A 72,089-nucleotide genomic window follows, 5' to 3' on the forward strand; every position below is an offset into this window, starting at 1 on the left:
AACCAACCAAGAGTCGTCTTTATTTTCAACCAATCCATTGGTAACATTTTAAAATGTGTATTTTTCCATAAAAAAACACACCTACTCGTTTTAATAAAATCACCTAGGCTATATGTACTGAACTTGTCTGACAATCTGAAAAAGTATCGGACTTCCCCAATTGGGCACATTTATAGGCCTACATTTGCGTGCAGGGCATGTAGACTGGTCCTACTTCGATATGCATAATCAGGTGTGTTTCTTTACTCAACATTGACAGGAGAATTTCAAACAAAAGAAGATTAATACATTTACAAAAGTAAATAAATGGAAATTAAATAAACAAGAAACTTGATTCTCACAACTTGGTTGTGAGTTCAGCAAAACAGACGGGTCTTCCCTGAATGACTGACCTCATTACCATCACAGACTGGTCTTCTCTGGTTGACTGACCTCATTACCATCACAGACTGGTCTTCCCTGGCTGACTGACCTCATTACCATCACAGACTGGTCTTCCCTGGTTGACTGACCTCATTACCATCACAGACTGGTCTTCCCTGGCTGACTGACCTCATTACCATCACAGACTGGTCTTCCCTGAATGCCTGACCTCATTACCATCACAGACTGGTCTTCCCTGGCTGACTGACCTCATTACCATCACAGACTGGTCTTCTCTGGCTGACTGACCTCATTACCATCACAGACTGGTCTTCTCTGGCTGACTGACCTCATTACCATCACATACTGGTCTTCTCTGAATGCCTGACCTCATTACCATCACAGACTGGTCTTCCCTGAATGCCTGACCTCATTACCATCACAGACTGGTCTTCCCTGAATGCCTGACCTCATTACCATCACAGACTGGTCTTCCCTGAATGCCTGACCTCATTACCATCACAGACGGGTCTTCCCTGAATGCCTGACCTCATTACCATCACAGACTGGTCTTCCCTGAATGCCTGACCTCATTACCATCACAGACTGGTCTTCCCTGAATGCCTGACCTCATTACCATCACAGACTGGTCTTCCCTGAATGCCTGACCTCATTACCATCACAGACGGGTCTTCCCTGAATGCCTGACCTCATTACCATCACAGACTGGTCTTCCCTGAATGCCTGACCTCATTACCATCACAGACTGGTCTTCCCTGAATGCCTGACCTCATTACCATCACAGATTGGAAATAAAAGGCATCCCCCCCGAGCTGCAAAAACGATGATAGATTCATGCAATGCTTTAACTATAGATGTTTTTCCACCCCTACTCTTGTCCACGGTGGTCTCTGAACCCACGACCTTCTGTCCCACAGCCCTGTGCGCTATCAAAATCGTTGCTTACAGGACGAAGAACAGTTTCTAAAACTGCATATCTAAGACTCTGGTCTATTCAGGAAGTGAGGGTAAACTGAAGTCATGTTCTCTGCTACCCACTTTATGTTAATTATTACTTTGGGTGGAGGGGAGGGGAGGGTCACTTGTTTTTTTTTAAGCGTTCAGGGATGGTTTAGGTAAAATATATTTTGCTGAAGGGATCCATTTTCATTTCCCAGAGGGCCGTGTTTCACCCTTATATTACATAACGTTCCCTTAGGTCACTACACAGGAAGATCTTTTATTTTATTTAACTAGGCAAACATAGGAGCAGACCTTTTCTGCATCAGGTCTCTGATCCACTGGGCAATCTGCAACATGGACGCGTTCTGAGACTCGAACTTCTAGAAGTCTATGAAGTTGTCAATGATTTCCTGACAGTCTTTTCGGTCAAAGGATACATTGTAAAACAGTTTATGGAAAGTGAGGGGTGGACTCCAGCACTGGTCCACTACGGTTCCCCTCCAGGACCACTGTGCCACTACGGTTCCCCTGCAGGACCACTGTGCCACTACGGTTCCCCTGCAGGACCACTGTGCCACTACGGTTCCCCTCCAGGACCACTGTGCCACTACGGTTCCCCTCCAGGACCACTGTGCCACTACGGTTCCCCTCCAGGATCACTGTGCCACTACGGTTCCCCTCCAGGATCACTGTGCCACTATGGTTCCCCTCCACCAGCTCCTCCAGGATCATATGCATCTGTGCCCAGACACCCACCGAGCAGGAGGAGGGCCACAGAAAACATCGGACACCCAGGCTTCCGTTCCTGAGTCAACTAGATGAGATTTGGATGGAGGGCCCTGCGAGACTAAGTAGATAGAGCCGGAGTGGAGGTTGAGGACTTCAAGGGGTGGAGGTTGAGGCCTTCAAGGGGTGGAGGTTGAGGCCCTCAAGGGGTGGAGGTTGAGGCCTTCAAGGGGTGGAGGTTGAGGCCTTCAAGGAGTGGAGGTTGAGGCCTTCAAGGAGTGGAGGTTGAGGCCTTCAAGGAGTGGAGGTTGAAGCCTTCAAGGAGTGGAGGTTGAAGCTTTCAAGGAGGGGAGGTTGAGGCCTTCAAGGAGGGGAGGTTGAAGCTTTCAAGGAGGGGAGGTTGAAGCTTTCAAGGAGGGGAGGTTGAAGCTTTCAAGGAGTGGAGGTTGAAGCTTTCAAGGAGTGGAGGTTGAAGCCTCCAAGGAGGGGAGGTTGAGGCCTTCAAGGAGGGGAGGTTGAAGCTTTCAAGGAGTGGAGGTTGAAGCCTTCAAGGAGGGGAGGTTGAGGCCTTCAAGGAGTGGAGGTTGAGGCCTTCAAGGAGGGGAGGTTGAGGGCTTCAAGGCGGCCACATACACCCAGAGAGGAATAGGCAAATAAGTCTTAAAAAACAGCAGATTTTGGCTCAAATTCGTCGGTGTGAGATCAACAAGACTGTAAAAGAGGGAGTGTTCCTTGTCGTTTCAAAGTCTATTGGTCAGAGGTTATGATGACAATAAACCGTTGTGTAACTCCTTAGCCTGAGCCAACTCTTTTTCAATGAGGGGAAAGCATGAACACAAAACAAACACACCCCCTACTGACAGGAGCTTGGATTCCCACAAAGGCAGAGCCACTTCTGTTCAGATCTGGGCCCGAATCCACAAAGCATCTCAATGTAGGACTGCTGATCTAGGATCAGGTTCTCCCTATCCATGTGATCATATTCATTATGATTTATAAAGGTGAAACTGATCCAGCACTCCTACTCTGAGACACTTTGGGGAATACGGGGCCTGGTCTAGTTCCCAATAACACAATTTCTCTTCCACTCCTTAGTCTGGTATTTCAGCTCCTATTACTTTATATAAACCAGACAGAGGGTATTGGGGACACACAACCAGACAGAGGGTCTTGGGGACACATTCTACAAACACCAACTGAGCCCCTACACTGACTGAAAGAGACTATTATACCACCCATCCTCAGCCTACGCTGACTAAAAGAGACTATTATACCACCCATCCTCGTTTGGCCTACGCTGACTGAAATAGAAATGACACTATTGCACCCCCCCTCCTTCCGGCCTACACTGACTGAATAAAGATGGGGTCGGTTCAAAGGTCAAACTACCACTGACTCTGGAATATAATGGAGCTTTATTCTTTTACCAAGAACCTCGTAGCTGCCACGATCTTGAACAAGATGTCTTGAGATATACAAAACACTGTTTTCAAAACCAATGCCTGCGTCATAAGACAGAGGTGGTGGCATTTGCCTGCAGTGTCGTTCCGTGGTGTTACCAAAGAAGAAGAGCAGGGCCCTCGGAGGGCCCTCGGAGTGTGGTGTCAGGAAAACAACCTCACACTCAACGTCAACAAAACTAAGGAGATGATTGTGGACTTCAGGAAACAGCAGAGGGAACACCCCCCTATCCACATCGATGGAACAGTAGTGGAGAGGGTAGCAAGTTTTAAGTTCCTCGGCATACACATCACAGACAAACTGAATTGGTCCACTCACACAGACAGCATCGTGAAGAAGGCGCAGCAGCGCCTCTTCAACCTCAGGAGGCTGAAGAAATTCGGCTTGTCACCAAAAGCACTCACAAACTTCTACAGATGCACAATCGAGAGCATCCTGGCGGGCTGTATCACCGCCTGGTATGGCAACTGCACCGCCCTCAACCGTAAGGCTCTCCAGAGGGTAGTGAGGTCTGCACAACGCATCACCGGGGGCAAACTACCTGCCCTCCAGGACACCTACACCACCCGATGTCACAGGAAGGCCATAAAGATCATCAAGGACATCAACCACCCGAGCCACTGCCTGTTCACCCCGCTATCATCCAGAAGGCGAGGTCAGTACAGGTGCATCAAAGCTGGGACCGAGAGACTGAAAAACAGCTTCTATCTCAAGGCCATCAGACTGTTAAACAGCCACCACTAACACTGAGTGGCTGCTGCCAACACACTGACACTGACTCAACTCCAGCCACTTTAATAATGGGAATTGATGGGAAATGATGTAAATATATCACTAGCCACTTTAAACAATGCTACCTTATATAAATGTTACTTACCCTACATTATTCATCTCATACGCATACGTATATACTGTACTCTATATCATCGACGGTATCCTTATGTAATACATGTATCACTAGCCACTTTATACTATACTATGCCACTTTGTTTACATACTCATCTCATTGTACATACTGTACCCGATACCATCTACTGTATCTTGCCTATGCTGCTCTGTACCATCACTCATTCATATATCCTTATGTACATATTCTTTATCCCCTTACACTGTGTACAAGACAGTAGTTTTGGAATTGTTAGTTAGATTACTTGTTATTACTGCATTGTCGGAACTAGAAGCACAAGCATTTCGCTACACTCGCATTAACATCTGCTAACCATGTGTATGTGACAAATAAAATTTGATTTGATTTGATTTGATTTGAGCATTGTGAGACCCAAAGTCTCTGCAAGAAGCTCCCTACCTCATGGAGTCAGTCAGCAGAAGGTCACATTGCTCACTCCACAGTCTCTCCAGCAGCTCTGATAACAGCACTTCCTGGTTCTGTCTCATGCCAACATCTATCATGGCCTTGGCCTTCATCTAACGTCGTATTTCCAGTATCTCAGCATCTTGTCCGCGTAGCACTGGACGACCTGCCTGGAGAAGGGAACCTGGAGGATGGTGGGCGATCGCAGTGATCTGGTGGGCGGTCGCAGTGATCTGGTGGGCGGTCGCAGTGATCTGGTGGGCGGTCGCAGTGATCTGGTGGGCGGTCGCAGTGATCTGGTGGGCGGTCGCAGTGATCTGGTGGGCGGTCGCAGTGATCTGGTGGGCGGTCGCAGTGATCTGGTGGGCGGTCCCAGTGATCTGGTGGGCGGTCGCAGTGATCTGGTGGGCGATCGCAGTGGTCTGGTGGGCGATCGCAGTGGTCTGGTGGCCTCTCTGTGTCAGCTCCTCCACCAGGGTCTTCATGTTCAGAATGGGTGTATTGTTAAGAGTGGGTGTATTGTTAAGAGTGGGTATATTGGGTGTATTGTTAAGAGTGGGTGTATTGTTAAGAGTGGGTGTATTAGGTGTATTGTTATGAGTGGGTGTATTGTTAAGAGTGGGTGTATTGGGTGTATGGTTAAGAGTAGGTGTATTGTTAAGAGTGGGTGTATTGTTAAGAGTGGGTATATTGGGTGTATGGTTAAGAGTGGGTGTATTGTTAAGAGTGGGTGTATTAGGTGTATTGTTATGAGTGGGTGTATTGTTAAGAGTGGGTGTATTGGGTGTATGGTTAAGAGTGGGTGTATTGTTAAGAGTGGGTGTATTAGGTGTATTGTTATGAGTGGGTGTATTGTTAAGAGTGGGTGTATTGGGTGTATGGTTAAGAGTGGGTGTATTGGGTGTATGGTTAAGAGTGGGTGTATTGTTAAGAGTGGGTGTATTGGGTGTATTGTTAAGAGTGGGTGTATGGTTAAGAGTGGGTGTATGGTTAAGAGTGGGTGTATTGTTAAGAGTGGGTGTATTGTTAAGAGTGGGTGTATGGTTAAGAGTGGGTGTATTGTTAAGAGTGGGTGTATTGTTAAGAGTGGGTGTATTGGGTGTATTGTTAAGAGTGGGTGTATGGTTAAGAGTGGGTGTATGGTTAAGAGTGGGTGTATTGTTAAGAGTGGGTGTATTGTTAAGAGTGGGTGTATGGTTAAGAGTGGGTGTATTGTTAAGAGTGGGTGTATTGTTAAGAGTGGGTGTATTAGGTGTATTGTTAAGAGTGGGTGTATTGTTAAGAGTGGGTGTATTAGGTGTATTGTTATGAGTGGGTGTATTAAGAGTGGGTGTATTGTTAAGAGTGGGTATATTGGGTGTATTGTTCAGAGTGGGTGTATTGTTAAGAGTGGGTGTATTGGGTGTATTGTTAAGAGTGGGTGTATGGTTAAGAGTGGGTGTATGGTTAAGAGTGGGTGTATTGTTAAGAGTGGGTGTATTGTTAAGAGTGGGTGTATTGGGTGTATTGTTAAGAGTGGGTGTATTGTTAAGAGTGGGTGTATTGTTAAGAGTGGGTATATTGGGTGTATTGTTAAGAGTGGGTGTATTGTTAAGAGTGGGTGTATTAGGTGTATTGTTATGAGTGGGTGTATTGTTAAGAGTGGGTGTATTGTTAAGAGTGGGTATATTGGGTGTATTGTTCAGAGTGGGTGTATTGTTAAGAGTGGGTGTATTAGGTGTATTGTTATGAGTGGGTGTATTGTTAAGAGTGGGTGTATTGGGTGTATGGTTAAGAGTGGGTGTATTGTTAAGAGTGGGTGTATTAGGTGTATTGTTATGAGTGGGTGTATTGGGTGTATGGTTAAGAGTGGGTGTATTGTTAAGAGTGGGTGTATTGGGTGTATTGTTAAGAGTGGGTGTATGGTTAAGAGTGGGTGTATGGTTAAGAGTGGGTGTATTGTTAAGAGTGGGTGTATTGTTAAGAGTGGGTGTATGGTTAAGAGTGGGTGTATTGTTAAGAGTGGGCGTATTGGGTGTATTGTTAAGAGTGGGTGTATTGTTAAGAGTGGGTGTATTGTTAAGAGTGGGTGTATTGGGTGTATTGTTAAGAGTGGGTGTATTGTTAAGAGTGGGTATATTGGGTGTATTGTTCAGAGTGGGTGTATTGTTAAGAGTGGGTGTATTGTTCAGAGTGGGTGTATTGTTAAGAGTGGGTGTATTAGGTGTATTGTTATGAGTGGGTGTATTGTTAAGAGTGGGTGTATTGGGTGTATGGTTAAGAGTGGGTGTATTGTTAAGAGTGGGTATATTGGGTGTATTGTTAAGAGTGGGTGTATGGTTAAGAGTGGGTGTATTGTTAAGAGTGGGTGTATTGTTAAGAGTGGGTGTATTAGGTGTATTGTTATGAGTGGGTGTATTGTTAAGAGTGGGTGTATTGGGTGTATGGTTAAGAGTGGGTGTATTGGGTGTATGGTTAAGAGTGGGTGTATTGTTAAGAGTGGGTGTATTGGGTGTATTGTTAAGAGTGGGTGTATGGTTAAGAGTGGGTGTATGGTTAAGAGTGGGTGTATTGTTAAGAGTGAGTGTATTGTTAAGAGTGGGTGTATTGTTAAGAGTGGGTGTATGGTTAAGAGTGGGTGTATTGTTAAGAGTGGGTGTATTGTTAAGAGTGGGTGTATTGGGTGTATTGTTAAGAGTGGGTGTATTGTTAAGAGTGGGTGTATTGTTAAGAGTGGGTGTATTGTTAAGAGTGGGTGTATTGGGTGTATGGTTAAGAGTGGGTGTATTGTTAAGAGTGGGTGTATTCTCCCGGCCAGAACAGCACCTCGGCCAGAGACAACACTACTGGCAGACCGATAGCAATATCAGGACGACATCATCTCTCACATTCAGGAACGTTTTGAAGGGAACACCAGCTTACCACGTAAAGTAAAAATGACTTCTTTAAGGTGTTTTTTTAATTTAATGAAGTTGCTACAACCATGAAATACAGCAACATGTAGATCAGGCTGGTGAAGTACAGAAAACAGTTCCACGTACCAACTATACAGAGCAGGGTCATGCACAGCAGTTGGATTCTAATCAAATCAAACTTTATTAGTCACATGCGCCCAAATACAAAAAAAGTGTAGACCTTCCAGTGAAATGCTGACTTATGAGCCCCTAACCAACAGGTGTAGACCTCACAGTGAAATGCTGACTAATGAGCCCCTAACCAACAGGTGTAGACCTCACAGTGAAATGCTGACTTATGAGCCCCTAACCAACAACGTAGTTGTATATGGATAAGAATAAGCAATAAAAGTAACCCCATATTCAAGTAACCTAATTAAAGAGCAGCAGTAAACTAACAATAGTGAGACTATATACAGGGGGTACCGGTACAGAGTCAATGTGGAGGCTATATACAGGGGGTACCAGTACAGAGTTAATGTGGAGGCTATATACAGGGGGTACCGGTACAGAGTCAATGTGGAGGCTATATACAGGGTGTACCGGTACAGAGTCAATGTGGAGGCTATATACAGGGGGTACCAGTACAGAGTTAATGTGGAGGCTATATACAGGGGGTACCGGTACAGAGTCAATGTGGAGGTTATATACAGGGGGTACCAGTACAGAGTTAATGTGGAGGCTATATACAGGGGGTACCGGTACAGAGTCAATGTGGAGGCTATATACAGGGTGTTACGGTACAGAGTCAATGTGGAGGCTATATACAGGGGGTACCGGTACAGAGTCAATGTGGAGGCTATATACAGGGGGTACCGGTACAGAGTCAATGTGGAGGCTATATACAGGGGGTACCGGTACAGAGTCAATGTGGAGGCTATATACAGGGGGTACTGGTACAGAGTCAATGTGGAGGCTATGTACAGGGTGTTACGGTACAGAGTCAATGTGGAGGCTATGTACAGGGTGTTACGGTACAGAGTCAATGTGGAGGCTATATACAGGGGGTACCAGTACAGAGTCAATGTGGAGGTTATATACAGGGAGGTACCGGTACAGAGTCAATGTGGAGGCTATATACAGGGTATTACGGTACAGTCAATGTGGAGGCTATATACAGGGGGGTACCGGTACAGAGTCAATGTGGAGGTTATATACAGGGAGGTACCGGTACAGAGTCAATGTGGAGGCTATATACAGGGTATTACGGTACAGTCAATGTGGAGGCTATATACAGGGGGTACCAGTACAGAGTCAATGTGGAGGCTATATACAGGGGGGTACCGGTACAGAGTCAATGTGGAGGTTATATACAGGGAGGTACCGGTACAGAGTCAATGTGGAGGCTATATACAGGGTATTACGGTACAGTCAATGTGGAGGCTATATACAGGGGGGTACCGGTACAGAGTCAATGTGCCGGGGCACCGGTTAGTTGAGGTAATATGTACATAAGTTATTAAAGTGACAATGCATAGATGATAACAACAGAGAGTAGCAGTGGTGTAAAAGAGGGGGGCAATACAAATAGTCTGGGTAGCCATTTGATTAGCTGTTCAGGAGTCTTATGGCTTGGGGGTAGAAGCTGTTTAGGAGCCTCTTGGACCTAGACTTGGCACTCTGGTACCGGTAGCAGAGAGAAAAGTCTAAGACTAGAGTGGCTGGAGTCTGACAATTTTTAGGGCCTTCCTCTGACGCAGCCTGGTATAGAGGTCCTGGATGGCAGGAAGCTTGTCCCAAGTGATGTACCGGGCCGTACACACTACCCTCCCTAGTGGCTTCCGGTCGGAGGCCGAGCAGTTGCCATAACAGGCATTGATGCAACTAGTCAGGATGCTCTCGATGGTGCAGCTGTAAAACCTTTTTGAGGATCTGAGGACCCATGCCAAATCTTTTGTCTCCTGAGGGGGAATAGGTTTTGTTGTGCCCTCTTCTCTTGTCTTGGTGTGCTTGGACCATTTTAGTTTGTCGGTGATGTGGACACCAAGGAACTTGAAGCTCTCAACCTGCTCCACTGCAGCCCCGGCGATGAGAATGGGGGCGTGCTTGGTCCTTTTTTTTCCAGTAGTCCACAATCATCTCCTTTGTCTTGATCACGTTGATGGAGAGGTTGTTGTCCTGGCACCACACGGCCAGGTCTCTGACCTCCTCCCTATAGGCTGTCTCATTGTTGAGGGAGAGGTTGTTGTCCTGGCACCACACTGCCAGGTCTCTGACCTCCTCCCTATAGGCTGTCTCATCGTTGAGGGAGAGGTTGTTGACCTGGCACCTCCCGGCCAGGTCTCTGACCTCCTCCCTATAGGCTGTCTCGTCGTTGAGGGAGAGGTTGTTGTCCTGGCAACACACGGCCAGGTCTCTGACCTCCTTCCTATAGGCTGTCTCGTCGTTGAGGGAGAGGTTGTTGACCTGGCACCTCCCGGCCAGGTCTCTGACCTCCTCCCTATAGGCTGTCTCGTCGTTGAGGGAGAGGTTGTTGACCTGGCACCTCCCGGCCAGGTCTCTGACCTCCTCCCTATAGGCTGTCTCGTCGTTGTCGGGGATCAGGCCTACGGTTCTGGTCTGGGTTGTTTTATGGGACGCTGCATATTTCTGACCGGTCTCATCATGTCAAAGCTTTTAATAATTTAAAAAAATTGGAGTTGTCAGCTGGTGAGCATAGCCTGGTCCCAGATCAGTTTGTTCTCTTGATAACTCCAATGCTGTCATTGTCAATCTAAATGAGTGACAAGGAGTTGGCATGACAGCACAGACAGACTGGCACTCAGGCTAGAACTCAGGCTAGCGTGATCATAGTTCCCTTCAACAACGATGACAAAACTCAATACAAAGGAAAGTAAGATACGATTTGTCGGCAAATCCAATGATTCCTGAAACACAAGAGGCATAAAATATATAAAATATGAACATAATGTCCACTCCCAATATAGTGCACTACGTAGGAAATATGGTACAATTTGGGACACACCCAATAATCAAGTTCAGTCCGTGGTCATCACCACCACCTAGCAATTCAAGTAACCAAGGCCATAATAACCCGATATCAAGTAACCAAGGCCATAATAACCCAATATTTATTTAACCTTTATTTAACTAGGAAAGTCAGTTAAGAACAAATTCTTATTTTCAATGACGGCCTAGGAACAGTGGGTTAACTGCCTGTTCAGGGGCAGAATGACAGATTTGTACCTTGTCAGCTCGGGGGTTTGAACTTGCAATCTTCCTGTTACTAGTCCAACGCTCTAACCACTAGGCTACCCTGCCACCAAGTAACAAAGGCCGTAATAACCCGATATCAAGTGACCAAGGCCACAATGACCCAATATCAAGTAACCAAGGCCGTAATACTCCGTAACCACGGCCATAATAACCCGATATCAAGTAACCAAGGCCGTAATAACACGATATCAAGTAACCAAGGTCGTAATAACCCAATATCAAGTAACCAAGGCCGTAATAAGCCGATATCAAGTAACCAAGGCCGTAATAACCCGATATCAAGTAACCAAGGCCGTAATAACCCGATATCAAGTAACCAAGGCCATAATAACACGATATCAAGTAACCAAGGCCATAATAACCCGATATCAAGTAACCAAGGCCGTAATAACCCAATATCAAGTAACCAAGGCCGTAATAACCCGATATCAAGTAACCAAGGCCACAATGACCCGATATCAAGTAACCAAGGCCATAATAACCCAATATCAAGTAACCAAGGCCGTAATACTCCGTAACCACGGCCATAATAACCCGATATCAAGTAACCAAGGCCGTAATAACACGATATCAAGTAACCAAGGTCGTAATAACCCAATATCAAGTAACCAAGGCCGTAATAACCCGATATCAAGTAACCAAGGCCGTAATAACCCGATATCAAGTAACCAAGGCCATAATAACCCAATATCAAGTAACCAAGGCCATAATAACCCGATATCAAGCAACCAAGGCCGTAATAACCCGATATCAAGTAACCAAGGCCGTAATAACCTCATATCAAGTAACCAAGGCCGTAATAATCCGATATCAAGTAACCAAGGCCGTAATAACCCAATATCAAGCAACCAAGGCCGTAATAACCCGATATCAAGTAACCAAGGCCATAATAACACGATATCAAGTAACCAAGGCCATAATAACACGATATCAAGTAACCAAGGCCGTAATAACCCGATATCAAGTAACCAAGGCCATAATAACCCAATATCAAGTAACCAAGGCCGTAATACTCCGTAACCACGGCCATAATAACCCGATATCAAGTAACCAAGGCCGTAATAACACGATATCAAGTAACCAAGGTCGTAATAACCCAATATCAAGTAACCAAGGCCGTAATAACCCGATATCAAGTAACCAAGGCCGTAATAACCCGATATCAAGTAACCAAGGCCATAATAACCCAATATCAAGTAACCAAGGCCATAATAACCCGATATCAAGCAACCAAGGCCGTAATAACCCGATATCAAGTAACCAAGGCCGTAATAACCTCATATCAAGTAACCAAGGCCGTAATAATCCGATATCAAGTAACCAAGGCCGTAATAACCCAATATCAAGCAACCAAGGCCGTAATAACCCGATATCAAGTAACCAAGGCCATAATAACACGATATCAAGTAACCAAGGCCATAATAACACGATATCAAGTAAGCATGGCCGTAATATGGCCTTACCCTGGGCCTACCCAACATGTCAGTAGTAAGTAATGTCAGTAGCTATTAAAATGTCTATGGCATCTTTTTGTCAACGTAATACAGTATTTCAAACAAGGAACACATATTACATATCAATCGACAGTTGCTTCAGTCCAAAGGAGGACGAGAGTCCAGTATTGGTGGTCTGCAGTTCACAACCAACCAGCCAATGGTAAGCCACCAGCCAATGGTAAGCCACCAGCCAATGGTAAGCCAGCAGCCAATGGTAAGCCACCAGCCAATGGTAAGCCAGCAGCCAATGGTAAGCCAGCAGCTCAGACTCACACCCTTAGTAGTAGTCTTTAGAGTTGCTACTTTGGTGTGGGGTTTTCAGGTGTAGTGTACTTCGGAAGAGTGTACTCAGGGTCGTATAGTGCACGCCGTAGCAAAATGTACAAAAACAGGATCGACAGTCCCGATCGACAGTCCCAATCGACAGTCCCAATCGACAGTCCCAATCGACAGTCCCAATCGACAGTCCCTCCCTGTTTCAGTCCATTTCCTTCCGTGTGGTTTAAGTGTACTCATATGTAGTGTAGCAGTATGTCAGTACACCTGGATGACCTCATCCCACTCCCTGACAGGCCACACCCCGTTGTCCTGCACGTTGGGCGGAGAGCTCTTCCAGTCCCAGGTCTTTACAGGTGTGTTCCAGGTAGGACCATAGTTAGCTGATACATAGTCTACCGTCTCACAGGGGACACGCACCTTCAGGTCCATCAGCTCAGTCCAGCAGAGAGTAAACTTGGGGAACACATACCTAACAGAATGGGTAGGAGACTCTGGTTAGTAAGTCTGGTATGGTATCAAAAACATCTTTAAAATATACACTATATAATAATATATATAGGTCTTTCAGCATGACAATGATCCCAAACACACCGCCCGGGCAATGAAGGAGTTCTGGAGGTCCTAGAGTGGCCTAGCCAGTCTCCAGATCTCAACCCCATAGAAAATCTTTGGAGGGAGTTGAAAGTCTGTGTTACCCAGCAACAGCCCCAAAACATCACTGCTCTAGAGGAGATCTGCATGGAGGAATGGGCCAAAATACCAGCAACAGTGTGTGAAAACCTTGACTTACAGAAAACGTTTGACCTCTGTCATTGCCAACAAAGGGTATATAACAAAGTATTGAGATAAACTTTTGTTATTGACCAAATACTTATTTTCCACCATAATTTGCAAATAAATTCATTAAAAATCCTACAATGTGATTTCCTGGATTTTTTCATTTTTCATTTTGTCTGTCATAGTTGAAGTGTAAATTACAGGCCTCTCTCATCTTTTTAAGTGGGAGAACTTGCACAATTGGCGGCTGACTAAATACTTTTTTGCCCCACTGTAGTTATACATTCTTTTTTAAAGCCCGACGTTCAATGAACTGAAGACTTCTTAGCAGTCGTTTGTTATAGTCTATCACTAAGCAACAGTGACTCAGCTCTATAACATACAGTAGAGTAAAACAGAGACTTACTTGAATTTCTTCCCACTCTTAGCCTGGGTTCCTCCGTTCCACACAACGTCAGTTTCCTCATAGAAGAAGAAAATGTCCAGTTTAACATCCAGGCCCTGGAAGGACAGTTCCAGGCTATCCTCCACCTACACAGAGACACATAATAACATTAACCCTGGAAGGACAGTTCCAGGCTATCCTCCACCTACACAGTGACACATAACAACATTAACCCTGGAAGGACAGTTCCAGGCTATCCTCCACCTACACAGTGACACATAACAACATTAACCCTGGAAGGACAGTTCCAGGCTATCCTCCACCTACACAGAGACACATAACAACATTAACCCTGGAAGGACAGTTCCAGGCTATCCTCCACCTACACAGAGACACATAACAACATTAACCCTGGAAGGACAGTTCCAGGCTATCCTCCACCTACACAGAGACACATAACAACATTAACCCTGGAAGGACAGTTCCAGGCTATCCTCCACCTACACAGAGACACATAACAACATTAACCCTGGAAGGACAGTTCCAGGCTATCCTCCACCTACACAGTGACACATAACAACATTAACCCTGGAAGGACGGTTCCAGGCTATCCTCCACCTACACAGAGACACATAACAACATTAACCCTGGAAGGACAGTTCCAGGCTATCCTCCACCTACACAGAGACACATAACAACATTAACCCTGGAAGGACAGTTCCAGGCTATCCTCCACCTACACAGAGACACATAACAACATTAACCCTGGAAGGACAGTTCCAGGCTATCCTCCACCTACACAGTGACACATAACAACATTAACCCTGGAAGGACGGTTCCAGGCTATCCTCCACCTACACAGAGACACATAACAACATTAACCCTGGAAGGACGGTTCCAGGCTATCCTCCACCTACACAGAGACACATAACAACATTAACCCTGGAAGGACGGTACCAGGCTATCCTCCACCTACACAGAGACACATAACAACATTAACCCTGGAAGGACAGTTCCAGGCTATCCTCCACCTACACAGAGACACATAACAACATTAACCCTGGAAGGACAGTTCCAGGCTATCCTCCACAGAGACAGAGACACATAACAACATTAACCCTGGAAGGACGGTACCAGGCTATCCTCCACCTACACAGAGACACATAACAACATTAACCCTGGAAGGACGGTACCAGGCTATCCTACACAGAGACACATAACAACATTAACCCTGTAAGGACAGTTCCAGGCTATCCTCCACCGCCACAGAGACACATAACAACATTAACCCTGGAAGGACAGTTCCAGGCTATCCTCCACAGAGACACATAACAACATTAACCCTGGAAGGACGGTACCAGGCTATCCTCCACCTACACAGAGACACATAACAACATTAACCCTGGAAGGACGGTTCCAGGCTATCCTCCACCTACACAGAGACACATAACAACATTAACCCTGGAAGGACGGTACCAGGCTATCCTACACAGAGACACATAACAACATTAACCCTGTAAGGACAGTTCCAGGCTATCCTCCACCGCCACAGAGACACATAACAACATTAACCCTGGAAGGACAGTTCCAGGCTATCCTCCACAGAGTCACATAACAACATTAACGCTGGAAGGACGGTACCAGGCTATCCTCCACAGAGACAGAGACACATAACAACATTAACGCTGGAAGGACGGTACCAGGCTATCCTCCACCTACACAGAGACACATAACAACATTAACCCTGGAAGGACAGTTCCAGGCTATCCTCCACCTACACAGAGACACATAACAACATTAACCCTGGAAGGACAGTTCCAGGCTATCCTCCACCTACACAGAGACACATAACAACATTAACCCTGGAAGGACGGTACCAGGCTATCCTCCACCTACACAGAGACACATAACAACATTAACCCTGGAAGGACAGTTCCAGGCTATCCTCCACCTACACAGAGACACATAACAACATTAACCCTGGAAGGACGGTACCAGGCTATCCTACACAGAGACACATAACAACATTAACCCTGTAAGGACAGTTCCAGGCTATCCTCCACCGCCACAGAGACACATAACAACATTAACCCTGGAAGGACAGTTCCAGGCTATCCTCCACAGAGTCACATAACAACATTAACGCTGGAAGGACGGTTCCAGGCTATCCTCCACAGAGACAGAGACACATAACAACATTAACCCTGGAAGGACAGTTCCAGGCTATCCTCCACAGAGACACATAACAACATTAACCCTGGAAGGACGGTACCAGGCTATCCTCCACAAAGACACATAACAACATTAACCCTGGAAGGACGGTACCAGGCTATCCTCCACAGAGACACATAACAACATTAACCCTGGAAGGACGGTACCAGGCTATCCTCCACAGAGACACATAACAACATTAACCCTGGAAGGACGGTACCAGGCTATCCTCCACAGAGACACATAACATTAACCCTGGAAGGACGGTACCAGGCTATCCTCCACAGAGACACATAACAACATTAACCCTGGAAGGACGGTACCAGGCTATCCTCCACAGAGACACATAACAACATTAACCCTGGAAGGACGGTACCAGGCTATCCTCCACAGAGACACATAACAACATTAACCCTGGAAGGACAGTTCCAGGCTATCCTCCACCTACACAGAGACACATAACAACATTAACCCTGGAAGGACAGTACCAGGCTATCCTCCACAGAGACACATAACAACATTAACCCTGGAAGGACAGTACCAGGCTATCCTCCACAGAGACACATAACAACATTAACCCTGGAAGGACAGTTCCAGGCTATCCTCCACAGAGACACATAACAACATTAACCCTGGAAGGACGGTACCAGGCTATCCTCCACAGAGACACATAACAACATTAACCCTGGAAGGACAGTTCCAGGCTATCCTCCACAGAGACAGAGACACATAACAACATTAACCCTGGAAGGACGGTACCAGGCTATCCTCCACAGAGACAGAGACAGATAACAACATTAACCCTGGAAGGACGATACCAGGCTATCCTCCACAGAGACAGATACAACACGTTGACTGGGAATACGTCTGAAATGGCACCCTATTCACTATTTAGTTCACTACTTGTGACCAGGACTCAGGTCAAAAGGAGTGCACTATAGAATAGGGTGCCATTTGAAACACACATAATGACTCAACATGATGTGTCTAATAGTACACTGTATGATTTGAAACGTACCGTACCTTTCCAAACTTGTGTTTCAACGGAAGGCCAGCCTTTTGAAAAGCTTGAGAGATATCATGTCTGTAGTCTTTAATCCAGATGCCCAGGTCCACATCTTTACTGTAGGGAATGATACCACACTGCCGAAACCAACCTGTGGAGAGATGAGTAGAGACGAAGGCCATGTTACCCTGTAGGGAGTGATACTATAGGGAGTGATACTATAGGGAGTGATACTATAGGGAATGATACTATAGGGAGTGATACTATAGGGAGTGATACTATAGGGAGTGATACTATAGGTAGTAGAGACGGAGGCCATGTTAACCTGTAGGGAGTGATACTATAGGGAGTGATACTATAGGGAGTGATACTATAGGGAGTAGAGACGAAGGCCATGTTAACCTGTAGGGAGTGATACTGTAGGGAGTGATACTATAGGGAGTGATACTATAGGGAGTGATACTATAGGGAGTGATACTATAGGGAGTAGAGACGAAGGCCATGATACCCTGTAGGGAGTGATACTATAGGGAGTGATACTATAGGGAGTGATACTGTAGGGAGTGATACTATAGGGAGTAGAGACGAAAGCCATGTTAACCTGTAGAGAGTGATACTATAGGGAGTGATACTATAGGGAGTGATACTATAGGGAGTAGAGACGAAGGCCATGTTAACCTGTAGGGAGTGATACTGTAGGGAGTGATACTCTAGGGAGTGATACTATACGGAGTGATACTATAGGGAGTGATACTATAGGGAGTGATACTATAGGGAGTGATACTATAGGGAGTAGAGACGAAGGCCATGTTACCCTGTAGGGAGTGATACTATAGGGAGTGATACTATAGGGAGTGATACTGTAGGGAGTGATACTATAGGGAGTAGAGACGAAAGCCATGTTAACCTGTAGAGAGTGATACTATAGGGAGTGATACTATAGGTAGTAGAGACGGAGGCCATGTTAACCTGTAGGGAGTGATACTATAGGGAGTGATACTATAGGGAGTGATACTGTAGGGAGTGATACTATAGGGAGTAGAGACGAAGGCCATGTTAACCTGTAGGGAGTGATACTATAGGGAGTGATACTATAGGGAGTGATACTATAGGGAGTAGAGACGAAGGCCATGTTAACCTGTAGGGAGTGATACTATAGGGAGTGATACTATAGGGAGTGATACTATAGGGAGTGATACTATAGGGAGTGATACTATAGGGAGTAGAGACGAAGGCCATGTTAACCTGTAGGGAGTGATACTATAGGGAGTGATACTGTAGGGAGTGATACTATAGGGAGTAGAGACGAAGGCCATGTTAACCTGTAGGGAGTGATACTATAGGGAGTGATACTATAGGGAGTGATACTATAGGGAGTGATACTATAGGGAGTAGAGACGAAAGCCATGTTAACCTGTAGAGAGTGATACTATAGGGAGTGATACTATAGGGAGTGATACTATAGGGAGTAGAGATGAAAGCCATGTTAACCTGTAGAGAGTGATACTATAGGGAGTGATACTATAGGGAGTAGAGACGAAGGCCATGTTAACCTGTAGGGAGTGATACTATAGGGAGTGATACTATAGGGAGTGATACTATAGGGAGTAAAGACGAAAGCCATGTTAACCTGTAGGGAGTGATACTATAGGGAGTGATACTATAGGGAGTGATACTATAGGGAGTGATACTATAGGGAGTAGAGACGAAAGCCATGTTAACCTGTAGAGAGTGATACTATAGGGAGTGATACTATAGGGAGTGATACTATAGGGAGTAGAGACGAAAGCCATGTTAACCTGTAGAGAGTGATACTATAGGGAGTGATACTATAGGGAGTGATACTGTAGGTAATGATACCGTAGGTAATGATACCGCAGGTAATGATACTATAGGGAGTGATACTGCAGGTAATGATACTATAGGGAGTGATAATGTAGGTAGGGTTAGGGTTATGTAGGGTTGTTGTTATGTAGGGTTGTTGTTTTGTAGGGTTAGGGTTATGTAGGGTTGTTGTTTTGTAGGGTTATGTAGGGTTGTTGTTATGTAGAGTTAGGGTTATGTAGGGTTGTTGTTATGTAGAGTTAGGGTTATGTAGAGTTAGGGTTATGTAGGGTTGTTGTTATGTAGAGTTGTTGTTATGTAGAATTAGGGTTATGTAGGGTTGTTGTTATGTAGAGTTAGGGTTATGTAGGGTTGTTGTTATGTAGAGTTAGGGTTATGTAGAGTTAGGGTTATGTAGGGTTGTTGTTATGTAGAGTTAGGGTTATGTAGGGTTGTTGTTATGTAGAGTTAGGGTTATGTAGGGTTGTTGTTATGTAGAGTTAGGGTTATGTAGGGTTGTTGTTATGTAGAGTTAGGGTTATGTAGGGTTGTTGTTATGTAGAGTTAGGGTTATGTAGGGTTGTTGTTATGTAGAGTTAGGGTTATGTAGGGTTGTTGTTATGTAGAGTTAGGGTTATGTAGGGTTGTTGTTATGTAGAGTTAGGGTTATGTAGGGTTGTTGTTATGTAGAGTTAGGGTTATGTAGGGTTGTTGTTATGTAGGGTTAGGGTTATGTAGGGTTGTTGTTATGTAGAGTTAGGGTTATGTAGGGTTGTTGTTATGTAGAGTTAGGGTTATGTAGGGTTGTTGTTATGTAGAGTTAGGGTTATGTAGAGTTAGGGTTATGTAGGGTTGTTGTTATGTAGAGTTAGGGTTATGTAGGGTTGTTGTTATGTAGAGTTAGGGTTATGTAGGGTTGTTGTTATGTAGAGTTAGGGTTATGTAGGGTTGTTGTTATGTAGAGTTAGGGTTATGTAGGGTTGTTGTTATGTAGAGTTAGGGTTATGTAGGGTTGTTGTTATGTAGAGTTAGGGTTATGTAGGGTTGTTGTTATGTAGGGTTAGGGTTATGTAGGGTTGTTGTTATGTAGAGTTAGGGTTATGTAGGGTTGTTGTTATGTAGAGTTAGGGTTATGTAGGGTTGTTGTTATGTAGAGTTAGGGTTATTGTTATGTAGAGTTAGGGTTATGTAGGGTTGTTGTTATGTAGAGTTAGGGTTATGTAGGGTTGTTGTTATGTAGAGTTAGGGTTATGTAGGGTTGTTGTTATGTAGAGTTAGGGTTATGTAGAGTTAGGGTTATGTAGGGTTGTTGTTATGTAGAGTTAGGGTTATGTAGGGTTGTTGTTATGTAGAGTTAGGGTTATGTAGAGTTAGGGTTATGTAGAGTTAGGGTTATGTAGAGTTAGGGTTATGTAGGGTTGTTGTTATGTAGAGTTAGGGTTATGTAGGGTTGTTGTTATGTAGAGTTAGGGTTATGTAGGGTTGTTGTTATGTAGAGTTAGGGTTATGTAGGGTTGTTGTTATGTAGAGTTAGGGTTATGTAGGGTTGTTGTTATGTAGAGTTAGGGTTATGTAGGGTTGTTGTTATGTAGGGTTAGGGTTATGTAGGGTTGTTGTTATGTAGAGTTAGGGTTATGTAGGGTTGTTGTTATGTAGAGTTAGGGTTATGTAGGGTTGTTGTTATGTAGAGTTAGGGTTATGTAGAGTTAGGGTTATGTAGGGTTGTTGTTATGTAGAGTTAGGGTTATGTAGGGTTGTTGTTATGTAGAGTTAGGGTTATGTAGGGTTGTTGTTATGTAGGGTTAGGGTTATGTAGGGTTGTTGTTATGTAGAGTTAGGGTTATGTAGGGTTGTTGTTATGTAGAGTTAGGGTTATGTAGGGTTGTTGTTATGTAGAGTTAGGGTTATGTAGGGTTGTTGTTATGTAGGGTTAGGGTTATGTAGGGTTGTTGTTATGTAGAGTTAGGGTTATGTAGGGTTGTTGTTATGTAGAGTTAGGGTTATGTAGGGTTGTTGTTATGTAGAGTTAGGGTTATGTAGGGTTGTTGTTATGTAGAGTTAGGGTTATGTAGGGTTGTTATGGTGTAGAGTTAGGGTTATGTAGGGTTGTTATGGTGTAGAGTTAGGGTTATGTAGAGTTGTTATGATGTAGAGTTAGGGTTATGTAGGGTTGTTGTTATGTAGAGTTAGGGTTATGTAGGGTTGTTGTTATGTAGAGTTAGGGTTATGTAGGGTTGTTGTTATGTAGGGTTAGGGTTATGTAGGGTTGTTGTTATGTAGAGTTAGGGTTATGTAGGGTTGTTGTTATGTAGAGTTAGGGTTATGTAGGGTTGTTGTTATGTAGAGTTAGGGTTATGTAGGGTTGTTGTTATGTAGAGTTAGGGTTATGTAGGGTTGTTATGGTGTAGAGTTAGGGTTATGTAGAGTTGTTATGATGTAGAGTTAGGGTTATGTAGGGTTGTTGTTATGTAGAGTTAGGGTTATGTAGGGTTAGGGTTATGTAGGGTTTTTGTTATGTAGAGTTAGGGTTATGTAGGGTTGTTATGGTGTAGAGTTAGGGTTATGTAGAGTTGTTATGATGTAGAGTTAGGGTTATGTAGGGTTGTTGTTATGTAGAGTTAGGGTTATGTAGGGTTAGGGTTATGTAGGGTTTTTGTTATGTAGAGTTAGGGTTATGTAGGGTTGTTATGGTGTAGAGTTAGGGTTATGTAGAGTTGTTATGATGTAGAGTTAGGGTTATGTAGGGTTGTTGTTATGTAGAGTCTTACCCAGGCAGGTACCACTACTCAGCCAGAAGGGGACTCGGAGCTCAGTGAGGATCCTGGCAGCTAGGTGGAGCAGAGCCTTAGCCTTCATTCTGAAGTTCATTGCCTCAGGAGACGCGTCATCAGGGTACAGCTGATCCAACAGGGAACAACCCTGGTTAGATGTCGTGGACTAAACCAAAGGCTGGAATCTTAATGTCAAACTGAGATACAGCTGATCCAACAGGGAACAACACTGGTTAGATGTCGTGGACTAAACCAAAGGCTGGAATCTTAATGTCAAACTGAGATACAGCTGATCCAACAGGGAACAACACTGGTTAGATGTCGTGGACTAAACCAAAGGCTGGAATCTTAATGTCAAACTGAGATACAGCTGATCCAACAGGGAACAACCCTGGTTAGATGTCGTGGACTAAACCAAAGGCTGGAATCTTAATGTCAAACTTGAGATACAGCTGATTCAACGGCAGGGAACAACACTCAGCTAGTGGACTAAACCAAAGTCCAAAGGCCCTATGGGTCCTAAGACTACTATGGGTCCTATGGGCCCTATGACTCCTATGGGTCCTTTGACTCCTATGGGCACTATGGGTCCTGCCTTCAGAAAGTATTCAGACCCCTTGACTTTCTCCACATTTTATTACGTTACAGCCTTATTCCAAAATGGAATCAATATTATTATTACACACACACACACACACCACAATACCCCATAATGACAAAGCAAAAACAGGTTTTTAGAAATGTTTGCTAATGTATTAAAAGTTAAAAACAGAAATGACGTATTTACATAACTACCCTTTGCTATGAGACTCTAAATTGAGCTCAGGTGCATCCTGTTTCCATTGATCATCCTTGAGATGTTTCTACAACTTGATTGGTGTGCACCTGTGATAAATTCAATTGATTGGACATGATTTGGAAAGGCACACACCTGTCTACATAAAGTCCCACAGTTGACAGTGCATGTCAGAGCAAAAACCAAGCCATGAGGTCAAAGGAATTGTCCGTAGAGCTCCGAGACAGGATTGTATCGAGGCACAGATCTGGGGAAGGGTACCAACACATTTCTGCAGCATTGAAGGTTCCCAATAACTGAAGTTGGTAACCACCAAGACTCTTCTTAGAGCTGTCCGTCCGGCCAAACTGAGCCATCGGGGGAGAAGGGCCTTGGTCAGGGAGGTGACCAGGAACCCAATGGTCACTCTGACAGAGCTCCAGAGTTCCTCTGTGGAGATGGGAGAACCTTCCAGAAGGACAACCATCTCTGCAGCACTCCACTAATCAGGCCTTAACGGTAGAGTGGCCACACGGAAGCCACTCCTAAGTAAAAGGCACATGACAGCCTGCTTGGATTTTGCCGAAAGCCACCTAAAGACTCTCAAATCATGAGAAACAAGATTCTCTGGTCTGATGAAACCAAGATTGAACTCTTTGGCCTGAATGCAAAGTGTCACGTCTGGAGGAAACCTGGCACCATCCCTACGGTGAAGAATGGTGATGGTAGCATCATGCTGTGGGGATGTTTTTCAGCAGCAGGGACTGGGAGACGAGTCAGGATCGAGGGAAAGATGAACGGAGCAAAGTACAGAGAGATCCTTGATGAAAACCTGCTCCAGGGCGCTCAGGACCTCAGACTGGGGCGAAGGTTGACCTTCGAACAGGACAACGACCCTAAACACACAGCCAAGACAACGCAGGAGTGGCTTTGGAACAAGTCTCTGAATGTCCTTGAGTGGCCCACGCCAGAGCCCGGACTTAAATCCGATTGAACATCTCTGGAGAGACCTGAAGATAGCTGTGCAGCAAAGTGCTCCCCATCCAACCTGACAGAGCTTGAGAGGATCTTCAGAGAAGAATGGGAGAAACTCCCCAAATATAGGTGTGCCAAGCTTGTAGCGTCATACCCAAGAAGACTCAAGGCTGTAATCACTGCCAAAGGTGCTTCAACAAAGTACTGAGTAAAGAGTCTGAATAGTTATGTAAATGTGATAGAAATTAGCACACATTTAAAAAAAAAAAAACAGTTTTTGCCTTGTCATGATGGGGTATTGTGATGTCATGATGGGGTATTGTGATGTCATGATGGGGTATTGTGATGTCATGATGGGGTATTGTGTATAGATTGATGAGGGGAGAAAAAACAATTGAATCAATTTTATAATAAGGCTGTAACGTGACAACATTTTGTAAAACAGTGAGGCACGCTACGAAAGTGAGACATGTAACCACAGACCTGGAAGAAGGAGCGTGCATCCCTGTATCTACACTCCAGAAAACGAGCCTGGGAATATTCAGTCAGGAATCCAGAGATGTTCCTGGGGATCCGGACATCCAGCCCGTCCAACGTGGTCAGTACCAGCTCTGGCCTGACGGGAGAGAGACAACCAAGCTAAGTTTTCTTGCAATCTCCAGCCTCCTGTGGTTACTGACAAATACTCAGCGTCTGCAGGTAGAACGCAGTCTGATGAAGTTATAATGTACTGTACTACTTGTCAAGAGCACGTTTGACCATTTCCGATGTGGTTTCTGGACTATTCTATATTCTATTCTTCTTTACAGAAGAAGCAGGTACAGAGGAAAAAAGGGCTGGGATGTATTCACTAGAAACCAAACGGGACAAAACGGGACGGGACTAACTTTTACTTATCCAATAAGATACTATTGTTTCCGTTGCAAAAAGTACTGTTTCAAAAGGTTTTACTACGGTGTGCTACTATGTGAATACACAACTAATGAATACACACTCCTGGTGTCTACCTACCTGTCATAGGCGCCAGCGTTGCGGCCATAGTCCAGCCTTCTGAAGGGGGCGAACTTCCTGTCCATGTTTGGTTTGAGTCGCAGGACGCCATGCCACAGGTAGTTCCCGCTGCGCTCGTACAGGACCACCACATGGACCACGTAACCTTGGAGACGGAACAGGAAGTGGAGGGGGATCTCGTTTCCTGATAGGTCGTCCATGCTGACCAATCGAGGGTCTTTCCCTCGCACCTCCAACAGTTCAAAGCCCTTCTCTTCAGCTGCTGCCACCAAACCAGCCTGATCACAACAGACAGATACCAGAGTCGTGTTCATTAGGCACCAAATGGAAGAAAAAGGACAGAAACGTGTCCAATAGTTCATTTTCCGTTGAAAAACATCTAGCTACGGTGTGGACTAATGAATAAAACCCAGGCTTCTGCTCAAATAACCAGTGGACAAGTCAGAGGAGTCAAACACATCACTACAATGACGTTATCAACTATAATGAAAACAAAGCTCTGCTTAGAATCAAATGAGCACATTATTAGACAAACAATTCTACATCTAGCTCTATATCTCTACATCTAGCTCTACGGCTCTTATTCTAGCTCTACGGCTCTTTATATCTATATCTGGCTCTACAGCTCAATATCTAGCTCTACAGCTCTATATCTGTACATCTAGCTCCATATCGCTACATCTAGCTCTATATCTCTACATCTAGCTCTATATCTCTACATCTAGCTCTATCTGTACATCTAGCTCTGTATCTCTACATCTAGCTCTATCTGTACATCTAGCTCCATATCTCTACATCTAGCTCTACATCTCTATATCTGGCTCTACAGCTCAATATCTAGCTCTATATCTCACTCTACAGCTCTATAGCTCACTCTACATCTCGCTCTATATATCTACATCTCACTCTATATCTAGCTCTACAGTTCTATATCTAGTTCTACAGCTCTATATTTAGCTCTACAGCTCTATATTTCTATATCTAGCTCTACATCTCTATATTTAGCTCTACATCTCTATATTTAGCTCTACATCTATATCTAGCTCTATAGCTCTATATCTAGCTCTATATCTCTATATCTAGCTCTATATCTAGCTCTACAGCTCTATATCTAGCTCTACAGCTCTACATCTAGCTCTACATCTAGCTCTACAGCTCTACATCTAGCTCTACAGCTCTACATCTAGCTCTACAGCTCTACATCTAGCTCTACAGCTCTACATCTAGCTCTACATCTAGCTCTATATCTAGCTCTACAGCTCTACATCTAGCTCTATATCTAGCTCTACAGCTGTATATCTAGCTCTACAGCTCTACATCTAGCTCTACATCTCTATATCTAGCTCTACAGCTCTACATCTAGCTCTATATCTAGCTCTACAGCTCTACATCTAGCCTTATATCTAGCTCTACAGCTCTACATCTAGCCCTATATCTAGCTCTACAGCTCTATATCTAGCTCTACAGCTCTATATCTAGCTCTACAGCTCTATATCTAGCTCTACATCTCTATATCTAGCTCTACATCTCTATATCTAGCTCTATATCCAGCTCTGCAGCTCTATATCTAGCTCTATATCTAGCTCTACATCTAGCTCTATATCTAGCTCTTGTTATCTATAGCCGAGTGTCACTTAATTCCTTACGTCGTATTTCCAAAGGTTGTTGAGCAGAGCGAAGGTGAGGACGTCTCTGTTAGTGCAGAGGAAAGTACAGTGGGGTTCTTTAACCAGACTGTCTCTCAGCAGCATAGAGTCCTGAGACAGGAGGCCTAGGGAGGCTGTGTCCACCAGGAACACTGGCATGTTGTACTTATGGACCAGACCCATGAACTTCTTCACCACCTGCTGTATTAGTCGACAGGGTTCCGATTCAACAACAACAACAACATACCCATTTCAACATATGGCTCAGAGGACTGGAAATTAACAGGTTACTCAAATAGACTATTCATCATTTTAACCCAACATAAATTATATTCAAAGATTAGCGGAAAGTCATTCTGTATACAAGCATTTCGCTACACTCACAATAACATCTGCTAACCCTTTGTACGAGACCAATACGATTTGATAATACAGTTGAAGTGGGAAGTTTACATACACTTAGGTTGGAGACATTAATACTTGTTTTTCAACCACTCCACAAATTCCTTGTTAACAAACTATAGATTTGGCAAGTCTGTTAGGACAAGTCTGTTAGGACAAGTCTGTTAGGACAAGTCTGTTAGGACAAGTCTGTTAGGACAAGTCTGTTACTTTTTGCATGACACAAGTAACAATTGTTTCCAAACAGATTATTTCACTTATAATTCACTGTATCACAATTCCAGTGGATCAGAAGTTTACATACACTAAGTTGACTGTGCCTTTAAACAGCTTGGAAAATTCCAGAAAATGATGTCATGGCTTTAGAAGCTTCTGATAGGCTAATTGACATCATGTGAGTCAATTGGAGGTGTACCTGTGGATGTATTTCAAAGCCTACTTTCAAACTCAGTGCCTCTTTGCTTGACATCATGGGAAAATCAAAAGAAATCAGCCAAGACCTCGGATAAAAATTGTAGACTTCCACAAGTCTGGTTCATCCTTGGGAGCAATTCCCATACGCCTGAAGGTACCACGTTCATCTGTACAAACAATAGTACGCAAGTATAAACACCATGGGGCCACGCAGCCGTCATACCGCTCAGGAAGGAGATGCTTTCTGTCTCCTAGAGATTAAGGTACTTTGGGGCGAAAGGTGCAAATCCATCCCAGAACAACAGCAAAGGACCTTGTGAAGATTCTGGAGGAAACAGGTACAAAAGTATCTATATCCACAGTAAAACGAGTCCTATATCAACATAACCTGAAAGGCTGCTCAGCAAGGAAGAAGCCACTGCTCCAAAACCGACATAAAAAAAGCCAGACTACGGTTTGCAACTGCACCTGGGGTCAAAGATCGTACTTTTTGGAGAAATGTCCTCTGGTCTAATGAAACAAAAATAGAACTGTTTGGCCATAATGACCGTCGTTATGTTTGGAGGAAAAAGGGGGATGCTTGCAAGCCGAAGAACACCATCCCAACCGTGAAGCACGGGGGTGGCAGCATAATGTTGGGGGTGCTTTGCTGCAGGAGGGACTGGTGCACTTCACAAAATAGATGGCATCATGAGGTAGTAAAAGTATGTGGATATATTGAAGCAACATCTCAAGACATCAGTAGTTCATCAGAAGTTAAAGCTTGGTCGCAAATGGGTTTTCCAAATGGACAATGATCCCAAGCATACTTCCAAAGTTGTGGCGAAATAGCATAAGGACAACAAAGTCAAGGTATTGGAGTGGCCATCACAAAGCCCTGACCTCAATCCTATAGAAAATATGTGGGCAGAACTGAAAAAGTGTGTGCGAGCAAGGAGGCCTACAAACCTGACTCAGTTACACCAGCTCGGTCAGGAGGAATGGGCCAAAATTCACCCAACTTATTGTGGGAAGCTTGTGAAAGGCTACCGAAACGTTTGACCCAAGTTAAACAATTTAAAGGCAACGCTACCAAATACTAATTGAGTGTGTGTAAACTTCTGACCCACTGGGATTGTGATGAAAGAAATACAAGCTGAAATAAATAATTATTCTGACATTTCACATTCTTAAAATAAAATGGTGATCCTAACAGGGAATTTTTTACTAGGATTAAATGTCAGGAATTGTGAAAAACTGGGTTTAAATGTATTTGGCTAAGGTGTATGTAAACTTCCGACTTCAACTGTGTTGCTTATTTGTGGGGAAAACGGTCATTGACTAGAAGGTCTAGTCTAGAAATAGCTTACCCACTGAGTATCCTTTCCTGACAGATGAACTGTCCTTCCAAACATATGTGGTCCATTCTAGAACAAAATCAAAAGTTAAAACACACACACACACACACACACACCTTCTACAGCAAACTTATGGTTGTCAAGTTCAACTCACCTGAGAGACATGCTGTCTGTAGTGATAGAGCTGGAATAGGAGGAAAACAGAGCTGGTAGCGATGAGGAGGGCCAGAACCGCTGTTTTGTTAAAGCGAAGCATCAGTCCTCCTTAGTTGCTCTGGCACAGCAGAGCCAAAGATGTCATCTGTGGTAGAACGGTAGTAGTGTTGAGGTGGCCCTCTACTGTGGTAGAGCGGTAGTAGTGTTGAGGTGGCCCTCTACTGTGGTAGAGCGGTAGTAGTGTTGAGGTGGCCCTCTACTGTGGTAGAGCGGTAGTAGTGTTGAGGTGGCCCTCTACTGTGGTAGAGCGGTAGTAGTGTTGAGGTGGCCCTCTACTGTGGTAGAGCGGTAGTAGTGTTGAGGTGGCCCTCTACTGTGGTAGAGCAGTAGTAGTGTTGAGGTGGCCCTCTAACCATGTTCATCAGATGGCAGGGATACTGAGAGAGAGAGATTGAGAAAGAGAGAGATAGAGAGAGTGAGAGAGAGAGAAAGGCAAAGTCTGACTACATGTGTGGGTATGATGGTGGGTATGATGGTGGGTATGATGGTGGGTATGATGGTGGGTATGATGGTGGGTACGAATGTGGGTATGAAGGTGGGTATGAATGTGGGTATGCTAACCTGCGAGCCACTGCGGAACCCTCATGATGAGTTCAGATTTGATTGCTGGCCCCCACCACCATCAAAGTTTCCCATCCCTGGTATAGGTACTGTATAGTCTCCATCCGTAATGGGTCTGGGAACAAACGATCCCCCCTCATCACTGTCAAACGCTCCCTAAAACACTTCTGCGAGCAGGCCTTTCTAATCAACCTGGCCGGGGTATCCTGGAACGACATTGACCTCATCCCGACAGTAGAGGATACCTGGTTATTCTTTAAAAAAGTGCCTTCCTCACCATCTTAAATAAGCATGCCCCATTCAAAGAGATGTAGAACCAGGAATATATATAGTCCTTGGTTCACTCCAGACCTGTCTGCCTTTGACCAGCACAAAAACATCCTGTGGCGTAGCATCGAATAGCCCCCGTGATACGCAACTTTTCAGGGAAGATAGGAACCAACATACACAGGCAGTTAGGAAAGCAAAAGCTAACTTTTTCAAACAGAAATGTGCATCCTGTAGCACAAACTCCAAAAGGTTCTGGGACAATGTAAAGTCCATGGAGAATAAGAACACCTCCTCCCAGCTGCCCACTGTACTGAGGCTAGGAAACAATGTCACCACCGATAAATCCAAGATAATTGAGAATTTCAATAAGCATTTTTGTAAGGCTGGCCATGCCTTCCACCTGGCCACTCCTACCCCGGTCAACTGCCCGGCACCCTCCACAGCAACCCGCCCAAGCCCCCAGCATTTCTCCCTCACCCAAATCCAGATAGCTGATGTTCTGAAAGAGCTACATAATCTGGACCCATACAAATCAACCCTCTCTTTCTAAAATTATCTGCTGAAATTGTTGCAACTCCTATTACTAGCCTGTTCAACATCTCTTTCGTATCGTCTGAGATCCCCAAAGATTGGAAAGCTGCCGCGGTCATCCCCCTCTTCAAAGGGGGAGACACCCTGGACCCAAACTGTTACAGACCTATATCCATCCTGCCCTGCCTATCTAAGGACTTTGAAAGCAAAGTTAACAAACAGATTACTGACCATTTCGAATCCCACCGTACCTTCTCTGCTATGCAATCTGGTTTCCGAGCTGGTCCTGAGTGCACCTCAGCCACACTCAAGGTCCTTAACGATATCATAACCGCCATCGATAAAAGACAGCACTGTGCAGCCGTATTCATCGACCTGGCCAAGGCTTTCGACTCTGTCCATCACCATATTCTTATCGGCAGACTCAACAGCCTTGGTTTCTCAAATGATTGCCTCGCCTGGTTCACCAACTACTTCTCTGATAGAGTTCAGTGTGTCAAATCGGAGGGCCTGTTGTCCGGACCTTTGGCAGTCTCTATTGGGGTGCCACAGGGTTCAATTTTCGGGCCGACTCTCTTTTCTGTATACATCAATGATGTCGCTCTTGCTGCTGGTGAGTCTCTGTTCCACCTCTATGCAGACGACACCATTCTGTATACTTCTGGCTCTTCTTTGGACACTGTGTTAACTAACCTCCAGACAAGCTTCCATGCCATACAACTCTCCTTCCGTGGCCTCCAACTGCTCTTAAAAATAAAACTAACACTAGCAACAAAGTCTCCTTCACTCATGCTGCCAAACATACCCTCGTAAAACTGACCATCCTACCGATCCTTGACTTCGGCGATGTCATTTACAAAATAGCCTCCAACACTCTACTCAACAAACTGGATGCAGTCTATCACAGTGCCATCCATTTTGTCACCAAAGCCCCATATACTACCCACCACTGCGACCTGTACGCTCTCGTTGGCTGGCCCTCGCTTCATACTCGTCGTCAAACCCACTGGCTACAGGTTATCTACAAGTCTCTGCTAGGTAAAGCCCCGCCCTATCTCAGCTCGCTGGTCACCATAGCATCACCCACCTGTAGCACGCGCTCCAGCAGGTATATCTCACTGGTCACCCCCAAAGCCAATTCCTCTTTTGGTCGCCTTTCCTTACAGTTCTCTGCTGCCACTGACTGGAACGAACTGCAAAAATCACTGAAGCTCGAGATTCCCATCTCCCTCACTAGCTTTAAGAACCAGCTGTCAGAGCAGCAGCTCACAGATCACTGCACCTGTTCATAGCCCATCTGTATATGTAGCCGATGTGAAATGGCTAGCTAGTCAGCGGTGGTGCGCGCTAGTGGCGTTTCAATCAGTGACGTCACTCGCTCCGAGACCTTGAAGTAGTTGTTCCCCTTGCTCTGCAAGGTCCGCGGGTTTTCTGGAGCGATGGGTTGACTGTTGACGTATGCAGAGCGTCCCTGGTTCGCGCCCAGGTTGGGGAGAGGGGACGGACGTAAAGTCTATACTGTTACATATACAGCCCATCTATCCACCTAACCCCATACTGTATTTATTTATTTTGCATCTCTACTTGCACATCCATCTTCTGCACATCTACCATTCCAGTGTTTAATTGCTATATTGTAATTACTTTATTGCCTTAACTCCCTTATTTGCACACACTGTATATATACTTTTTTTCTACTGTATTATTGACTGTGTGTTTGTTTATTCCATGTGTAACTCTGTGTTGTTCGTGTCGAACTGCTATCCTTTATCAGTTGCAAATGAGAACTTGTTCTCAACTAGCTTACCTGGTTAAATAAAGGTAAAATAAAATATCTAACGTTACTCTTCAGCCCAAAATATAGCACTGATTTTCATGTTAACACACGTCACTTTGAAGTAGCTACATTTAGTGTAACCGAGAGAAGACATGACAGTACTCGCACATCAATAACGGTACGATGCTACCGGCGCGGTGGGCCCAGCAAACAAACAAGGTTATATCCTGATAAACCGAGGTTGGAAAAAGCCAGCTAACTGGATAATGATGGTCCAAGATGTAACATTAGTGAATTACATGTTCACTTACCAAAGCCAGTTTAGTCTCTGTGTAGCTTCAACGTCCGACAAAATAAATAAAACCTAAACAAACTACTGACTTCTTCCGGGACAGTGATGTTGTTCAGCATCAGGAAACATCTAGTCACATCGCCTCCTGCTGGGCTGGAGTACACGCTGTATTCTGAGAGAGTATGACCAAATATATTTACAACTAACCTCTTCTGTCTGTTTTATGACATTCTATGACAGTGTGAAGGAAAACAGCAAGGTGACTGACTCATATGTCCCACATTACAATAAACAGTCATTCAATAAACAGCCACACAATAATTGAGCTAAACTCTGAAATCCATGTCAGCTGGTGCAAGCATTTTATTGGCCAGAGCGTTAAAACCGCAATGTATCATGGGTAAATTGTGACTGACTGATCTACAAATAATGTTGAGTAGGTATTTATGATGCAATGTGATTTGTCAATCAGTCAGGCAGTCGCTTTGAAGCTCTCGGCAGGCCGTCTGGGCTGAGCTGCCTGGTGGGGTCTTGGCTCGATGGAAACAGCTTTTGTCTAATTCAATTCAGAAACAGATTTTTCGTAGCAAATTAGGAGAATTTACCCAGCAAGTTAGGATAACTCGAGTAGCAGGTTAGGATATTTAGGTAAAGGTTAGCGGTTGATGTTAATTAGATAAATGCTGGTTTCCTTCCAGTCATGACCGTCTTCTGGTCGTCACTAGTTATCACAGCCACAAAGTCAGAAGCCGCCAACTCGACCAATCAGATGAGGGAGTGTGAAACGAGGCATTTCGCAGGAAATTGCATATCTGGAGTTCAAGTTTGAGGAACAACTAAGTAACTAAATACATTCAAGAACAAGAGTTGCACAATTGGCAACAAGTAAAAAAATTAAAAAAAAAAGGTTTTCATGGTGTCACCAATCATATTCGCGCCCGTCTCATTGGACTGATTCATATGGTTAAATTATGTCAGAACAATGGCGCAACAAGGGTTGCAAAATTACTGGAACTTAATTAAATTCCCTGGTTTTCCCAAAATCCCAGTTGAGGATGTGACGTGTTAGAGTTGCGTTAATTCGAATCTGGTCCCGGAATTAAGATCCGGCATCCTTCAAACTTAATTTTTGGAAAACCAGTGAACTCTCCCTCAATGTGAGCAAGACAAAAGAGATGATCGTGGACTACAGGAAAAGGAGGGCCGAAGAGGCCCCCAATAACATCGACGGGGCTGCAGTGGAGCGGGTCGAGAGTTTCAAGTTCCTTGGTGTCCACATCACCAACAAACTATCATGGTCCAAGATAGTTGTGAAGAGGGCACGACAGCACCTTTCCACCCTCAGGAGACTGAAAAGATTTGTCATGGGTCCCCAGATCCTCAAAAAGTTCTACAGCTACACCATCGAGAGCATCCTGACCGGTTGCGTCACCGCCTGGTACGGCAACCGCTCGGGCTCCGACCATAAGGCGCTACAGAGGGTAGTGTAGTGTAGCGGCCCTACAGTTGTGTAATTATGTTGCAGCTTCAGCACATACACAGTGTTTATCGTATGGTTGGGCGGAGAGAGAGAGAGAGATCTGCCCGGGTTACAGGCACTAGCGGTCTTTGTTTGACACAGAGCGGCAAGTCAGAGCCAGGCCCAAATCAATTGCCGTCAGGCTTCCTCGAGTCATTTGTGTCTGAATTATTTAATCAAACTGTGTGCTTAAAGTATCAGACAAGCTCAGTGCATATAGTTATAATATATATATATATATTTTTACACATGGTGTTTTTATATATAGAAAAATACACGTTTGAAAATGTAAAAGGTCGGAAAAAAAGAGACGTCACTCGGTGGACCAAGATTTGTTTTAGTTGGGGACACCTCTACTCCCTACCTTGTCGGTTTACCCAGTATCAAAGGCTGGGATTAAAAATCTCTCAATATCATTACGTTTTCTGGTGTTTTGTAACAGATCTCTGTCCATTCATTAAAATGGCCACTGCAGTTTGGATAGATTGTTATCAGTTAAAAAAAATAAATAGCTTCCCGCATTCTTTTGGCAAATTTGCTGCAAACTAAACAGTGTGCCACAAAATGTGCCAGAAGTTTGCAAACATTTGCCACTAGTGGTGAATCTGCGGCAAACCTTTGGCAACAATAATATTTATCAGGCAAACAGTTTCCCAGAAGCCGTTTCTGGTAAACACATGAGTTACAAGACCAGTAACTGTTGGGAAATGGAAACCAAGTTATCTAGCTAGCTACAGTACCTACCAAATGTGTCTGATGGGTGTCTAACTTATTCATTAAACATATTAAAAAAAACTTTAGTTAGCAATGTCATGTTTTATGTAATAGAGTGAAACACATTTTGTTAATACCAGTTTCAATCTGTCGGCGCCACTGACTGACTGGCTAACGCTTAGCTAGCTAAAGTGAGCTATCATATTTTTGCACAAATCATGTGATGGGTACCTAGCTAACTGATGATTTGCCCCAAACACTTGTAATTTTAGGGGAATACGGTGCTGTTTTATAATACAACATATGCATGTCAATATGCTAGTGCCCCGGTTCAGTAGCATATTACCTAGGACAACAGCTGAGGTAGCTAGCTAGCAACAATATGAGTCGATTTGACATCAGAGTAAAACTTCCCCGTAGCAGATGGATACCCTTCTCCTACCTGTGGTGTTGGAGGAGGCTGTATTGGGAGGAGGATAGCATCGACACCCTAGAAAGATGTTTGTGATGCGCTCCCTTCATAACGCTTTTTTTGAGTGATAAATTAGTATATCGTCTTCGAGATTGATAAGGTAGGTAAATGTATGTATTATTCTCATAAATGTAGCAGATACATTCATTCTTTCTAACAATTAGATCTTTCATTGTTTTAAAACAAGTAGCTAGCTTATCTTGATAATTTAAGTACAGAAATAATGTGTCCCAAACAGGTCAAGGCTTCTTGCAAGTTACACTCAACAAAATGTTGGGTTGTTTGGATGACCTAATTGCTGGGTTGCAGGCACTGGGGTCAATAGTTGTGTTGTTTTCTGTAAATATAGCGAGGTTTGGTTGTTGGTGCTGGGTTATTACATGATGGATGGGGAGCGTCGCTGCACAGCTATTTTCAGGTCTCTCCAGAGATGTTCGATTGGGGGTCAAGTCTGGGCTCTGGCTGGGCCACTCAAGGAAATTCAGAGACTTGTCCCAAAGCCAGTCCTGCGTTGTCTTGGCTGTGTGCTTAGGGTCGTTGTCCTTTTGGAAAGTGAACCTTCAGCCCAGTCTGAGGTCCTGAGAGCACTGGAGCAGATTTTCATCAAGGATCTCTGTACTTTGCTCTGTTCATCTTTCCCTCAATCGTGACTAATCTCCCAGACACTGCCGCTGAAAAACATCCCCACAGCATGATGCTGCCACCACCATGCTTCACCGTAGGGATGGTGCCAGGTTTCCTCCAGACGTGACGCTTGGCATTCAGGCCAAAGAGTTCAATCTTGGTTTCATCAGACCAGAGAATCTTGTTTCTCATGGTCAGAGTCCTTTAGGTGTCTTTTGGCAAACTTCAAGCGGCTGTCATGTGGCTTTCGTCTGGCCACTTCCAGCCTAGAGCGTTGGGCCCGTAACTGAAAGGTTGCTAGATTGAATCCCCGAGCTGACAAGGTCAAAATCTGTTGTCCTGCCCCTGAACAAGGCAGTTAACCCACTGTTCCTAGGGCATCATTGTAAGTAAGAATTTATTCTTAACTGACTTGCCTAGTTAAATAAAGGTTAAATAAAAAATACATCTCTAGAACAGCATTAGCCTACCATCTGTGGAGAATAGATGATAGATAACACTAGAATAGCATTAGCCTACCATCTGTGGAGAATAGATGATAGATAACACTAGAATAGCATTAGCCTACCATCTGAGGAGAATAGATGATAGATAACACTAGAATAGCATTAGCCTACCATCTGTGGAGAATAGATGATAGATAACACTAGAATAGCATTAGCCTACCATCTGAGGAGAATAGATGATAGATAACACTAGAATAGCATTAGCCTACCATCTGTGGAGAATAGATGATAGATAACACTAGAATAGCATTAGCCTACCATCTGAGGAGAATAGATGATAGATAACACTAGAATAGCATTAGCCTACCATCTGAGGAGAATAGATGATAGATAACACTAGAATAGCATTAGCCTACCATCTGAGGAGAATAGATGATAGATAACACTAGAATAGCATTAGCCTACCATCTGAGGAGAATAGATGATAGATAACACTAGAATAGCATTAGCCTACCATCTGAGGAGAATAGATGATAGATAACACTAGAATAGCATTAGCCTACCATCTGAGGAGAATAGATGATAGATAACACTAGAATAGCATTAGCCTACCATCTGTGGAGAATAGATGATAGATAACACTAGAATAGCATTAGCCTACCATCTGTGGAGAATAGATGATAGATAACACTAGAATAGCATTAGCCTACCATCTGAGGAGAATAGATGATAGATAACACTAGAATAGCATTAGCCTACCATCTGAGGAGAATAGATGATAGATAACACTAGAATAGCATTAGCCTACCATCTGAGGAGAATAGATGATAGATAACACTAGAATAGCATTAGCCTACCATCTGAGGAGAATAGATGATAGATAACACTAGAATAGCATTAGCCTACCATCTGAGGAGAATAGATGATAGATAACACTAGAATAGCATTAGCCTACCATCTGAGGAGAATAGATGATAGATAACACTAGAATAGCATTAGCCTACCATCTGAGGAGAATAGATGATAGATAACACTAGAATAGCATTAGCCTACCATCTGAGGAGAATAGATGATAGATAACACTAGAATAGCATTAGCCTACCATCTGAGGAGAATAGATGATAGATAACACTAGAATAGCATTAGCCTACCATCTGAGGAGAATAGATGATAGATAACACTAGAATAGCATTAGCCTACCATCTGAGGAGAATAGATGATAGATAACACTAGAATAGCATTAGCCTACCATCTGAGGAGAATAGATGATAGATAACACTAGAATAGCATTAGCCTACCATCTGAGGAGAATAGATGATAGATAACACTAGAATAGCATTAGCCTACCATCTGAGAATAGATGATAGATAACACTAGAATAGCATTAGCCTACCATCTGAGGAGAATAGATGATAGATAACACTAGAATAGCATTAGCCTACCATCTGTGGAGAATAGATGATAGATAACACTAGAATAGCATTAGCCTACCATCTGAGGAGAATAGATGATAGATAACACTAGAATAGCATTAGCCTACCATCTGTGGAGAATAGATGATAGATAACACTAGAATAGCATTAGCCTACCATCTGAGGAGAATAGATGATAGATAACACTAGAATAGCATTAGCCTACCATCTGTGGAGAATAGATGATAGATAACACTAGAATAGCATTAGCCTACCATCTGAGGAGAATAGATGATAGATAACACTAGAATAGCATTAGCCTACCATCTGAGGAGAATAGATGATAGATAACACTAGAATAGCATTAGCCTACCATCTGAGGAGAATAGATGATAGATAACACTAGAATAGCATTAGCCTACCATCTGAGGAGAATAGATGATAGATAACACTAGAATAGCATTAGCCTACCATCTGAGAATAGATGATAGATAACACTAGAATAGCATTAGCCTACCATCTGAGGAGAATAGATGATAGATAACACTAGAATAGCATTAGCCTACCATCTGAGGAGAATAGATGATAGATAACACTAGAATAGCATTAGCCTACCATCTGAGGAGAATAGATGATAGATAACACTAGAATAGCATTAGCCTACCATCTGAGGAGAATAGATGATAGATAACACTAGAATAACATTAGCCTACCATCTGAGGAGAATAGATGATAGATAACACTAGAATAGCATTAGCCTACCATCTGAGGAGAATAGATGATAGATAACACTAGAATAACATTAGCCTACCATCTGTGGAGAATAGATGATAGATAACACTAGAATAGCATTAGCCTACCATCTGAGGAGAATAGATGATAGATAACACTAGAATAGCATTAGCCTACCATCTGAGGAGAATAGATGATAGATAACACTAGAATAGCATTAGCCTACCATCTGAGGAGAATAGATGATAGATAACACTAGAATAACATTAGCCTACCATCTGAGGAGAATAGATGATAGATAACACTAGAATAGCATTAGCCTACCATCTGAGGAGAATAGATGATAGATAACACTAGAATAACATTAGCCTACCATCTGAGGAGAATAGATGATAGATAACACTAGAATAGCATTAGCCTACCATCTGAGGAGAATAGATGATAGATAACACTAGGATAGCATTAGCCTACCATCTGTGGAGAATAGATGATAGATAACACTAGAATAGCATTAGCCTACCATCTGTGGAGAATAGATGATAGATAACACTAGAATAGCATTAGCCTACCATCTGTGGAGAATAGATGATAGATAACACTAGAATAGCATTAGCCTACCATCTGAGGAGAATAGATGATAGATAACACTAGAATAGCATTAGCCTACCATCTGTGGAGAATAGATGATAGATAACACTAGAATAGCATTAGCCTACCATCTGTGGAGAATAGATGATAGATAACACTAGAATAGCATTAGCCTACCATCTGAGGAGAATAGATGATAGATAACACTAGAATAGCATTAGCCTACCATCTGAGGAGAATAGATGATAGATAACACTAGAATAGCATTAGCCTACCATCTGAGAATAGATGATAGATAACACTAGAATAGCATTAGCCTACCATCTGAGGAGAATAGATGATAGATAACACTAGAATAGCATTAGCCTACCATCTGTGGAGAATAGATGATAGATAACACTAGAATAGCATTAGCCTACCATCTGTGGAGAATAGATGATAGATAACACTAGAATAGCATTAGCCTACCATCTGAGGAGAATAGATGATAGATAACACTAGAATAGCATTAGCCTACCATCTGAGGAGAATAGATGATAGATAACACTAGAATAGCATTAGCCTACCATCTGAGGAGAATAGATGATAGATAACACTAGAATAGAATTAGCCTACCATCTGAGGAGAATAGATGATAGATAACACTAGAATAGCATTAGCCTACCATCTGAGGAGAATAGATGATAGATAACACTAGAATAGCATTAGCCTACCATCTGTGGAGAATAGATGATAGATAACACTAGAATAGCATTAGCCTACCATCTGAGGAGAATAGATGATAGATAACACTAGAATAGCATTAGCCTACCATCTGTGGAGAATAGATGATAGATAACACTAGAATAGCATTAGCCTACCATCTGTGGAGAATAGATGATAGATAACACTAGAATAGCATTAGCCTACCATCTGAGGAGAATAGATGATAGATAACACTAGAATAGCATTAGCCTACCATCTGTGGAGAATAGATGATAGATAACACTAGAATAGCATTAGCCTACCATCTGTGGAGAATAGATGATAGATAACACTAGAATAGCATTAGCCTACCATCTGAGGAGAATAGATGATAGATAACACTAGAATAGCATTAGCCTACCATCTGAGGAGAATAGATGATAGATAACACTAGAATAGAATTAGCCTACCATCTGAGGAGAATAGATGATAGATAACACTAGAATAGCATTAGCCTACCATCTGAGGAGAATAGATGATAGATAACACTAGAATAGCATTAGCCTACCATCTGTGGAGAATAGATGATAGATAACACTAGAATAGCATTAGCCTACCATCTGAGGAGAATAGATGATAGATAACACTAGAATAGCATTAGCCTACCATCTGTGGAGAATAGATGATAGATAACACTAGAATAGCATTAGCCTACCATCTGTGGAGAATAGATGATAGATAACACTAGAATAGCATTAGCCTACCATCTGAGGAGAATAGATGATAGATAACACTAGAATAGCATTAGCCTACCATCTGTGGAGAATAGATGATAGATAACACTAGAATAGCATTAGCCTACCATCTGAGGAGAATAGATGATAGATAACACTAGAATAGCATTAGCCTACCATCTGTGGAGAATAGATGATAGATAACACTAGAATAGCATTAGCCTACCATCTGAGGAGAATAGATGATAGATAACACTAGAATAGCATTAGCCTACCATCTGTGGAGAATAGATGATAGATAACACTAGAATAGCATTAGCCTACCATCTGTGGAGAATAGATGATAGATAACACTAGAATAGCATTAGCCTACCATCTGAGGAGAATAGATGATAGATAACACTAGAATAGCATTAGCCTACCATCTGTGGAGAATAGATGATAGATAACACTAGAATAGCATTAGCCTACCATCTGAGGAGAATAGATGATAGATAACACTAGAATAGCATTAGCCTACCATCTGAGGAGAATAGATGATAGATAACACTAGAATAGCATTAGCCTACCATCTGAGGAGAATAGATGATAGATAACACTAGAATAGCATTAGCCTACCATCTGAGGAGAATAGATGATAGATAACACTAGAATAGCATTAGCCTACCATCTGTGGAGAATAGATGATAGATAACACTAGAATAGCATTAGCCTACCATCTGAGGAGAATAGATGATAGATAACACTAGAATAGCATTAGCCTACCATCTGAGGAGAATAGATGATAGATAACACTAGAATAGCATTAGCCTACCATCTGAGGAGAATAGATGATAGATAACACTAGAATAGCATTAGCCTACCATCTGTGGAGAATAGATGATAGATAACACTAGAATAGCATTAGCCTACCATCTGTGGAGAATAGATGATAGATAACACTAGAATAGCATTAGCCTACCATCTGAGGAGAATAGATGATAGATAACACTAGAATAGCATTAGCCTACCATCTGTGGAGAATAGATGATAGATAACACTAGAATAGCATTAGCCTACCATCTGAGGAGAATAGATGATAGATAACACTAGAATAGCATTAGCCTACCATCTGTGGAGAATAGATGATAGATAACACTAGAATAGCATTAGCCTACCATCTGAGGAGAATAGATGATAGATAACACTAGAATAGCATTAGCCTACCATCTGTGGAGAATAGATGATAGATAACACTAGAATAGCATTAGCCTACCATCTGTGGAGAATAGATGATAGATAACACTAGAATAGCATTAGCCTACCATCTGTGGAGAATAGATGATAGATAACACTAGAATAGCATTAGCCTACCATCTGAGGAGAATAGATGATAGATAACACTAGAATAGCATTAGCCTACCATCTGAGGAGAATAGATGATAGATAACACTAGAATAGAATTAGCCTACCATCTGAGGAGAATAGATGATAGATAACACTAGAATAGCATTAGCCTACCATCTGAGGAGAATAGATGATAGATAACACTAGAATAGCATTAGCCTACCATCTGTGGAGAATAGATGATAGATAACACTAGAATAGCATTAGCCTACCATCTGAGGAGAATAGATGATAGATAACACTAGAATAGCATTAGCCTACCATCTGTGGAGAATAGATGATAGATAACACTAGAATAGCATTAGCCTACCATCTGTGGAGAATAGATGATAGATAACACTAGAATAGCATTAGCCTACCATCTGAGGAGAATAGATGATAGATAACACTAGAATAGCATTAGCCTACCGTCTGTGGAGAATAGATGATAGATAACACTAGAATAGCATTAGCCTACCATCTGAGGAGAATAGATGATAGATAACACTAGAATAGCATTAGCCTACCATCTGTGGAGAATAGATGATAGATAACACTAGAATAGCATTAGCCTACCATCTGAGGAGAATAGATGATAGATAACACTAGAATAGCATTAGCCTACCATCTGTGGAGAATAGATGATAGATAACACTAGAATAGCATTAGCCTACCATCTGTGGAGAATAGATGATAGATAACACTAGAATAGCATTAGCCTACCATCTGAGGAGAATAGATGATAGATAACACTAGAATAGCATTAGCCTACCATCTGTGGAGAATAGATGATAGATAACACTAGAATAGCATTAGCCTACCATCTGAGGAGAATAGATGATAGATAACACTAGAATAGCATTAGCCTACCATCTGAGGAGAATAGATGATAGATAACACTAGAATAGCATTAGCCTACCATCTGAGGAGAATAGATGATAGATAACACTAGAATAGCATTAGCCTACCATCTGAGGAGAATAGATGATAGATAACACTAGAATAGCATTAGCCTACCATCTGAGGAGAATAGATGATAGATAACACTAGAATAGCATTAGCCTACCATCTGAGGAGAATAGATGATAGATAACACTAGAATAGCATTAGCCTACCATCTGAGGAGAATAGATGATAGATAACACTAGAATAGCATTAGCCTACCATCTGAGGAGAATAGATGATAGATAACACTAGAATAGCATTAGCCTACCATCTGAGGAGAATAGATGATAGATAACACTAGAATAGCATTAGCCTACCATCTGAGGAGAATAGATGATAGATAACACTCGAATAGCATTAGCCTACCATCTGTGGAGAATAGATGATAGATAACACTAGAATAGCATTAGCCTACCATCTGTGGAGAATAGATGATAGATAACACTAGAATAGCATTAGCCTACCATCTGTGGAGAATAGATGATAGATAACACTAGAATAGCATTAGCCTACCATCTGAGAATAGATGATAGATAACACTAGAATAGCATTAGCCTACCATCTGAGAATAGATGATAGATAACACTAGAATAGCATTAGCCTACCATCTGAGAATAGATGATAGATAACACTAGAATAGCATTAGCCTACCATCTGAGAATAGATGATAGATAACACTAGAATAGCATTAGCCTACCATCTGAGAATAGATGATAGATAACACTAGAATAGCATTAGCCTACCATCTGTGGAGAATAGATGATAGATAACACTAGAATAGCATTAGCCTACCATCTGAGGAGAATAGATGATAGATAACACTAGAATAGCATTAGCCTACCATCTGAGGAGAATAGATGATAGATAACACTAGAATAGCATTAGCCTACCATCTGAGGAGAATAGATGATAGATAACACTAGAATAGCATTAGCCTACCATCTGAGGAGAATAGATGATAGATAACACTAGAATAGCATTAGCCTACCATCTGAGGAGAATAGATGATAGATAACACTAGAATAGCATTAGCCTACCATCTGAGGAGAATAGATGATAGATAACACTAGAATAGCATTAGCCTACCATCTGAGGAGAATAGATGATAGATAACACTAGAATAGCATTAGCCTACCATCTGAGGAGAATAGATGATAGATAACACTAGAATAGCATTAGCCTACCATCTGAGGAGAATAGATGATAGATAACACTAGAATAGCATTAGCCTACCATCTGAGGAGAATAGATGATAGATAACACTCGAATAGCATTAGCCTACCATCTGTGGAGAATAGATGATAGATAACACTAGAATAGCATTAGCCTACCATCTGTGGAGAATAGATGATAGATAACACTAGAATAGCATTAGCCTACCATCTGTGGAGAATAGATGATAGATAACACTAGAATAGCATTAGCCTACCATCTGAGAATAGATGATAGATAACACTAGAATAGCATTAGCCTACCATCTGAGAATAGATGATAGATAACACTAGAATAGCATTAGCCTACCATCTGAGAATAGATGATAGATAACACTAGAATAGCATTAGCCTACCATCTGTGGAGAATAGATGATAGATAACACTAGAATAGCATTAGCCTACCATCTGAGGAGAATAGATGATAGATAACACTAGAATAGCATTAGCCTACCATCTGTGGAGAATAGATGATAGATAACACTAGAATAGCATTAGCCTACCATCTGAGGAGAATAGATGATAGATAACACTAGAATAGCATTAGCCTACCATCTGAGGAGAATAGATGATAGATAACACTAGAATAGCATTAGCCTACCATCTGAGGAGAATAGATGATAGATAACACTAGAATAGCATTAGCCTACCATCTGAGGAGAATAGATGATAGATAACACTAGAATAGCATTAGCCTACCATCTGAGGAGAATAGATGATAGATAACACTAGAATAGCATTAGCCTACCATCTGAGGAGAATAGATGATAGATAACACTAGAATAGCATTAGCCTACCATCTGAGGAGAATAGATGATAGATAACACTAGAATAGCATTAGCCTACCATCTGAGGAGAATAGATGATAGATAACACTAGAATAGCATTAGCCTACCATCTGAGGAGAATAGATGATAGATAACACTAGAATAGCATTAGCCTACCATCTGAGGAGAATAGATGATAGATAACACTAGAATAGCATTAGCCTACCATCTGAGGAATACATTTAGAATAGATAGCTCATTGCATTTCAAAAATGTTAGTAAGATGAAAACATAGAAATTCTTCCCTTTAATTTTTTTTTTTTTTTATCAACCTGCCTCACACTAGATTTAGGGGTCAATTATTTATAATCTAGGGTATAAAGATACAACACTTTGCTAGGGGTGAAAACAGTTTATTTGGTGTTCAGCAAAGAGGAGGAGAAGAGTCACATGCACCGCTTGGCTGTTTGGGGGTTTCAGGCTGGGTTTCTGGACAGCACTTAGACATGTCAGGCTTCATAAATACATTTGATTGGTTGGTTTCTGGACAGCACTTAGACATGTCAGGCTTCATAAATACATTTGATTGGTTGGTTTCCGTACAGCACTTTGAGACATCAGCTGACGACTTCATAAATACATTTGATTGGTTGGTTTCCGGACAGCACTTTGAGACATCAGCTGACGACTTCATAAATACATTTGATTGGTTGGTTTCCGTACAGCACTTTGAGACATCAGCTGACGACTTCATAAATACATTTGATTGGTTGGTTTCCGGACAGCACTTTGAGACATCAGCTGACGACTTCATAAATACATTTTATTGATTGGTTGATTGATGTCACCGTCAAATATCAAACAAATATTTATGTGAAGTGTGAATGTTACTCAAAAAAAAAAGTTTGTCCCACTTGAAGACAACAGGATGTCGTTCCCCCCCCCCCCCCCCCCCCCCAGGGCCCAACACAGAACAGCAGCATGGGAAAATAGAGTAGAACATGAAATAACGAAACATTGAAAAGAGTTGGACCATTATACATGAAAACGATGGGTTATTTTCTTTATGAAGGAATCAATCTGGCTCAATGTGACATCTTCAGCATTCAGACCAACGACAACTAAATTATGTCAAGTGAAATGATTATTTCAAAACAAAATCAAGAATGTTGTTACGTATGATGAAATATGTTTTCTTGTCGGCAGTGGTCTGCCGCCCGCTTGGTTGTTTTATGGAATTATTTCAAAGGCATTGTCCAGACACCAGGTGACAGAAGACAGTACCCATTTACATTTACAGACAGACAGGGATAAGAACACGACAGACAGACAGACAGACAGGGATAAGAACACGACAGACAGACAGACAGACAGAGAGACAGACAGGGATAAGAACACCACAGACAGACAGACAGACAGACAGACAGACAGACAGACAGACAGACAGACAGACAGACAGACAGACAGACAGACAGACAGACAGACAGACAGACATGGATAAGAACACCACAGACAGACAGACAGACAGACAGACATGGATAAGAACACCACAGACAGACAGACAGACAGACAGACAGACAGACAGACAGACAGACAGACAGACAGACAGACAGACAGACAGACAGGGATAAGAACACACTGTGACGTCCAGGTTCACAGCGTCCCAAATCGCATCCTATTCCCTATAAGTAGTGCAGTACAAAGAGAACAGGATGCCATTTGAGAGGGAGCCTGGTCCACAACTAACAGGCAGAACATAGGAGGAGAAGGGCTGCATAAATAGCAGCACTACTTATCATACAGTACCACGCAGTACGACGCAGTATCACGCAGTACGACGCAGTATCACGCAGTACGACGCAGTATCACGCAGTACGAAGCAGGATCACGCAGTACCACGCAGTATCACGGAGTACCACGCAGTATCACGCAGTACCACGCAGTATCACGGAGTACCACGCAGTACCACACAGTACCACGCTGTATCACGCAGGACCACGCAGTACCACGCAGTATCACGCAGTACCACTCAGTACCACTCAGTACGACGAAGTACCACGCAGTACCACGCAGTACCACGCAGTATCACGCAGTACCACGCAGTACCACAGTACCACGCAGTACCGCGCAGTACCACGCAGTACCACACAGTACCACACAGTACCACACAGTACAGAAGTCCTCCATTATTCAACCCTGCATCACCAGGAATAATAACGTGTACTTGCAGTTCTGTTCCGACAAGGTATTGAACTCTGACCCCACGAGGTCAAAGGTACTGTTCAGTAGCATACTGAAGAAACTGAGGGTTCAAACCAAAAGAAGCCTCTTGAAGAGAGGAAGTGTTTCTAAGCCAATCACTCACACTGCCATACATAAAAAACAAAAATATAGGAGACAATATACAGCTGGTAAGTAATCAACAGAGTTTCTCATCATGCCAAAACACACCTTCACACTTCAGAGAGACACAGAATGATCTAAAACTCAGCATTCTAACTAAAACAAGGGAGAAAAGCACTGGTCTATTCCCTGATGAAACATCTAGCATTCCTGATACAGAATGAGAATCCTATGGGTGTTCGATCCCCTAAGAGATCTGGAACATGGTTCAGAGGGTTCCCCTAACCCCTAATGCTGCAGCTGGGTTATGGTTGTGCACCACGGGGCCAGATCTTCATTCCTTTAAGGGTCTGTAGCTGCTTGGTTAAACTGTGAGGAGGGAAGGCGAGGCTGGTTTGGTTTCTTCTAGCGCCAGACAGAGAAAAAGGCTCAGTGTTTCTCATGCATTGGGGCGGCTCTGGGTTGACTGACAGATCAAGAACAGGAAGGGATTGTACTTGCACAGGAAGTGGGAAGTCAGAACAGGAGCGAGTTCAGTTAATCATTGGTTGCGTCTGAATTGGCACACTATTCCTTATATAGTGCCTATAGAGCAGGGGTATTGAACTCTGACCCCACGAGGTCAGGGGTATTGAGGTCAGGGGTATTGAACTCTGACCCCACGAGGTCAGGGGTATTGAAACTCTGACCCCACGAGGTCAGGGGTATTGAACTCTGACCCCACGAGGTCAGGGGTATTGAACTCTGACCCCACGAGGTCAGGGGTATTGAAACTCTGACCCCACGAGGTCCGGAGCCTGCTGGGTTTCTGTTTTACCTGATCATTATTGCACCCACCTGGTGTCCCAGATCTAAATCAGGCCCTGATTAGAGGGGAATCACCCACCTGGTGTCCCAGGTCTAAATCAGGCCCTGATTAGAGGGGAATCACTCACCTGGTGTCCCAGGTCTAAATCAGGCCCTGATTAGAGGGGAATCACCCACCTGGTGTCCCAGGTTTAAATCAGGCCCTGATTAGAGGGGAATCACCCACCTGGTGTCCCAGGTTTAAATCAGGCCCTGATTAGAGGGGAATCACCCACCTGGTGTCCCAGGTCTAAATCAGTCCCTGATTAGAGGGGAATCACCCACCTGGTGTCCCAGGTCTAAATCAGGCCCTGATTAGAGGGGAATCACCCACCTGGTGTCCCAGGTCTAAATCAGGCCCTGATTAGAGGGGAATCACCCACCTGGTGTCCCAGGTCTAAATCAGTCCCTGATTAGAGGGGAATCACCCACCTGGTGTCCCAGGTCTAAATCAGGCCCTGATTAGAGGGGAATCACCCACCTGGTGTCCCAGGTCTAAATCAGTCCCTGATTAGAGGGGAATCACCCACCTGGTGTCCCAGGTCTAAATCAGCCCCTGATTAGAGGGGAATCACCCACCTGGTGTCCCAGGTCTAAATCAGTCCCTGATTAGAGGGGAATCACCCACCTGGTGTCCCAGGTCTAAATCAGCCCCTGATTAGAGGGGAATCACCCACCTGGTGTCCCAGGTCTAAATCAGTCCCTGATTAGAGGGGAATCACTCACCTGGTGTCCCAGGTCTAAATCAGGCCCTGATTAGAGGGGAATCACCCACCTGGTGTCCCAGGTTTAAATCAGGCCCTGATTAGAGGGGAATCACCCACCTGGTGTCCCAGGTTTAAATCAGTCCCTGATTAGAGGGGAATCACCCACCTGGTGTCCCAGGTCTAAATCAGTCCCTGATTAGAGGGGAATCACCCACCTGGTGTCCCAGGTCTAAATCAGGCCCTGATTAGAGGGGAATCACCCACCTGGTGTCCCAGGTCTAAATCAGGCCCTGATTAGAGGGGAATCACCCACCTGGTGTCCCAGGTCTAAATCAGTCCCTGATTAGAGGGGAATCACCCACCTGGTGTCCCAGGTCTAAATCAGGCCCTGATTAGAGGGGAATCACCCACCTGGTGTCCCAGGTCTAAATCAGTCCCTGATTAGAGGGGAATCACCCACCTGGTGTCCCAGGTCTAAATCAGCCCCTGATTAGAGGGGAATCACCCACCTGGTGTCCCAGGTCTAAATCAGTCCCTGATTAGAGGGGAATCACCCACCTGGTGTCCCAGGTCTAAATCAGCCCCTGATTAGAGGGGAATCACCCACCTGGTGTCCCAGGTCTAAATCAGTCCCTGATTAGAGGGGAATCACCCACCTGGTGTCCCAGGTCTAAATCAGTCCCTGATTAGAGGGGAATCACCCACCTGGTGTCCCAGGTCTAAATCAGGCCCTGATTAGAGGGGAATCACCCACCTGGTGTCCCAGGTCTAAATCAGTCCCTGATTAGAGGGGAATCACCCACCTGGTGTCCCAGGTCTAAATCAGTCCCTGATTAGAGGGGAATCACCCACCTGGTGTCCCAGGTCTAAACCAGTCCCTGATTAGAGGGGAATCACCCACCTGGTGTCCCAGGTCTAAATCAGTCCCTGATTAGAGGGGAATCACCCACCTGGTGTCCCAGGTCTAAATCAGGCCCTGATTAGAGGGGAATCACCCACCTGGTGTCCCAGGTCTAAATCAGTCCCTGATTAGAGGGGAATCACCCACCTGGTGTCCCAGGTCTAAACCAGTCCTTGATTAGAGGGGAATCACCCACCTGGTGTCCCAGGTCTAAATCAGTCCCTGATTAGAGGGGAATCACCCACCTGGTGTCCCAGGTCTAAACCAGTCCTTGATTAGAGGGGAATCACCCACCTGGTGTCCCAGGTCTAAATCAGGCCCTGATTAGAGGGGAATCACCCACCTGGTGTCCCAGGTCTAAATCAGGCCCTGATTAGAGGGGAACAATGAGAAGAAAAAAAATGCAGTGGAAATGGCCTGGAGCCCCAGAGTTGAGTTAGAGGGTTCTAGGGAACAGGTGTTCCAGATGCATCCAGTCAGTCTGGGCTACTGGGCCATGCTGTTGAGGCTGCTGTTGGATCCTCCCAGGCCGTTCTCGTTCTTCTGGAAACTCTTGACTGCACTAGGGACCTGTATCCCTGTACTGAGGCTCAGTCCACCACACCAAACCTGGAACACATCACATTAATACAAAACCTCTATCATAGTCAACAACATTATACCTGTAGATAACAGGTTACCGTGGACCACAATCCTACAGAGAGATCTCTCACACCCACCATGGGTGAAGAGATGGAGAGGTATGGAGATGGGGGCGGGGTTTATGACACCTCACGCCCATTGTAAAACTAAGGCAGCAGACAAAATTCCTTTGTCCTTTGGAGAACTGGCTTCAGAACATTAACATGCAATAAAATGGACTGTGGGACAATAGGTTTCGTCAGCCACAAACGGTGGTAATGACCACAGACGGAATATGAAAATGTAATGTCGTTTTTGCTATGCTATTAAAAGTTAAAGGACGACGTTATAACGAAAAACAGTGTAACTTTAAGAGTTTTCCTAGTACGTGCGTGATGTTTGCAAATTGTACGTTGTGTGGAAAATGTCCAGATCAAACAGAATGTTTTTGTAAAGATGAAATTAGTTGTCTAAAATTGGATTTGAGTAAAATCCAGACCTTGCCTCGTAACTAGTTACGCCCAGAGAACTTGCCCTGAAGGCGGTTACGCCCACTTCTGACCCGAAGGTATAAGACCTGTGAGTTAAGAATTAACATATCAGACTAAGTGACCCTGAGCTGCAGCCAAGGTCTGAGTGGTCAGGAAACCCAAAACGCAACCCGAGGTCTGAGTGGTCAGGAAACCCAAAACGCAACCCAAGGTCTGAGTGGTCAGGAAACCCAAAACGCAACCCACGGTCTGAGTGGTCAGGAAACCCAAAACTCAGCCAAGGTCTGAGTGGTCAGGAAACCCAAAACTCAGCCAAGGTCTGAGTGGTCAGGAAACCCAAAACTCAGCCAAGGTCTGAGTGGTCAGGAAACCCAAAACGCAACCCGAGGTCTGAGTGGTCAGGAAACCCAAAACTCAGCCAAGGTCTGAGTGGTCAGGAAACCCAAAACTCAGCCAAGGTCTGAGTGGTCAGGAAACCCAAAACGCAACCCGAGGTCTGAGTGGTCAGGAAACCCAAAACTCAGCCAAGGTCTGAGTGGTCAGGAAACCCAAAACGCAACCCGAGGTCTGAGTGGTCAGGAAACCCAAAACTCAGCCAAGGTCTGAGTGGTCAGGAAACCCAAAACTCAGCCAAGGTCTGAGTGGTCAGGAAACCCAAAACGCAACCCGAGGTCTGAGTGGTCAGGAAACCCAAAACGCAACACGAGGTCTGAGTGGTCAGGAAACCCAAAATGCAACACGAGGTCTGAGTGGTCAGGAAACCCAAAACGCAACCCAAGGTCTGAGTGGTCAGGGAACCCAAAACTCAGCCAAGGTCTGAGTGGTCAGGAAACCCAAAACTCAGCCAAAGTCTGAGTGGTCAGGAAACCCAAAACGCAACACGAGGTCTGAGTGGTCAGGAAACACAAAACTCAACCAAGGTCTGAGTGGTCAGGAAACCCAAAACGCAACATGAGGTCTGAGTGGTCAGGAAACCCAAAACGCAACCCGAGGTCTGAGTGGTCAGGAAACCCAAAACGCAACCCGAGGTCTGAGTGGTCAGGAAACCCAAAACGCAACCCGAGGTCTGAGTGGTCAGGAAACCCAAAACTCAGCCAAGGTCTGAGTGGTCAGGAAACCCAAAACTCAGCCCGAGGTCTGAGTGGTCAGGAAACCCAAAACTCAGCCAAGGTCTGAGTGGTCAGGAAACCCAAAACTCAGCCAAGGTCTGAGTGGTCAGGAAACCCAAAACTCAGCCAAGGTCTGAGTGGTCAGGAAACCCAAAACTCAGCCAAGGTCTGAGTGGTCAGGAAACCCAAAACTCAGCCCGAGGTCTGAGTGGTCAGGAAACCCAAAACGCAACCCGAGGTTGAAGAAGACAAAGGAACCTTTTAACAACCGACGGACGAGTAGCTGTATTTAAAGGGACCGCCCGGTCACCACTCTCCAAGGGGGTGAATTCCAGCAGGACCGCCCGGTCACCACTCTCCAAGTGGGTGAATTCCAGCAGGACCGCCCGGTCACCACTCTCCAAGGGGGTGAATTCCAGCAGGACCACCCGGTCACCACTCTCCAAGGGGGTGAATTCCAGCAGGACCGTCCGGTCACCACTCTCCAAGGGGGTAAATTCCAGCAGGACCACCCGGTCACCACTCTCCAAGGAACCGTGTGTCTACACTGTTTTCCTTCCCGCGCTGGAACCATCCACACGGCTGATTTAGCCGAGGAACGAGGACGAGGAAACAGACCACTAAGAGAAAGGACACTGACATCGTGAGGAGAAACGAGACAGAGTTACACCCGGTAACCGAAGACGGACCATCATCAGAGAAGTCTGAATCCAGTCCAAGCAGAAACACCCAATCTGAGACCTCCCACACTGTCTGCTCAGAGACCTCCCACACTGTCCACTCAGAGACCTCCCACACTGTCCACTCAGAGACCTCCCACACTGTCCACTCAGAGACACCCCATCTGAGACCTCCAACACGTAATTACATCATTATATTCTGACCCATAAGAGCGTCAGTCCGGGGTAAGGTTAGGGTTAAAATAAGCATAGCTGACAAATGCACCCAAGTGGGTTTTTCTCTCATGTACTCTCACTCTCTCTCTTTTAAATCCCCATTTTGTGTAACACGTGTCATATTGGCCCGTGTAACAGTATAACTTTAGACCGTCCCCTCGCCCATACCCGGGCGCGAACTAGGGACCTTCTGCACACATCAACAGTCACCCTCGAAGCATCGTTACCCATCGCTCCACAAAAGCCGCGGCCCTTGCAGAGCAAGGGGAACTACTACTTCTAGGTCTCAGAGCAAGTGACGTCACTGATTGAAACACTATTTAGCGCCCACGCTAACTAAGCTAGCCGTTTCACATCCGTTACACTCACCCCCCTTTTGACCTTCCTCCTTTTTCCGCAGCAACCAGTAATCCGGGTCAACAGCATCAATGTAACAGTATATTTTTAAACCGTCCCCTCGCCCATACCCGGGCGCGAACCAGGGACCTTCTGCACACATCAACAGTCACCCTCAAAGCATCGTTACCCATCGCTCCACAAAAGCCGCGGCCCTTGCAGAGCAAGGGGAACTACTACTTCTAGGTCTCAGAGCAAGTGACGTCACTGATTGAAACACTATTTAGCGCCCACGCTAACTAAGCTAGCCGTTTCACATCCGTTACACCCGCTAGGGACCAGCTCTTATCCAGAGAGACAGCGTATCAGAGGCTCTTACCCAGAGAGACAGCGTATCAGAGGCTCTTATCCAGAGAGACAGCGTATCAGAGGCTCTTACCCAGAGAGACAGCGTATCAGACGCTCTTACCCAGAGAGACAGCGTATCAGACACTCTTATCCAGAGAGACAGCGTATCAGATGCTCTTACCCAGAGAGACAGCGTATCAGACGCTCTTTTCCAGAGAGACAGCGTATCAGACGCTCTTACCCAGAGAGACAGCGTATCAGAGGCTCTTACCCAGAGAGACAGCGTATCAGACGCTCTTACCCAGAGAGACAGCGTATCAGAGGCTCTTATCCAGAGAGACAGCATATCAGAGTGTTTAGTTCAAGAAAGGCAAGACAAGTTCTCTGGTGTTACCTAGTTCTTGAGGAAAGGCAAGACAAGTTCTCTGGTGTTATCTAGTTCTCGAGGACTGGCAGGGGGTATAATATACAGGTGTGAGGGAGTGGCTGTCAAGACAAGAATATAACCCACAATACAGACAAAACTTACCATGAAGGCTGGTACAACAGGTTGGCTAAACTTAGCCTTGAACGTGTGGATCAACTGCTTAGTTTCAGCGTTGTAGAAGGACAGTTGTCCTGAGGGAGACCAAGAGAAAACAAAACAGAATTCAAACTACTGTATCCACGTCACTTCAAGCGCAGAGAGAGCACGGTGTAAAGTGAGTTCTGATAGTCAGAGGAGAAAAGCCTAGTTTGTAATCATTTCCTGGGGAAGGGAGATGAAATCCAATATGGCCGTATCCAATGGCCTGTCTATACGGGTCGCCGGCGCCTGAGGGATATGGTATTCCACCCCGACTGACTGTAAAACACACCAATCTGTACCGCGTAGAACAATGAGGACCCGCCTTGTAACTCAGTAGCTCCTACCTGCATAAATGTATGGATCAACAACGGCTGCTACCTGCATAATATATGGATCAACAACGGCTGCTACCTGTATAAAATGTATGGATCAACAACGGCTGCTACCTGTATAAATGTATGGATCAACAACAGCTGCTACCTGCATAAAATGTATGGATCAACAACGGCTGCTACCTGCATAAAATGTATGGATCAACAACGGCTGCTACCTGCATAAATTGTATGGATCAACAACGGCTGCTAGCTCCTAATAGTTTAGCTGTGCTTGACTGAGCTTTCCTGCCGAAACGTAACCAACTAAATAGTCCCCAAAGTGTAAACACCGCCTTTCTGCCATCTCAGACACCGCTAAAGAAAATACTTAAAAAGTATCTAAAATATTTGAAATTATTTTTTGAACCCAGGTGTGGTTCCTATATGTGTTGAATAACCCCTCATATTATACTGTATAAACCCACCTGAGTCCAGGTCACAGAAGGCCCCTGGACCTCGTAGTGTGTTGAATAACCCCTCATATTATACTGTATAAACCCACCTGAGTCCAGGTCACAGAAGGCCCCCGGACCTCGTAGTGTGTTGAATAACCCCTCATATTATACTGTATAAACCCACCTGAGTCCAGGTCACAGAAGGCCCCTGGACCTCGTAGTGTGTTGAATAACCCCTCATATTATACTGTATAAACCCACCTGAGTCCAGGTCACAGAAGACCCCGATGCGTCCAGGCGCGGTGCCGTCCAGGCTCTTGGCCTTGTTGTTGTGCTTGGCAGCGAAGGAGGGCTGCAGCCAGTTGTTGATGTGGATACACCAGGTAGTGTTGGTCTTACCCAGCTGGTCAAACTTTCCCAGGTTCCTGTAGGAGACCCCAACACTGTAGGACTTACAGTCTTTAAGAGCTTTCACCTCCCAGTAGTGTTGACCACAGTCCATACTGGTATCACCTGGGGGTTGGGTGGTGGACAGACATGAAGGCTTATCAATCCCTTCGTGACAGACAGAGCAAACTACACAACTTGCATGTTGGTGTCACCTGGTGGGTGGACACTATGCTATTATAACGTCTTACATAATACCTGGCTGGTGACTGGAGAGGACAGACAGGACATTTGAATCAATCACTACACAAACGTGCATAGTGTTATTCATTGCTGGTGTCTATTGGGAGTAGATATGATATAATTACATTGTCATGTTATTCCTGGGTGTGGAGGACAGGAAACCTTTTCAATCCCTTGGGAGTGGATATGATATAATTACATCGTCATGTTATTCCTGGGTGTGGAGGACAGGAAACCTTTTCAATCCCTTGGGAGGGGATATTATATAATTACATCGTCATGTTATTCCTGGGTGTGGAGGACAGGAAACCTTTTCAATCCCTTGGGAGTGGATATGATATAATTACATCGTCATGTTATTCCTGGGTGTGGAGGACAGGAAACCTTTTCAATCCCTTGGGAGTGGACAAACACCGACACACAAAACATTGCAATGCACAGTAACAGGAAAACCCTGTTGAACATATTTACCTAGCAGTCTTATTAAACATCTGACGGAGCAGTGACAACACACCACTATTGACTATGTGGGTAGTGACTGACACAACACTAATGTGGTGTTCAGTCTCAGGATCCTGAGCTTGGTGTTGAGCTTGGTGTTGAGCTTGGTGTTGAGCTTGGAAGACCGTATGATATTGAACACTGAGCTGTAGTTAATGAACAGCATTCTCACACAGGTGCTCCTCTTGCCCAGGTGGGAAAGGGCAGTGTGGAGTGCAATAGAGATTGTGTCATCTGTGGATCTGTTGTGGTGGTATGCACATTAGAGTGGGTCCAGGAAGTGTGGGATGATGGAGTAGATGTGAGCCATGACCAGCCATTTTAAAGCATTTCATGGCTACAGATGTGAGTGCTTTAAGGTTGGTATCGTTTACCTACCTAACACAGTGATGTGTTGATGTTGTGGTTACCTACCTAACACAGTGATGTGTTGATGTTGTGGTTACCTACCTAACACAGTGATGTTGTGGTTACCTACCTAACACAGTGATGTTGTGGTTACCTACCTAACACAGTGATGTTGTGATTACCTACCTAACACAGTGATGTTGTGGTTACCTACCTAATACAGTGATGTTGTGATTACCTACCTAACACAGTGATGTTGTGGTTACCTACCTAACACAGTGATGTTGTGGTTACCTACCTAACACAGTGATGTTGTGTTTACCTACCTAACACAGTGATGTTGTGGTTACCTACCTAACACAGTGATGTTGTGTTTACCTACCTAGGAGTGTATAGCTCTCCTGTGAACATGTCTCTGCTACATTACTCTGTGTGTGTTTGCGCGTGCACGTTTACCTAACACGGTGTAGGACTCTCCAGTGAACCGGTCTCTGCTTCCTCTGATGGCAGGCGACCGAGTCGTCAACGTCCTCTTGGGAGACGGAGTTCCACTTCTACAACAGAGAGGAAGGAAAGACATTAGAACATAAAACACACAGACGTTACAACACACAGACGTTACAACACACAGACGTTACAACACACAGACGTTACAACACACAGACGTTACAACACACAGACGTTACAACACACAGACGTTACAACACACAAACGTTACAACACACAGACGTTACAACACACAGACGTTACAACACAAAACACACAGATGTTACAACACACAGACGTTACAACACACAGACGTTACAACACAAAACACACAGACGTTACAACACACAGACGTTACAACACACAGACGTTACAACACACAGACGTTACAACACAAAACACACAGACGTTACAACACAAAACACACAGACGTTACAACACACAGACGTTACAACACACAGACGTTACCCTAACGATGAGTAATACAGTACAACAGACAAGACAGTCAAGTGAACAAGGATGCTGTGGAGAAGCCCACTTCCTTTCAGCTAGATATCCAGCCCCAGGGACCAATTTATCTGAAAGAAGATGGAGTTTTCCCACTGATGTCACTGGTAAACTATGAAGATAAACAACAACCCTTGTGTGCAGAATGAAACAAACGGATAAAGACGGTCTTCGAATGCACTCAAAGTTTATTAGAACGCAAACAAACTCAAGCTTAGTCGCGATAGACACAAGCAAACAGGGGTGATAGACAGGGGTGATAGACACAAACAGACAGGGGTGATAGACACAAGCAGACAGGGGTGATAGACAGGGGTGATAGACACAAGCAGACAGGGGTGATAGACACAAGCAGACAGGGGTGATAGACACAAGCAGACAGGGTGATAGACACAAACAGACAGGGGTGATAGACAGGGGTGATAGACACAAGCAGACAGGGGTGATAGACACAAGCAGACAGGGTGATAGACACAAACAGACAGGGGTGATAGACAGGGGTGATAGACACAAGCAGACAGGGGTGATAGACACAAGCAGACAGGGGTGATAGACACAAACAGACAGGGGTGATAGACAGGGGTGATAGACACAAGCAGACAGGGGTGATAGACAGGGGTGATAGACACAAGCAGACAGGGTGATAGACAGGGGTGATAGACACAAGCAAACAGGGGTGATAGACAGGGGTGATAGACACAAACAGACAGGGTGATAGACACAAACAGACAGGGTGATAGACACAAACAGACAGGGTAATAGACAGGGGTGATAGACACAAGCAGACAGGGTGATAGACACAAACAGACAGGGTGATAGACAGGGGTGATAGACACAAGCAAACAGGGGTGATAGACAGGGGTGATAGACACAAACAGACAGGGTGATAGACACAAACAGACAGGGTGATAGACAGGGGTGATAGACACAAGCAAACAGGGGTGATAGACAGGGGTGATAGACACAAACATACAGGGGTGATAGACACAAACATACAGGGGTGATAGACACAAACAGACAGGGGTGATAGACACAAGCAGACAGGGGTGATAGACACAAGCAGACAGGGGTGATAGACACAAACAGACAGGGGTGATAGACACAAACATACAGGGGTGATAGACAGGGGTGATAGACACAAGCAGACAGGGTGATAGACACAAACAGACAGGGGTGATAGACACAAACAGACAGGGGTGATAGACACAAGCAGACAGGGGTGATAGACACAAGCAGACAGGGGTGATAGACACAAGCAGACAGGGTGATAGACACAAACAGACAGGGGTGATAGACACAAACAGACAGGGGTGATAGACACAAGCAGACAGGGGTGATAGACACAAGCAGACGGGGTGATAGACACAAACAGACGGGGTGATAGACACAAACAGACAGGGTGATAGACACAAACAGACAGGGTGATAGACACAAGCAGACAGGAAGATACACAAACAGACAGGGGTGATAGACAGGGGTGATAAGACACAAACAGACAGGGTGATAGACAGGGGTGATAAGACACAAACAGACAGGGTGATAGACACAAACAGACAGGGGTGATACACAAACAGACAGGGGTGATAGACACAAGCAGACAGGGTGATAGACACAAGCAGACAGGAAGATACACAAACAGACAGGGGTGATAGACAGGGGTGATAAGACACAAACAGACAGGGTGATAGACAGGGGTGATAGACAGAAACAGACAGGGGTGATAGACAGGGGTGATAGACAGAAGCAGACAGGGGTGATAGACACAAGCAGACAGGGTGATAGACACAAACAGACAGGGTGATAGACACAAACAGACAGGGTGATAGACACAAACAGACAGGGTGATAGACAGGGGTGATAAGACACAAACAGACAGGGTGATAGACACAAACAGACAGGGTAATAGACACAAACAGACAGGGGTGATAGACAGGGGTGATAGACACAAGAAAACAAAAAATATGCTTTTTGGTCTTCATTTAAGGTTAGGCATAAGGTTAGGAGCTTAGTTAGAGTTAAGGTTAGGTTTAAAATCTGATTATAATAAGATACATGTTTGAAATAGGCAGGGTTTAGCCCTAATTATGACTTTGTGGCTTTGGTAACTAGTGACGACCTACAGGGAGTTACAACACAATACCTTTTTTCCAACACAGGAAGAGGGATAATGTCATCTGATTAGTGACACCATACAGTGGGGAAGTGAAGAGCTACCAAAAGTTTAGCGTAGTCAACAGGGTAGCCAGATATATCAGTCTTAGGCAGTCCTTTCTCAGTGCAGCTTTAAATGACGTGTAGCTAATTTAATAAATTGTTTTATTTAACTAGGAAAGTCAGTTAAGAACAAATTCTTATTTACAATGATGGCCTACCCTGGCCAAACCCGGACGACGCTGGGCCAATTGAGCGCCGCCCTATGGGACTCCCAATCACGGCCAGTTGTTATACAGCCTGGATTCGAACCAGGGTCTGTAGTGACGCCTCTAGCACTGAGACACAGTGTCACAGGGTCAGTCCTTTCTCAGTGCAGCTAGCACTGAGATGCAGTGCCTTAGACCACTGAACCAGGGTCTGTAGTGACTCCTCTAGCACTGAGATGCAGTGTCTTAGACCACTGAACCAGGGTCTGTAGTGACTCCCCTAGCACTGAGATGCAGTGTCTTAGACCGCTGAACCAGGGTCTGTAGTGACTCCTCTAGCACTTAGATGCAGTGTCTTAGACCTCTGAACCAGGGTCTGTAGTGACTCCTCTAACACTGAGATGCAGTGTCTTAGACCGCTGAACCAGGGTCTGTAGTGATGCCTCCAGCACTGAGATGCAGTGTCTTAGACAGCTGCGCCACTCGGGGCTTCATAAAGCCTTCATAAGAAAATAATCTATAACCATATGTCATGCTTTATAAAGGGTTCATAACTGTGTCACATAACACTATGTCAAATATGACATAAACCTGTGCTTTATAAAGGGAGGCATAAGCACTACTTAATAAAGGCCTTATTGCCTCGTATTAAATTGAGGCGTCACAAAGCATCTATAACCGTGTGATGCATCTGGGTAGAGCACTGCAACGCCAGGATAGTGGGTTCGATTCCCGGGACCACCCATACGTACAAATGTATTCACGCATGACTGTAAGTGGATTTAGATAAAAGCGTCTGCTAAATTTGATATATTATGTTACTGTTAAACATTTCTAGGATGTCCCAACCTCTTTCCCTCCTGGGTGCATAGACAATATTGGGCCTGACCTCAACTTCCCCCACAATGCTGTGCTGCAGGATGACACACTCTAAAGTGCAGTCACGTTGGTAGGGCCTTTCAAAAATACTTTTTTTTTTAACCCAAATTCCGTTTTATTGTTTTGTTTTTCCAAGGTTTCGGATTTCCCACACATTTTTTCTGGTTTTAGCCCAGTTTTTAGAAAAACAGAATTCGATTTTCTGTGTTCACAATGCTTAAACCACAACAGGTTTGTTTGTGTGTAATAGCCCTTTAGTTCAGTGTCCATGCCCTGCACTGCAGTTTGGTTAGCGGCTGTTCTGTAGTGCAGGAGGAACACGTGATGTGATTGGACGGAGTTAAAGGCCAGCAACACTCCGTATTATTCAGAGCCCCATGAAATGACACCATATACACATTCTACAGAGCCAACTGAGTTTTCCCTACAATACTTCTACTGCGGCATCCAGAATAGCTTCTGCTGTATTCCATGTACAGTGATTCACATTGGGACATGTTTTAAACCCACATCACTTAAATATGAACACATTTGAATCATTATTCATGTTTAGACCACTTTTCATATGTCATGAATGGGTATTGATACTTTTCTACTATTGCGTGGGGGGGACTTTGAAAAAAATAAAAATACATCTGAAATTCTGTGACCCAGAATTCCTTTTTTAGCGTTGCTTGACTAGACGCTGATTATGTGATGAGTTCGCAAATCAAATGCTCCACTTGTGCTGCCAGAGAAAAACAAGTTAACATTTTATTTATTGTAAATCATTTTATTTTGTAGCATTTAAGTGTGGAGTTCTCTGAACCCGGAGTTCTTCAATGTGACAGATAGTGAGGTCCATAAGGGTTACTTCACTAGAATTCAATGTGCCAGATAGTGAGGTCCATAAGGGTTACTACACTAGAATTCAATGTGCCAGATAGAGAGGTCCATAAGGGTTACTTCACTAGAATTCAATGTGCCAGATAGTGAGGTCCATAAGGGTTACTTCACTAGAATTCAATGTGGCAGATAGTGAGGTCCAAAAGGGTTACTTCACTAGAATTCAATGTGCCAGATAGTGAGGTCCATAAGGGTTACTTCACTAGAATTCAATGTGCCAGATAGTGTGGTCCATAAGGGTTACTACACTAGAATTCAATGTGAGGTCCATTAGGGTTACTTCACTAGAATTCAATGTGCCAGATAGTGAGGTCCATAAGGGTTACTACACTAGAATTCAATGTGCCAGATAGTGTGGTCCATAAGGGTTACTACACTAGAATTCAATGTGCCAGATAGTGAGGTCCATAAGGGTTACTACACTAGAATTCAATGTGCCAGATAGTGAGGTCCATATGGGTTACTACACTAGAATTCAATGTGACAGATAGTGAGGTCCATAAGGGTTACTTCACTAGAATTCAATGTGACAGATAGTGAGGTCCAAAAGGGTTACTACACTAGAATTCAATGTGCCAGATAGAGAGGTCCATAAGGGTTACTACACTAGAATTCAATGTGCCAGATAGTGAGGTCCAAAAGGGTTACTACACTAGAATTCAATGTGAGGTCCATAAGGGTTACTACACTAGAATTCAATGTGCCAGATAGTGAGGTCCATAAGGGTTACTTCACTAGAATTCAATGTGCCAGATAGTGAGGTCCATAAGGGTTACTACACTAGAATTCAATGTGCCAGATAGTGAGGTCCATAAGGGTTACTACACTAGAATTCAATGTGCCCTGTAGTGAGGTACATAAGGGTTACTACACTAGAATGATTTAACATACTATGAATAGTCAGTGTCTCTACCTTGGAACTGCAGCTCCATTTCTTTCATTCTATCTCGCTCTCACACACACTCACACACACACACACTATTGTACTCACACACCGGAGAGACTTGGGTCACTGTTTTCATGAATATATCATCTGGGCCTATAAGTGTTGAACATTCAAAATATTGTCAGGAAATGAAGCTCAAGCACCATGGAGATAAGAGCGGTACATAAATTACATTTACGTTTATTTACAACAACAGAAAAACACACTGCGATTTGACATACCAGGTATCAAGCAGAAATGGACTTGAAAAATATTACAAACTTACAGAATCATATTTATGCTCATATATATTATGTTAACTAATAACAAAGAAACGTTTTGGAATTGGCCCAACTGAGAGCAAATTAAATCTGTGTCTCATGAAACCCTTTGGATGTCTCATTTTATAATGTCAGTGTACTAGCTAGTGCACAGTGCAGGTTTTAATCACGACCAGAGGGACCCACCTAAGGGCCAAATTAATCCCTGGTAGATTTAAAAACAGCATAATTCTCCGGTTCTGGTGAGACCTGGCAAAATGTTCCACAAACTCGTCCATGTTGAGGGAGGGCCTCTAACGTATGTCTGAGCAAATGCAAACAGAAGTTCCTGATTCAAGAAAGTTGTCCTGTTTGGGTTGAGAGGCTGGACACCTCGCATTATCTCACAATTCTTCTTTGAAAAACGCCTCTGCAGCTCAGCTGTGAGACTGTCGAGCACCTGATAAAAGACAGCTCTATGGAAGCTCTTCACCATCCCTTTGGTCACTATTTTTCTGTCCTACATCAACAATGAGTTGTGAAATCGTAAGCTTCTCTTAGGCTGTCTTTACACACTGTTTGTACACTTATTTTGCAGTGCACTGTAATTTCTTCAATGTCCTGTAGCTCTCTCAGAACTGCTTGAAGCTTGTCCCTCAGATTACGGCATACCATGTATCTCTGCATGCCAACCTTACATCCGTAAGTCTCCGTGGTTCCCTGGGCTGCTGCTGCGTTTTCAGGTCTTTCTGAACGGCAAGACACTTGAGATGAACGTACGAGCCAGATACAAAGTTTTATAAAGCTTCTGCAGGAGAGAAAAAAAAAGTTAAGAGCCTCTGGCACTGATTTTGACAGCATTGACAAGAACCAAATTCAAACAATGTGCATTACAGTGCACATAAAATGCTAATCTTGCACTGTTTTTTAATCCGTGCAGACACACCAGAATGCTTTCCGCTCATGACGGATGCACCGTCACAGCCTTGTCCCACCAGATTATTTCTGTAGTCCAGATCGTGTTTTTCAAGACAATCAACGTGAGACCGGCTGTATCTAAGCTTTCAGCTGACTGAAAGTGTAAAAAAGCTTTCGTGGATGGCCCCGTTGTAATAGTACCTCACAACTAAAGACGTTTGTTTGGTTTCATCTGAAATTACACTAAAAACTTTATTTCACTTTGTACCATCTCAGCTAAGCCCTCAAGAAATTTGCCCTGGAGTTGGTGGCTTGTGTTTCTTAGCACTGCCACATGCATTCATCATTTTCTCTATGAGAGGGTCATTCTTTGCTATTTCTTCTAAGGTTGTCAAAAAATGACCCTTGTTGTGAGAGTCATCAGGCTCCCTCCACTTTCTTTTTCCGGGTTAAAATGACCCTGTGCGAAAATAAGACAGTCTATGGTTACATCTAAGCATCCAACTACCCACATTTTAGTCCAATCTCAACCTTAATTACTAATCCCCATTTTCATAACTGTACCTTAAAATCAACTACCAGCCTAAGTTAGATCATGGCTAGCTCTACTCTGCAGTAAGTAATTTACCTAGCTATAATTTCTAACACCTTTACAGTAGCAAACAGGCTAACTGCAAATTGTGGTCATCTTTTGAGTAACGTTAACAGATTGATAGTAACAATTGTTTGTTTTGAGTTCAAGTACGAAAATTGAACTGAGTTAATGGATTTCAATTTGCTGAATGTTAACTTGCTGAACACTGACAGCTGTAGCCTACTAGTTACGCCACATTAGCTAAACATTCGTATACTGTAACTTACGACACTGCATGGTATATGCGTGTATTACTAGCACACATGTAAACATAATGTTAGGCTAAACTGGGAACCGTTCTCTCTTATCTGATTAACTGTCTGTTAATGGAGCCAGAGGTCTAACTTTAACTTACACAGCAACTCAACTTTCATAAAAGTTGTTCAGGAAACCTGAACCCGATGCTAAACCTTAAAACTTACCTCAAATATGATGCTGTCGCCAATCGCGAAAAGAGCTCGTGGAGCTGTGGAAATATTCTCTCTTCTTCTTCTGAATGTTCTTCTTATTCTTCTGTATCTCGCAACCAACGTTAATGTTCTCTCTTCCTCATCTTCGGTTTGAAAACTGCGCCGCTGAACGTCAAAATAAATGATTCTTTCAACAAGAGGTGAAATGAGATGTCAATCAGCAATCAAACTACCAGTAGCGAATGAAATGTTGGGGTGGCACCCGGGGTGGCCAATCAGATGTCAGGGGTTTCCAGTTCCACCCCGGACACACCTCTGGCTCCGCCCCTGCTTCACAGCAATTGCTAGCTAGCCGAAAATTAGGATCAGCTAAATACAAATCTCCCTAGATACATCAGCGTCTCGTAGTCAATGTCATGAGATTTGTTAAATGAAAGAGGAATATAGTAATATGAATGGAAGGGAGTTTGCCATTTAGAAGTTCTGGTGCAGCCCAGAAATGTCCTTATCTAGTTGGTGTGAAATAGGCATTTCCTAACAGACCTGCTAACTTTCTTTGTTGTTACTTTTAAGGTTTGGAACCAACATGCAGTACCTCCTGCAGGCAGAGAGGGAAGTAACTCAGGGACCAGCTACACTATTCACAGCCCAGTCGAGAGGGAAGGAGCTCAGGGACCAGCTACACTATTCACAGCCCAGTCGAGAGGGAAGGAGCTCAGGGACCAGCTACACTATTCACAGCCCAGTCGAGAGGGAAGTAACTCAGGGACCAGCTACACTATTCACAGCCCAGTCGAGAGGGAAGGAGCTCAGGGACCAGCTACACTATTCACAGCCCAGTCGAGAGGGAAGGAGCTCAGGGACCAGCTACACTATTCACAGCCCAGTCGAGAGGGAAGGCGCTCAGGGACCAGCTACACTATTCACAGCCCAGTCGAGAGGGCAGGAGCTCAGGGACCAGCTACACTATTCACAGCCCAGTCGAGAGGGAAGGAGCTCAGGGACCAGCTACACTATTCACAGCCCAGTCGAGAGGGAAGGAGCTCAGGGACCAGCTACACTATTCACAGCCCAGTCGAGAGGGAAGGAGCTCAGGGACCAGCTACACTATTCACAGCCCAGTCGAGAGGGAAGGAGCTCAGGGACCAGCTACACTATTCACAGCCCAGTCGAGAGGGAAGGAAGAACAGGTTAGTGTTTCTGTAGGTTGGGGGTTTCATCAAGGTTAGTGTTTCTGTAAGTTGCTCCCAAGTGGCACAGCGGTCTAAGGCACTGCATCACATCCGGCCGGGATTGGGAGTCCCATAGGGCGGTGCACAATCGTCCCAGCGTCATCTGGGTTTGGCCGGGGTAGGCCGTCATTGTAAACATGAATTTGTTCTTAACTGACTTGCCTAGTTAAGTAAAGGTTAAATAAAGATGTAAGATAATAATATTTATGAACCCTTTATAAAGCACGGAATACGGTTATAGGTGCTTAGTAACACTTTTATGTAGAGCTTATGAAGGCACTATGAAGTCTTTATAAGCAGAACCTAATTTAAAGCTTTTTTTAAAGTTTTTTTTTCTGAGAGAGCATTGTGATCGTTGTTGTAATCGTGGCTGTGATCGTTGTTGTAATCGCGGCTGTGATCGTTGTTGTAATCGCGGCTGTGATCGTTGTTGTAATCGCGGCTGTGATCGTTGTTGTAATCGCGGCTGTGATCGTTGTTGTAATCGTGGCTGTGATCGTTGTTGTAATCGCGGCTGTGATCGTTGTTGTAATCGCGGCTGTGATCGTTGTTGTAATCGCGGCTGTGATCGTTGTTGTAATCGCGGCTGTGATCGTTGTTGTAATCGCGGCTGTGATCGTTGTTGTAATCGTGGCTGTGATCGTTGTTGTAATCGCGGCTGTGATCGTTGTTGTAATCGCGGCTGTGATCGTTGTTGTAATCGCGGCTGTGATCGTTGTTGTAATCGTGGCTGTGATCGTTGTTGTAATCGTGGTTATGCTCGTTTTGTTTTTGTGGACATGATATGGAACGAATGAAAACCATGGATATTACAGCCAGAACACTAGAAATGTTACTCACCAAAACCATTCATTGCAAGCAGGGAAAAATGGGTAAAAACAAAATCAATGACGTGCTTCTAACTATACATTGATTCTGTCACAGAGATTGGTTGGCTGATGGTAGAGGTTCATTTGATTTTATTTTGCCACCATTTCTTTAGAAGGAGAGGGGAGAAAATAAAGAAAGGTTTTTAGAAAGAGAAACAGAGTTAGGATGTCATTTACAGATGGATCTTCCCTCAGGACAGAATAAGATGTAATAATTGTATTTGTTTGTGGGCGGCAACCACGTCCAGTTTAACCAAATCAAATGTGCCATTATTTGAACCAAGTCAAGAGTTGGTAAACAGCTACCCTCTCCATCTGTAGGGGCCTGGTGAAGTTAGTCACACAGAAACCACACGGATTCTCAATATCAAGACATCTTCGGGAGGTTGATTCTCACAGACCTCAACGAGCAAAAAATACAATTTGCTGAAAGAAATCTGTGAACTGTTCACACGAAAACCTGGAAGGGACTTGATGAATAAAACATATTTAATGTTTGGAGCGTACGAATACGACCATAAGCGGTCTCTACCTAATGCAATGCCACAGGTTACAGGTGGCCCAATGCTACATCCAGGTAGCCCAATGCTACATCCAGGTAGCCCAATGCTACATCCAGGTGGCCCAATGCTACATCCAGGTAGCCCAATGCTACATCCAGGTAGCCCAATGCTACATCCAGGTAGCCCAATGCTACATCCAGGTAGCCCAATGCTACATCCAGGTGGCCCAATGCTACATCCAGGTGGCCCAATGCTACATCCAGGTGGCCCAATGCTACATCCAGGTGGCCAAATGTTACATCCAGGTAGCCCAATGCTACATCCAGGTAGCCCAATGCTACATCCAGGTAGCCCAATGCTACATCCAGGTGGCCCAATGCTACATCCAGCTGGCCCAATGCTACATCCAGCTGGCCCAATGCTACATCCAGCTGGCCCAATGCTACATCCAGGAAGCCCAACGCTACATCCAGGTAGCCCAATGTTACCACCAGGTAGCCCAATGCTACATCCAGGTAGCCCAATGCTACATCCAGGTAGCCCAATGCTACATCCAGGTAGCCCACACATGGTCACCTTGACATGTTCTTCAGATTGGTAAAATGAGCACTGTTGACGAACACAAAGTAACAATAATCAGCTGGTTAAAACGAAGACATTGTGGGGGAGTCACGGTGGAGCTACACTACAAGGGGTTCCATTCCATTAGCACTAAATAACACTAATTCTACACAGTAGCTGAGTAAACGAACCCTGTGTAGATGTCCAGACAGTCCAGAGACTACTACGGGAACTATGAATTCTCTATTTAAAATGGGGCCATCCGCAGTTGAAACAATAACAAAGTGTCCTCCCCGCCCCTGTTTCGGTAAAAAGCTGAGGGACGGAGCTGGAGAAATGTAACCACTCTCACATGTATAGACAGAGCTATGGACACAAGGACTGACCATCCATGGTATCAAACTGATACGTTTAACCATATTATGAGACAATATAGTTTTTGTTTACAAACATTGGAGTATAACAAGCTTATATTTTGGATTCTCTTGGGGATGAACTAGGCTTATTAGCAAAAAATAAATTATGTAGCCAGCTGGATGTAGCCAGCTAGATGTGGCCAGCTAGATGTAGCCAGCTGGATGTAGCCAGCTAGATGTAGCCAGCTAGATGTAGCCAGCTGGATGTCGCCAGCTAGATGTCGCCAGCTAGATGTCGCCAGCTGGATGTCGCCAGCTGGATGTCGCCAGCTGGATGTCCCCAGCTGGATGTAGCCAGCTAGATGTGGCCAGTTGGATGTAGCCAGTTGGATGTAGCCAGCTGGATGTAGCCAGCTAGATGTCGCCAGCTAGATGTCGCCAGCTAGATGTCGCCAGCTGGATGTGGCCAGCTGGATGTGGCCAGTTGGATGTAGCCATCTGGATGTAGCCATCTGGATGTAGCCAGCTGGATGTAGCCAGCTAGATGTAGCCAGCTAGATGTAGCCAGCTGGATGTAGCCAGCTAGATGTAGCCAGCTGGATGTAGCCAGCTAGATGTAGCCAGCTGGATGTAGCCAGCTGGATGTAGCCAGCTAGATGTAGCCAGCTAGATGTAGCCAGCTAGATGTAGCCAGCTAGATGTGGCCAGCTAGATGTAGCCAGCTAGATGTAGCCAGCTAGATGTAGCCAGCTAGATGTAGCCAGCTGGATGTAGCCAGCTAGATGTAGCCAGCTGGATGTAGCCAGCTGGATGTAGCCAGCTGGATGTAGCCAGCTAGATGTAGCCAGCTAGATGTGGCCAGCTGGATGTAGCCAGCTAGATGTAGCCAGCTAGATGTAGCCAGCTAGATGTAGCCAGCTGGATGTCGCCAGCTAGATGTCGCCAGCTAGATGTCGCCAGCTGGATGTCGCCAGCTGGATGTCGCCAGCTGGATGTCCCCAGCTGGATGTAGCCAGCTAGATGTGGCCAGTTGGATGTAGCCAGTTGGATGTAGCCAGCTGGATGTAGCCAGCTAGATGTCGCCAGCTAGATGTCGCCAGCTAGATGTCGCCAGCTAGATGTCGCCAGCTGGATGTGGCCAGCTGGATGTGGCCAGTTGGATGTAGCCATCTGGATGTAGCCATCTGGATGTAGCCAGCTGGATGTAGCCAGCTAGATGTAGCCAGCTAGATGTAGCCAGCTAGATGTAGCCAGCTAGATGTAGCCAGCTAGATGTAGCCAGCTGGATGTAGCCAGCTAGATGTAGCCAGCTGGATGTAGCCAGCTGGATGTAGCCAGCTAGATGTAGCCAGCTAGATGTAGCCAGCTAGATGTAGCCAGCTAGATGTAGCCAGCTGGATGTCGCCAGCTAGATGTAGCCAGCTACATGTAGCCAGCTGGATGTAGCCAGCTAGATGTAGCCAGCTGGATGTAGCCAGCTGGATGTAGCCAGCTGGATGTAGCCAGCTAGATGTAGCCAGCTAGATGTGGCCAGCTGGATGTAGCCAGCTAGATGTGGCCAGCTGGATGTAGCCAGCTAGATGTAGCCAGCTAGATGTAGCCAGCTGGATGTAGCCAGCTAGATGTAGCCAGCTGGATGTAGCCAGCTAGATGTAGCCAGCTGGATGCAGCCAGCTAGATGTAGCCAGCTGGATGTAGTCAGCTGGATGCAGCCAGCTGGATGCAGCCAGCTAGATGTAGCCAGCTAGATGTAGCCAGCTAGATGTAGCCAGCTAGATGTAGCCAGCTAGATGTAGCCCTTTACGACGAAGCCTCCTCTTCTAAGAGTATCAACACTGCAGCTTGTAAAACTTCTATCACTTGAGGAAATGAGATCTCAACTTGGCAGACAGTGTCTGTAGTAACAACGCTGCAAGTGGATTGGCCTTTTGACCAATCAGATAAAGGGTGTCCTGTGGAAACACAGCCCATGAGAACTAATGAAAGAAGAATGTGGGAGAAAAAGCAGTTGAATGGTAGCCTGGTCCCAGACCTGTGTGTGTGACCATAGAAATTGGAAAGATATCGCACAGATCTAGGACCAGGCTATTTCAAAGGGAGTTCCAGGTAAAATCAGGATTAGGCCTAATCCCAAATGAATCCCTAGACCCTAAATCCTATTTTGATAGCTAAGAGGATTTGACAGGTGCAGTCAATATGGTAATAGATCCCTCTTTCTCTCTGATTGGCTTAGTCGAAGTGTCTACATATTGCGTTATACCAATCAAATCCTCTCAGATCTCCACAAGGGCCTAGGGATCCATTTTAGACACATCCTTGTTCCAGTTCAGTTCTCACCTGCCCTTGTTCTCCTTGCCCTTGACCTTGCTCTCCAGCCCCTTGCCTCCCTGGGGATCCCACTCCACAGTCCTGTCCTCTACCTTCAGGTTCAGATGGGACGACGATGAGTCGAAACCGAAGTTAAACGCTGGGAAGGGAATCAAACGATCAACTAACCAAACACAAGATATAGCAGGCATTTTCTTACATTTCTGTTGTCGGGCAAAACATTTTAGTCAAATAACTTTATATCAATATTGGAATGACTACGTAATTAAAGACAACATCGTGCAACCGTCTTACCTCTGGTTTCCAGGGTAACTAACCGTCTTACCTCTGGTTTCCAGGGTAACTAACCGTCTTACCTCTGGTTTCCAGGGTAACTAACCGTCTTACCTCTGGTTTCCAGGGTAACTAACCGTCTTACCTCTGGTTTGCAGGGTAACTAACCGTCTTACCTCTGGTTTCCAGGGTAACTAACCGTCTTACCTCTGGTTTCCAGGGTAACTAACCGTCTTACCTCTGGTTTCCAGGGTAACTAACCGTCTTACCTCTGGTTTCCAGGGTAACTAACCGTCTTACCTCTGGTTACCAGGGTAACTAAGCGTCTTACCTCTGGTTTCCAGGGTAACTGGATCCGAGTATTCTCCAGCTGCTGCCTTGTTGCATGCTCGTACCCGGAAGTTCATGAACTTGGAGTCAAACTTTAAACCTGGGGGACGAGTAGCATATTATCTGCATTGGTTCATAATGTTCTGTAGGTAAACAAGCTTTTACACTTTGATAAAAGTTACAAAGGTTTAGGTAAAGCAAGACTGTTCATGTTTTAAAACACAGGAAGATACATGAAGACAGTACAGTCTTAGTCTGGTCCCAGATCTGTTTGTGCTGTTTTGCCAAGTGGCGGTAGGTAGCCCCTCGTTAGAGCGTTGGGCCAGTAACCGAAAGGTTGCTGGAGCGATTCCCAGAGCTGACAAGGTACAAATCTGTCGTTCTGACCCTTAACAGGGCAGTTAACCCACTGTTGCTAAGCCGTCATTGTAAATAAAAATTTGTTCTTAATTGACTTGTCTAGATAAATAAAGGTTAAATTAAAATTTAAAAAAGTTTTTTTTTAAAGTGTCATGACAATGGCCATTGGAGTTGGCACAAACAGATCTGGGACCAGGCTACAGTAGGCCTCAACTGTCAGTTTTGTACCCGACAGTGAGTATTCTGTGGTCTTGATGTTGTCCACCACCTCCCAGCACCGCTGGTCTTTGATGCGTGGCAGTCCTTCGTGGTCAGTCTTTCTGTACTCCAGTATGTAGTGGTCTATCTTGCTGTCCTCCACTGGCATCTTCCAGGCTACAAACACCGTGTTGTCTAACACCAGACAGTCCCCTACCTCCATCTCTGGGGCCAAGGGGACTGGAAGAACATAGAGAGGAAGGCATCTTTAAAAGCTGGACAAGATCTTTGCATTTATTGGTAAATAAATGAGTAAATAAAGCTTTTTTTGGACAATGTTCTAACTTCATCAAATTTGTACATATGACAATCAATAATTCATGTTTTTTTATTCAAATTTGTTCTAATAATATTTTTAAAAAAAGAGGAGAGTGACAGATGTCTTATTAATATGACAGTAGACACCTGGTACTAACACCCCCGGGTACTAACACCCCCGGGTACTAACACCCCCGGGTACTAACACCCCCGGGTACTAACACCCCCTGGTACTAACAACCCCCGGTACTAACACCCCCTGGTACTAACACCCCCTGGTACTAACACCCCCGGTACTAACACCCCCTGGTACTAACACCACTGTGGATCAGATGGTTTACTTATTATAATCGTTAGAGAGCTTCCATTGACTAAGTTACCCTAGAGGTCAGGGTCACACCACTGGTACTAACACCACTGGTATTAACACCCCTGGTGTAAACAGCAGCCTTCAGGTTCTAGAGGTCAAGGTCACACCACTGGTGTTAACAGCAGCCTTTAGGTTCTAGAGGTCAGGGTCACACCCCTGGTGTTAACAGCAGCCTTTAGGTTCTAGAGGTCAGGGTCACACCCCTGGTGTTAACAGCAGCCTTTAGGTTCTAGAGGTCAGGGTCACACCACTGGTGTTAACAGCAGCCTTCAGGTTCTAGAGGTCAAGGTCACACCCCTGGTGTTAACAGCAGCCTTTAGGTTCTAGAGGTCAAGGTCACACCAATGGTGTTAACAGCAGCCTTCAGGTTCTAGAGGTCAAGGTCACACCACTGGTGTTAACAGCAGCCTTCAGGTTCTAGAGGTCAAGGTCACACCACTGGTGTTAACAGCAGCCTTCAGGTTCTAGAGGTCAAAGTCACACCACTGGTGTTAACAGCAGCCTTCAGGTTCTAGAGGTCAAGGTCACACCACTGGTGTTAACAGCAGCCTTCAGGTTCTAGAGGTCAGG

At 44.4% G+C, this 72,089-nt stretch overlaps 2 protein-coding genes across 9 annotated transcripts in view; both read right to left on the reverse strand.

Annotated features, from left to right (window-relative positions):
* Nucleotides 1-10,798: 10,798 nt before the first annotated feature.
* fktn (fukutin) lies at nucleotides 10,799-32,061 on the reverse strand. Of its 3 annotated transcripts, XM_090233590.1 has the most exons (11): nucleotides 31,950-32,042; nucleotides 29,061-29,175; nucleotides 28,438-28,876; nucleotides 28,296-28,352; nucleotides 26,131-26,331; nucleotides 24,485-24,762; nucleotides 23,957-24,089; nucleotides 21,721-21,850; nucleotides 17,146-17,279; nucleotides 13,933-14,057; nucleotides 10,799-13,218 (listed from the first exon to the last, which is right to left on the reverse strand). In XM_090233590.1, exons 3-11 carry the CDS (start codon nucleotides 28,537-28,539, stop codon nucleotides 13,005-13,007), a joined length of 1,374 nt encoding a protein of 457 aa, XP_090089716.1. In that variant the 5' UTR covers nucleotides 28,540-28,876; nucleotides 29,061-29,175; nucleotides 31,950-32,042; the 3' UTR covers nucleotides 10,799-13,004. The 3 variants fall into 3 exon arrangements, with proteins under 3 accessions (XP_090089716.1, XP_090089715.1, XP_090089717.1); XM_090233589.1 differs by lacking the exon at nucleotides 29,061-29,175 and having other exon boundaries at nucleotides 31,950-32,061; XM_090233591.1 differs by lacking the exon at nucleotides 29,061-29,175 and having other exon boundaries at nucleotides 28,438-28,584; nucleotides 31,950-32,028.
* A 12,479-nt stretch (nucleotides 32,062-44,540) lies between these two features.
* LOC110523091 (FSD1-like protein) overlaps nucleotides 44,541-72,089 on the reverse strand; it is a 75,711-nt gene continuing 48,162 nt past the window's right edge. For 4 of the 6 annotated variants that reach the window (XM_090233593.1, XM_036976576.2, XM_036976578.2 and 1 more), the window contains 7 exons: nucleotides 70,862-71,071; nucleotides 70,275-70,373; nucleotides 69,680-69,809; nucleotides 56,014-56,111; nucleotides 54,340-54,591; nucleotides 53,271-53,359; nucleotides 44,541-49,549 (listed from right to left, as the gene is read on the reverse strand). In XM_090233593.1, coding sequence (XP_090089719.1) covers nucleotides 49,427-49,549; nucleotides 53,271-53,359; nucleotides 54,340-54,591; nucleotides 56,014-56,111; nucleotides 69,680-69,809; nucleotides 70,275-70,373; nucleotides 70,862-71,071 — 1,001 coding nt within the window. In that variant the 3' untranslated portion in view covers nucleotides 44,541-49,426. The remainder of the gene's footprint in view (nucleotides 49,550-53,270; nucleotides 53,360-54,339; nucleotides 54,592-56,013; nucleotides 56,112-69,679; nucleotides 69,810-70,274; nucleotides 70,374-70,861; nucleotides 71,072-72,089) is intronic. The other 2 variants (XM_036976577.2, XM_090233592.1) reach the window with 1 other exon arrangement.

This window comes from Oncorhynchus mykiss, chromosome 5, assembly GCF_057628025.1.
Source record: "Oncorhynchus mykiss isolate SJ-2025 chromosome 5, ASM5762802v1, whole genome shotgun sequence".
NCBI classification, from domain to species: Eukaryota; Metazoa; Chordata; class Actinopteri; order Salmoniformes; family Salmonidae; genus Oncorhynchus; species Oncorhynchus mykiss.

Coding starts and splice junctions, on each gene's coding strand:
- fktn (XM_090233589.1), bottom strand. CDS start 28,539: ATGCTTCGCTTTAACAAAACAGCGGTTCTGGCCCTCCTCATCGCTACC. Junction 17,280..21,720: donor GAGTAGTGGTACCTGCCTGG/GTAAGACTCTAC, acceptor ATCTCTCCACAG/GTTGGTTTCGGCAGTGTGGT. Junction 13,219..13,932: donor AAGAGTGGGAAGAAATTCAA/GTAAGTCTCTGT, acceptor CCATTCTGTTAG/GTATGTGTTCCCCAAGTTTA.